This window comes from Dermochelys coriacea, chromosome 1, assembly GCF_009764565.3.
Source record: "Dermochelys coriacea isolate rDerCor1 chromosome 1, rDerCor1.pri.v4, whole genome shotgun sequence".
Taxonomy (NCBI): Eukaryota; Metazoa; Chordata; order Testudines; family Dermochelyidae; genus Dermochelys; species Dermochelys coriacea.
Window position 1 is genome coordinate 199,411,808 of NC_050068.2, and position 72,089 is coordinate 199,483,896.

Consider the following 72,089-nt stretch of genomic DNA (forward strand, 5'->3'; position numbering starts at 1 on the left):
CCATCCACCATGAGCGGACACTTTACCACTCCAGGCCAATAGCATGTACTCGGGAATCATTGTAGAACAAAGCATTGCAGTGAATGCTTGCTGGTGTTCAAACAACGTTCTTTATCTCTCTGTGTTATCCTCAGGAGAGTGATATCATTCATGGTCACCTGGTTGAAATGGGGTGCTTTTCTTAAGGGGACATTCAGAGGTGCCCATTCCTGCTGGGCTGTTTGCCTGTGGCTGAACAGAAATGTTCCCCGCTGTTAGCCATGAGGAGAGGGGAGGAGGGAGGGACTAACCACGCCCTGGAGGGAGGCAAAATGCGACCTTGGAACACATGTGCTATGTATGTAATGTTAACAGCAAGGTTTACCGTGAAAGAGTGTACCCATTGTTCTATAAAATGGGTCTTTTTAAATACCACTGTCCCTTTTTTTTTCTCCACCAGCTTCATGTGTTTCAAGGATCACAGGATCTTCTCCTTCCCAGAGGCTAGCGAAGATTAGAAGGCAAAAAAAACGCATTCACGATGAAATGTTCTCTGAGCTCATGCTGTCCTCCCACACTGACAGAGCACAGATGAATGCATGGAGGCAGACAATGTCAGAGTGTAGGAAAGCACAAAATGACTGGGAGGAGAGGTGGCAGGCTGAAGAGAGTAAGTGGCAGGCTGAAGAGAGGGCTAAAGCTGAAAGGTGGCGGCAGCATGATGAGAGGAGGCAGGATTCAACGCTGAGACTGCTGGAGGATCAAACTAATATGCTCCAGTGTATGGTTGAGCTGCAGGAAAGGCACCAAGAGCACAGACAGCCGCTACAGCCCCTGTGTAACCAACCGCCCTCCTCCCCAAATTCCATAGCCTTCTCACTCAGACGCCCAAGAACGCATTGGGGGGGCCTCCGGCCACTCAGTCACTCCACCCCAGAGGATTGCCCAAGCAAAAGAAGGCTGGCATTCAATAAGTTTTAAAAGTTTTAAACTTTTAAAGTGCTGTGTGGCCTTGTCCTTCCCTCCTCCACCACCCCTCCTGGTGCTTCTCTCCTCCACCACCTGTCCTGGGCTACCTTGGTAGTTATCCCCCTATTTGTGTGATGAATTAATAAAGAATGCATGAATGTGAAGCAACAATGACTTTATTGCCTCTGCAAGCAGTGATCGAAGGGAGGAGGGGAGGGTTGTTAGCTTACAGGGAAGTAGAGTGAACCAAGGGGCGGGGGGGGTTTCATCAAGGAGAAACAAAACAGAACTTTCACACTGTAGCCTGGCCAGTCATGAAACTGGTTCTCAAAGCTTCTCTGATGTGCACCGCGCCCTCGTGTACTCTTCTAACTGCTCTGGTGTCTGGCTATGCATAACCAGCTGCCAGGCAATTTGCCTCAACCTTCCACCCTGCCTATGTCTCCCGCTAATGTCTCCCCCTAACTCTCACAGATATTGTGGAGCGTATAACAAGCAGTAATAACAGTGGGAATATTGGTTTCACTGAGGTCTAACCGAGTCAGTAAACTACACCAGCACGCTTTTAAACATCCAAATGCACATTCCACCACCATTCTGAACTTGCTCAGCCTGTAGTTGAACAGCTCCTGACGACTGTCCAGGCTGCCTGTGTATGGCTTCATGAGCCATGGCATTAAGGGGTAGGCGGGGTCCCCAAGGATAACTATAGATATTTCAACATCCCCAAAGGTTATTTTCTGGTCTGGGAATAAAGTCCCTTCCTGCAGCTTTTGAAACAGACCAGACTTCCTGAAGATGTGAGCGTCATGTACCTTTTCCGGCCACCCCATGTTGATGTTGGTGAAACGTTCCTTGTGATCCACCAGTGCTTGCAGCACTATTGAAAAGTACCCCTTGTGGTTTATGTACTCACCGGCTTGGTACTCCGGTGCCAAGATAGGGATATGGGTTCCATCTATGGCCCCACCACAGTTAGGAAATCCCATTGCAGCAAAGCCATCCACTATGACCTGCACATTTCCCAGGGTCACTACCCTTGATATCAGCAGATCTTTGATTGTGTTGTCTACTTGCATCACAAGCCCCCACAGTCGATTTGCCCACTCCAAATTGATTCCCGACTGACCGGTAGCTGTCTGGCATTGCAAGCTTCCACAGGGCTATTGCCACTCGCTTCTCAACTGTGAGGGCTGCTCTCATCTTGGTATTCTTGTGCCTCAGGGCAGGGGAAAGCAAGTCACAAAGTACCATGAAAGTGCCCTTATTCATGCGAAAGTTTCGTAGCCACTGGGAATCGTACCAGACCTGCAACACTATGCGGTCCCACCAGTCTGTGCTTGTTTCCCGAGCCCAGAATCGGCGTTCCACCGCATGAACCTGCCCCATTAGCACCATGATGCCCACATTGCCAGGACCCGTGCTTTGAGAGAAGTCTGTGTCCCTGTCCTCATCACTCTCGTCACCACACTGAGGTCGCCTACTCGCCCAGTTTCACTTTGCCACGTTCTGGTGCTGCATATACTGCTGGATAATGTGTGTAGTGTTTAATGTGCTCCTAATTGCCAAAGTGATCTGAGCGGGCTCCATGCTTGCCGTGGTATGGCGTCTGTACAGAAAAAAGGTGCGGAATGATTGTCTGCCGTTGCGCTGAGGGAGGGAGGGGCAACTGATGACACGGCTTATAGGGTTGGCTTACAGGGAATTCAAATCAACAAAGGGGGTGGCTTTGCGAGAAACAGAATGGGCCCCTCAAATTTAGAACTCAAAACCTCAAAGATAGAATTCAAAACTGGGTTTAGAGGCCGTTGATTTCATGGAGGGAGGGAGGAGAAAATGAATACAAAACATATCTGGTCTATTTCTTGTTTTGAGCCACTTCATCTATCTCTATACATCTTGCTGGCAGCAGACTGTGCAGTACGACCGCTAGCCATCGTCACCTCCTGGGTGCTCGGCAGAAGACAGTTCAGTATGACTGCTGGTCATCATCTTCTGCTGGCTGCTGATTAAAAGACAGTGCACTGCCGGTAGGATTCAATTGCCATGAGATGAAACTTAAAAGGGAAATGACCTGGCTGAGTCACTCCCATGTTTGCCCAGGCGCCCCGACCTCATTGAGGTCGGTTAAAAGAGCACCCAAAACTACGTCGACGATGGCTACCAGTCATACTGCACTGTCTGCTGCCAAAAGGCAATAAACTGCTGCTGTGTAGCAATGCAGTACCATGTCCGCCAGCACCCAGGAGACACACGGTTACAGTTAGCTGAGCTATTACCATGCTTGCCATGGTATGGCATCTGCACAGATAACTCAAGAAAAAAAGTGCAAAACGATTGTCTGCCCTTGCTTTTTCGGAAGGAGAGAGGGAAGGGGGGCCTGCCGATATGCCAGCACCGCGACAATGTTTTAGCCCCATCAGGCACTGGGATTTCTACCCAGAATTCAAATGGGCGGTGGAGACTGCGGGAACTGTGGGATAGTTACCCACAGTGCAACGCTCCGGAAGTCGACGGTTGCCTCTGTACTGTGGACATACTCCGCCGACTACATGCACTTAGAGCATTTGTGTGGGGACACACAATCGACTGTATAAAAAAGCTTTCTACAAAACCGACTTCTATAAATTCGACCTAATTTCGTAGTGTAGACATACCCTCACTCAGCTTTAATCACAGTGTACTTGGAATGCTTCAGAAAATGCACTGGCATGAAGCAGAGTGACAATGTCCAGTATGTGGTACATCTACCAAAGCAACTGGATATCCAGTAAAGTTGAATTTAAAAGAGACAACTAGCCCTGGATTTATGAACAGTCTGGCTACATTTCAAAGACCATCATTTGGTTCGGCAGAATGATTCCGGCGTATCTATTTACAGCCTGCTTTAGACTGGGTGCATTCTGGGACTCCTTCTCCCAGAGTTCCCAACACAAATGCTGGGTACGGGGGCTTTGAATGTTTTCCAAAGCTGAGGCACTGACCTATGAGACAGAGTTAGGAGGACTGGCAGAGCTATTGTAACACCAGCTCTTGTGGCTTCCTGTTCACACTGAGGAGAAACAAGTGTAGGCTGAACCATTTCAGCAGGATCTGAGCTAATGGCCTTATCCCAAGCATCTAAACCCAACAGAATAATCAACATTTGTAAAACACACAGGTGCATGCTGTACAGGCATTGCAAGTGCAAGAAGTTCTAATAACATTTTTGCAATGCTGTTCTTCCTAAAAAGGAAGAGGAGCCCATCCCAAAGTGCCAGACTAGCATTGGGAGCTTCAGACACATGGGGCCAGATCCTCAATGTCATAAGTCCATTGACTTCAAAATAGCTATGCTGGTTTTACACATGGTGAGGATCTGGCTATTTATCGCCACGTCCACACAGGACAGTCCAGGAGAGGAAATACGATTTCTTTTGTTTGTAGTTTTTAAATGTTCGAAACAATTTCAACGTCTTTTGCTGGAGCTTTTCGAAAGCATAGGCCATCTTACACACCTGTCTCCCTGCCCACATCACAGAGGCTGGCTGTCAGAACGGAAACAGATCTACAGCCAGCGTAAGCATTGATTACATGCAGGATGGGCTTGTGAGTATGGCAAAGGCATGAGCATCGGGAACTCTGCGTTCTAGTCCTGACTCCAACGCAGACTTGCATCATTTAACCTCTCTGTGCCTCAGTTTGCTACAGCTGTAAAATGGGGACAATGTTTGCCTACCTCACAATGTTGTTATGAGGCTAAACTGCTGAATGCTGAAAAGGTGAAAAAGCATTTAATAGATATAATTCATCCTTTATGAGTTGAGAGCAGAAAATGTACATTTCTAAGGGGAAAAGGGTTTTCCCCCACCAAGAGTGGTTTGTTACTTAGAGCGCATTGTAGTGAATGAGCCAAACAAACGCAGTGTTTTAATAAAGCCTTTATACACAGATGAGTATTGGTTATGAGGGGAAAACCCACAGAACAAATAAACCTCAAGGATTCTCTTTCGGAAAGTTCAGAGTGTGGAACTTTTTTGACGAGTGGGTGTTCACTGCAAGCCATACAGGCTGATTTTTGGCTCCTGGCCCCAGACGTTTTGTATTCACTTGCCTTCCCACTGTCATGCCTCCACTCTCCATTCCACAGAGTGAATATCAAAGGAAAAAAAACCCACCGAAAGAAAAATATTTCCTCTCGCCTTGTGTCATGTCCAGCCTGAGCCTCAAGTTACGTTTCATGCACTAGATGAGGAGCAGTTGCTTGGTTTAGTTTTTAGCCGTATTGTAGTAGTTTGTGGAGCAGGATGTGGCCACAAAATGGCCAGCTCACAGTAACCAGCATGAGGTTCGACAGCAGGCATCATCAATGGCGTGGTTAGAAAGTGTGACAGCTCATCTTGTACATCATCTGAGAGATGAATGACGAAGCAACAGTTCGTTTTTAAAAAGATGCATCTTTTACTGCTCGTTAGGAAGGAGAAAGAAGGCCTCATAAATGTCTGGGTTTTTTTCTTTTCTTTTTCCCAAAGAAGTCTGTCTGATTATAATTTGTATTTTAAAGATCTGGGCCTAATGTCTCCTTCTTTTTGCTGGAGACTTTGGCAAATCTTTGGAAGATCTGGATGATAACATCACAGCTCACAGCTTCAACCTATGGTGGATCCATCCCAGCCTTCAACTGCGTGTTGTTCTGGTTTTGCTTACTCTGGTGTTACACTGCTATCACTCGGTTGATTTTAATAGAGTTATTCCTGACTTACTCTACTGTAGGGGAGTTCAGAGTCTGGCCTGTTGAGTCTTAGGCAGTCAAAAACCTCTCCCAGTCCTATCCTGAGTTCAAAGCTGGGATTGCTGCAGTTTATTAGAGCTGTGATGTTACCTTTCAGGTCCTCCAAAAGTTGACCAAAGTCCTCCAGCAAAAAGAGGGATATCAGGGCCAGATATTTCTAACATAAAATACAAAGAGAAAAAATGGTTTTGAAAAACCTTCATGAGGCCACTTTCATACATCATAAGGAGCAGGAAGCACCAGAAACAATTTTTTTCCATTCTCCTTTGTGTATCTCCACCCTTGCGCTTTATTAAAGGAGTTAACACTATGAAATCATCTTCCTTCCTTGCTTTAGTTTACTCTAGCAAATGGTGTTAAGAAAAGTTCAGTGCATTGGGGATAAATGGTATGTGTACTGCAAATTAGCCCAAGTTGCAAAATTAGTTCTGAACTTCTACAAATCTTGAAAGAAGAGAGGGCCCATTACAGAGATAATCTCTTTCTTAACTTCCTTCTAAAGTCCATGGATGCTGAGATCTAGTGTATTGGTTCATGTCTATCTCTAATTTCCACAGAAACTCTTTACACCTGGGTAACAAAGACTCAGTATTTATTCTGCACTCTATAGGCCTTGTTCTGTTCCCACAGAAAATCAATGGGATGCAAATTGGCTTCCATATCTCAGACATTGTAGAGGAGTCATGCAAGCATATATTAAACGGAACCTGCTTTCTCTATCTCATTTTGAAATTAAAGAGAAAGAAAGAAACAAGAGGATGAGGGTGAGGAAGAGGAGAAAGAAAGAGGAATAAGATAGGATGAAAAAGGGAACAGGACAAGATGGAGAAAATAGCACCTTCATGGACCCTATGTCTAAGTGGTCCGCAAAAGACTTAGACTGAAAACTGACTGAACAGAATTCAACTATATATACAGACAATGGATTTCCAAGGGGTCCGCACCTCCATTTAAAATGTCCAAAGGGGTCCACAAATGAAAAAAGGTTGAGAACCACTGTTTTAGACAGTATAAGCTCATTGGGGAAGGGATTGTCTCTTACGATACATGTGTTCAACACCTAACACAATGGGGCCCTGATCTTGATTGGGACCTCTAGGTGCTACAAATTATACAAATAATGCTAGTCGGTTTCACCAGCTTGTGGTCTCAAGCAGTAGCCCTGTGCTTATGTCTCCAGCATAGCAGGGGAAAATTTAGGACCATCCCCCATTCCCAAACTGTTTTCATTTTAATTTGTTAAAAATCCTATGAGCATGTTTTTATTGATGAGGTTTTGTAAAACTTGATTTGCTTGTTTTGCTTAACAAAACCCAAATGAAGTTGACTGTGTCCCTTTAAGCAGTTCTTTTTCCTTTTCCTTTAAAGAGATATTTCTGAAAAGCATCGGACCTGATCCAACCACCAGAGAAATCAATGGAAGAACTCCTGCTGGCTTCAGTAGAGCTGGATCAGGCCCATTATACAAACAATAAATCCAGATGGACCATTTATAAAAAATGTCCAGCAACATTTTCAATTACAGTGTAGCTGGAAGATATTAAAGCATAAAATACACATTTCAAAATGCATCCCTGCCTGACCCCAGGTTCTGCCCTCCCTGATGTATGTGCTTGTACTCAGTTAATATGACACACCTTATTATAAATGAACACTGATTATTAACCAACATTTAATGTAATTTTAAAAAAAATTTTTTTTGTTGGCTACTTGTAGACAATGTCACTTCAGAGTGAGCAAAACACACCTGCCAAGAAAAGGTAATTTCTGTGTGGTGAGAAGTTTCCTGCCTCATTTCAACAAGCAGCAAATATAGTGCTGGGCAAAAGCTTTAAGAAAGTTTTCAATCATCCCTGAGTAAATCTCAGAAGGTTTAGTGGTGTGAGGATTGGTTAGCCCAGTAATAGTCTAATGCCTGTAAGTCACTGGTTTGAGTTCAGCCCAGTGACCTATAAGAAATGAGTTTGGTAGGTTGGTTTATGTATCTATCATTCTTGAGGCATTGATATCTCACTCATTACTGGGGGAGCTGAGTGCCCAGGTCTTGCTTAAGTTTCCAGTGGCCAAGTATCCACATAAACAAACCACCTATCTCCACAATTGGAACCCTGTACCATTTTTGGCAGACTCATTAGCCAGGCCAAAGATAGAATGGGATTCTCCCCCAACCGCCGCAACAGTACTGAGACATATTGGAAGAGCAGGGATGATTTCAGTCTCGAGGGATGACAGTCCAGTCATTTTGTGAATGTTAAATGTACATACAATTTATGATAATTTTTAAAGGTCAGATGTTTTAGCTGAGAAGCAGCTGAAATCCATCCAAGCCTCTTTGGGGTCTAAAGTAGGGCTGGAAATCATGCAAGGATAGTTTTTCCTCTATTTTTTGATTTTTAGTTGTTTGCCCCCACAACTCCTATTGGGAGGCCGTTCTAAAACCTCACCCTCTCTGATCATTAGAAATCTTCTTCTAATTTCCAGCCTGAATTTGTTCATGGCAAGTTTCTATCAATTTGTTCCTGTGCCAACACTATCCTCTAGCTTAAATAGCTCTCCACTCTCCCTGGTATTTATACCCCCCTTCCTCCCCCCACCCCCAAGTGAATGTCTAGAGTGCAATCATATGTCCTCTCAGCCTTCTTTTTACAAGACTAAACAAGCCAAGCTTTTCCAGTGTCTGCTCATAAAATAGGCCCTTCAGTCTCCTAAGCATCCTTGTAGCTCTTCTCTGCACCTGTTCCAGTTTAAATTCTTGTTTTTTGACTATGGGTGATGAGAGTAAAATTGTCAGAATTGGCAACATTGAGTAGGTTACAGAAGGAAATGAGAGATGAGATGTGTCATGACTTCATTAGCAATACTGTACCCCACTCAATGTTGCCAACTCTGGCAATTTTACTCTCATCCTATTGGGTATTTTTCTTAAAGCTCCAGCAGCTGGAGTCATGCGATTATGTGAAAATCTCAGCTTTCATTTTTTTAAAAAGTAAATTTCTAATAGATCGGTGGGAAGTGATTTTCCTGTCCCACCAAAATTGAGATTTTCAAAACAAAACAAACAAACAAACAAAAAAATCCATCACAAATCAGGATGAAAATTCAAAATCTTCAAAATGTTGTGAACCAAAAATCCAACATTTGTTTTGGTTTGGGACAATCAGATCATTTTGTTTTGATAATTTCAAAACATTTCATTTAGTTTATGATAATTTTTATTTTTATTTTTTAATTTTAGTTAAATTTCAAAACAAAAAGTCATTTAAAACCAGAAAATTGGAATTTTTCATTTTGAAAATGTCAAAATGACACATTTTGACAATTTCAAAACTTTCCTTGACTCAAACAGTTTTGAATTTTTTTGGGGGGGGAGAGGGAATGACCTTTTCTTGTGAAAAAAATTGGTTTTTGATAATTTGTCATTTTTCAATAAAAAGTGTTTTGTTGAAAAATTACCAACCAGATCTAGTTTCTTGCCCTCCTGGTTGTGGAGAATAGCTCAAAAATGTGATCCAAGAGAACCCTAAAAATTCAAACCAGTAGGCAAAGAAAAAAGACTCCAAATATATTTTAAAAATCTCATGCTTTTTGGGGGACCAACAGTATTTTTTAATGTTGGGGTTGATAATGCAGCTGTCTGTTCAGTGTGCATTACGTGTCCCCTCCCCGCCAAGCGTGATCCACAGAGGGTATAGTCTGTGACAACTCTCTCCTTCAAAAAGAAAAGGAGTACTTGTGGCACCTTAGAGACTAACAAATTTAAGGTGCCACAAGTACTCCTTTTCTTTTTGCGAATACAGACTAACACGGCTGCTACTCTGAAATCTCTCCTTCAAAGGTTGTCTCTTTATCTCAAGATGAATAGACTGATGCTTTCAGCCTTGAAGGCGCCTAGTTTAATCGCCGGTGTTAAAAAAAGAAGAAGGTGGTCATGCTTCTACGCTGCCCTGCACCTGTTCTTTTCATCTTGTTGCTCTGTGGGGCTTCTCTACCAGCTCTTACCTTTCTGCCTTTACTAGAGCTTTCCCATGTGCCTGAAACATTTCACTTCCTTTGCATCAACTGGCCACAGTCACCTTCTTCAGATCTCTTTTCTTCAAATACCTCCCAACCTTTGCGGTGCTGGCTCCAACTCCTGTGCTGGGGATCCCTCTGCTCTTGCCCTAATTCTGCCTCAATTTAAAATCAGAATGTCAGTGATTTTCTCACCATATGACATCATAGATCTTATCTCTGTCTCAGCTCTCACTCCGCCTTTCCCTTTGTATGTGGTGCCTTCATTTCCTCTCTTTATCTGATTTAGACTGTAAGCACTTTGTGGCAGGGACGATATCTTTTTAAAATCTCTGTAAAGCCTATTCATCGTTACGGTTATATGAATGTCAGTAGAAAAAGCAGTACATTGGAAGCGACTGCATAAACCAAGAGGAACACTGCAGTCAGTAGATTAAAGCTGGAATTTTCAGGGAATAGTCCCATGCTGTATATGAGGCATGCTTTAAAGCTGCGTTCTGATAGCATGTTATTATTTCTGGCCCAACTTGATCAGCGAATGATGATTTTTTCTTTGCTTGATGCTCCATGGAATAGAGCTGATTGAAAATATTCTGTCAAAACTTTTTTTTTTTTTGGATGAAAAATTGGGTTTGCGGCAAAATAATTTTTTTCACAAAAAAGGGCTGCCGTTCTCAAAACGGGTTGATTTTTCATTGGAAAACCAACCCCCTCACTCCAATGGATTTTTATGTATTTATTTATTTATTTTGGGGTCTTGGCCAATTTATTAAATAAAAAGCTGAAATTTTCCTGTGAAAATTCAATATTTTTTAAAAATTTTTTGCCAAAGCATTCCACATGGACCCCCCCCCCCCATTTTTTTTTACCAGCTCTGCTGTCAAATATTGTCTACATGACTCTTGTTTTGTGGAAAATATTATGTGCTTTGGCCCACATTTTCAAATGCATCTGCACAAAGATGCTTATAACTAGATAATATGTGCAAATACCCAATAGGTTGAGTGTGCATCAGGCATTTTGTTCTGTGTGCATGTATATTTGTGTGCCTGGCTTTGAAAATCTGGGCCTTTACAGTTATGCAATGTAACTATTTAGGAATTAAAATCCAACAACCTGAAGGTTCCTCCAATTTTGAATGATGTGTTACTGGTGTGGTACCATCAGTTAAAGCTTTCCCAGAATGATTTCAAGTTATGGAGAAAAGTTGATCCTTCAAGAACAAACAAGTCAGGGGATCCATTTAAATATTGCTAGAGGATGAGAAATATGCACTACTAATAGCCATTTGAATATGGGGTGGGCAAAAAAATTATTTGGCGTAGTCAGCTCCAGAAAAATGTCTTCCAAATACTGTACATACCAGCTTGTGATGATACATACAGACATAGCTGCTGCTCTTTGAGCTCAACAGATAGGCAACCAATGGGGATGACCAAAGATGACAGGTGGGCAGCTTCTACACTTTTTCACCCATCTAAAATGGTACCCACGTACCAGCGGTTGGTCAGATCCCTTTCAAACCTGCTAACAGCTGAAAGATCCAATCAGAATATTTGGGAAAAAAGATGAGGCAACTGAACCCAATGGAGGGACCCACCCTGTTTAACTCAATTGAGATACATTTGAGGAGGACAGCTTTAGGGAGGAACATGGTGAAACAAGTTTCAGCTCTTTGCTGAGTACCTCCATATCTGACCTATCCGTCCTCATCCTCAAAAGAAACTTGCATACCTTCAAAAGATGAGCTTGGGAACTTGAATTCATAACTTTGTATTACCCTAAGCACCCCTCAATGCCCATGAGCAAAAAGCCCACTGTATGGTAATTCATATCAAGGCTGAAACAATCAGTACCCCCAACACATTATTGTCATAATATTTAGGTAAGAGGTGTCATGTAGGGTATCATATGTAAACTGGTGACACAGTGGTCCCGAAAATCATTGTGTGATGTATGTATGGGTTGGGTATAAAAAGTTATGTATGTGTGCTGGAAATACATTCTAAAAATGTGTTTTGGAGGCAGTGCATAAATCAAGTCTGCCCTCGAGAAAGGAACATGGATTTACCTGGCTGACCAGCTTGATTACAGGCAGAGGCCATGGAGGTACATTTACACATAAGGTAATCAAAGCCATCAAGCTAACAAACTGTGGAGGAAACAATTTACTGAGCACACTAGGGGTCTGAATCTGCACCCACAGGAAGTCTTCTTGGCTCTTGAGACAAAGACATTGGACTTTGCGGGGGAAAAGGGAACAAAAAGACACACTAGTGATCCATCACTTAGGAAACAAAGAGAGCAGCACCTTCGGATTCTGTGAACATTGGATCCCATGGCCTGGAGTGGTAGAGATGCCGATACCTTGATGTAAGTGAGAAAACTGCTCAGGCACAGATTGCAACTTGCTAAAAGTAAGTTCTAGTCACTGGAAAACATGTTTTCTTTTGTTCTGTTTGTAACCACACCTATCTCTTTTTCTTTTGCTTAGTATCACTTAAATCTCTGCTCTTTGTTCATAAACTTAGTTTTATTGTAAACCATCTCAGTGCTGTTATATTGAGATAAAGCAAAATTAACAGGCTGGTGTGTTCTCTGTCTCTTTGGAGGCAGCAAACTTAATACTTTCTGTGAGTGTTCAGTGAGAGGGACTGGGCACTGCAGAGAGCTGTCTCTGGGGAACTCGGGAACTGGAGTTCAATTATGGTTACCTGCAATGGAAGGTAAGGACTGGAAGAATCTTGAGCAGTTTGCTGGTGAGGTAGACAGACTGGTGTGGCAGGGAACTGACATACAGGCTAATTTCTAGTAAAGCTCATTTTTGCTAAGGCAGAGGGGTAACACAGTGGTTTACAGTGCTGGGTGTCCTGAGCAAAGCGCCACATTCTGCTATCTACTAAAAATCAGACACTGGTTTTATGGCTCATTACAAAATTTGTAACCTACTCACCCTCCTTTGTCCTATGGCTGAAAAGGTGTTAATAACCTGCTTCTTGCAACATGTGTTAACCCTTATGCTTAACAATATGTCCCATCTTGTATTTAGCTGTGACACTCTGGTTACCTTATCCAGACCTGAAGAATTGCCCTGTGGTGCTCCAAAGCTTATCTCTTTCACCAACAGAAGTTGTTCTAATAACAGATATTACCTCACCCATCTTTTCTTTCTCATAGTCTTGTACCAACATGGCTACAACAATGCTGCAAACTCCTAAGCGAGGACATTTGTCATGTAAGTACTAGTAAGGGTCTTATATTAAAATCGAGATCTCAACACTTCCCAGCTTTAGGGTATTTGAGATCTGGATCTGAGTTTTGAACTAGCCTTTGTCTTTAGAACAGCCCTTGGGATGTTTAGAATTGGTATACAGATCTGAATTGTGCATTTTGGGCCCCTCTCTAGTTTGCATGCGGAAAAGTATATTTTAAAATTTGTTTGGTAAAGAACCAAGTGTGAAACCCACAGTTGTGCCCAGGGGTCATATTCCCAGAGATGGCTATTGTTTGTACATTTGTACTGTAACTGGGGAGTAGGAACAGGGGTTCCTCAGACCAAAGCATTTCCTTCTTCCTCTTCCACTTATGTCTCCCTATTACATAAAAGTGCTCATCCATGCTGTGTTAGTCAGCCACAGATCTTGCTCTTGTCTGCAGCCCTGTCAGGGATTATACTGGGTTTTTCCTACTGATAAGTAGAGCAGGTCAACCCACACACAATAGCATATTTGCTTTCTAAGGCTGTTCTTGAAAGTCAGACTCCTAGCACTGGAGGTGACAGCGAGAGTGATGATGCAAGAATATAGAGTGCGTGACATTTTAAAACATGCCTGAGAACCGTTCAGAAAAGAAACAAGGCTGACTAGAGCATCCAGAGGGGGATGGATCTGAGGAAAGAGTTTCCTAGTCTTCAGATTTTATTTTGCAGGAGAGAAATCCATTAAATCATGGATTCAAAAAAAGCTGCATGGAGCAAACTCTCTGGAAAATGAAACAAACTTACCGGGGCCAAAACCATTCCTGGTGTAAAGCCATTTCAATGGATGGACTTACAGCAGAGATGGAATTGGCAAACTCTGTCACCATTGGGATTTTCTTTGTCCTTCTCTCTGGAGCTATTTTGTCCAGACCATTTCGTTCATTTTTCTTGTGTGCTCAGCAAACCTTGAAAGGATGGGAAGGGGGTACATGCTTATGAATAGGGCTGGTTGAAAGTCTTCCATCCATATGGAAAATCTTCTGTGAAAATCTTCACTTGGTTCTAAAATGTTCCCGTTTTCAGAAAGTTATTTGGGATTCAATTCTTTGTCAAGAAAACTGGGAAATATTTGTGAAAAAAATTGGAAAAAACAAAATGTTTCATTTTTTCCCCAAAAATTAGTGAGGACGACACTAGCTCTTTTCCAACCAGCTCTAGTTAGTGCTTCTCTGTTGTCACTGTAGCTATTGCCACAGACAGCCTGAAAAAGTGGTGTCTGAAACCTGTGTACGTGACTGCGTGCACCCAGCTATTCTCTGTGGTACTTATTAGTTCAGACCAAATCTAGGTGTCCCTGAAATCAGTGGCAACTGATTCAAGGGACCAGGATCTGGCTCTTATATATATATATATATATATATATATGTATAAATAACAGTACTGAAGTACACTGTGCTTCACAGTCAAATGAAAGGAAGGGCCCCTGCCCTGAGGTGCTTGCAACTTAAGGGTCTGGCACATTTTTCAGTCACATGAATAATCCCATTGGCTGAGTGGAGTGTCTCTGGAGATGTGCGTGGCCCATGGTCCTCAAGACCAATTCTGGTAGGTTAGACCAGTACAAATGCAGAGGATCTCTATTCAACAGGATTATTCTGGATGTATATCAGTGTAACCATCATTATAGTCTGGCCCTTGGTAAGTTTAGAGGAGTCTAGTCTTTAAGGTCTGTCAGATAACCACCAGCCTTTCTGCGTATATAGGTCCTGATTCAGCAAAGCACTGAAGCACATGCTTAAGGTTTACAGAACTGGGGATAGGGAATCGAGAATGGGTCTCTGGCTAGCAGGTGCTCCAGGGCTGCTGGAACAGCAGTGCCTTATGCAACCGCAGGTCATGTAAACCACCATCATCCTGAATCATCCAGTTGCCCCAGAGAACATAATGGTGAAGGAACAAACGTACCTGGAGCTATAATTGCCCAGTCCCCGCTGCAAGTTTGTTCTCCATTAAGCAGAACAAATGGGATTGATTGACCATTGTTTGATGCCTCCTCGCTCTTCTTTTTTTAAAGTGAATATAAGTCAGGGGAGGCTTGTATTCTGGGAGCCGTGGGAGGGTGGGGATCCTGCCAGCTAAAAATCCCTTCTCCAGCCAACTCCAGATGGTTTCCCTGGGTATGTTTCCTTAATGAAGCAGCCCCAGTTGCTTATCTGGGAAATGTGGTTTAATATTTTACTGGTGCTATTTGTTCTTTCTCTCTTGTCTGACCTTTCAGATAAGGCACCAGGCACAGAGCTGGACTCGGAATGCTGCAGCAGGGATATGCTCACAAGCCTTGGCCCTGGGTGTGAATCTCCCCACCTCATCCTAACCTTGCTCTCCCCACTTGTGCTACAGGCCCGCCAATGCCCCCCATGCAGCTCTGACCCTCGCAGAGAGCAATGAAAGTGGGGGAAGGGAGCACATGTCACCTGCCATGGGAGCAGATGACACCCCTTTCTCCTATGCAGTAGGGTCAGATCACAAGGGGATGATGGGGAATTCATGGGAGGTTTGCCTGAGTAAGACTAGGTAAAAACTACTGAGTAAGGAGCTCAGAGTTTGACCCTGGGTGCCTGTCTTTGCATTGGCCAGCACAAATCATCAAAGAGAAAATCTAAAAATAAAGGAGTTAAAATTAAATGATCAAAAAGAGAGCTACAGGGAAATAAGGCAAGCAAATGAAGCTGCCGTGGCTTGAGGCAGACTGGGTGTTACTCTGAACAATGGAGGAGCTGTAAGGTGTGATTGACCATATAAGCCCCCCATTCCTGCAAACTGTTCCATGTGAGCAGAGCCCTGCACCCACACAAAGCTCCATTCACTGTACGGGGGTGCCATGTGGATGCAGAGAACCGCTCACACAGTGCTGCTTGCAAGATGGAGAGCTGTGCAGAGCTGAATGATTGACAGGAGTAGACAGATAAAAGAACAGAAAAGAGATGCCTCCAACTAGGTGCACCCAGACTTCCACCCCACCAAGCCCCACTCCCCCCAGCACCAGAGCCTCCCGCTCAGACCCCACACCCAGATCCTTCCGCTGAGCCCTGACCTCTTTCACCTGGAAGCCCCTGCAGAGTTCCATTGCCCCTGTACCTGGAACTCCCCCAGTGAGCCTCTGTGCATCCAGATCCCCCCACACCTAGACTCCGCACTGAGCGGCCTGCACCCAGGTTGTCCCACACAGCATCCTCTCACCTTACACTGAGCCCCTCCCACATTGGATCCTGCCTGGTTGACCCTGCCTGTCCCACAGCTGGTGCACTGAGGGCAAGGCCCCAGAGTGTTTCTGGGGTAGGTCCAGACCTTATGCTGTGTCAGGGTCGGGTGCAGCCTCACCGAGTCCATGTCCCAGGGGTGGGGGATGGGGAGGCTGCAGGGTGATCTCCCACCTTCGTGCAGCCAGTGGCCTGTGCTCCCCACTGTCATGCTGGAGCTTCCACATTTATTTATTGACAAATAAAGCTTGCAGAATTTTGCAACATTTTAAAATACTGTGCACAGAATTTTAATTTTTTTGGTGCAGCATGCCCTCAGGAATAACTGTGATATCCTGCTGCTAGCGACAGTGGCATCCAGAGCCCTGGGCCCTTTTAAATCGCCGGCCCCAGGGCAGTTGCTCTTGATGGGAGAATCAGTTGCTACTCAACATATGTGGAAGAAATGATCCTTGGCCTACAGGCCCTCAAAAGGGACGGTGAGGCTACTTTTGTTAATGTGTCTGGGGTGAAAGATGCCGTAGAAATGCAAAACACTAGTAGTAAAGGCATCTTGTTACAAGAGTTCAGAGAACAGGCCTGATGGCAGTTAGAGCCTCCTGTTTACTGTACTCTGTCGACATGGAGAACACTGAGAACAAGCCAGCAAACAGGTGTGGGTTTGCAGCATTAAGGAAAAACACTGAACTGGAGGGAGTTAAGAAGAGAGGAGTAAGCCCTTGGGACACCATCTCAGTAGCGATTCCATAAGCTGACAAAGGAACACCAGTTCACCCACCTTTGGCAAACAACTGCATATGGAGTTGTTATTCTGTTCAAAAGGCCTTTCTTGCTTCTCATTCGGAAGACTCCAATTCATGTTTGTTAGCCCAGCCACTCCCTAAAGCACCTCTCAGGATTTAGAAGGGAGAGAGCATTCTGTCTCCAATCATTGGAGCGTGGCTTGGGAAACTTCACACTCACAAAGCAAGTACGGATTGAATTGCCAGCTCCCCGAACAGCAGCCCGCCTTCTCGGGTGGAAAGGGGATGAGATGGCTGGAGATGGCTGTAGGGACCCTGTTGGTGTCTTTCCCTCCACAGCCTTCCAATGCCCTCCCTCTCAGGGTACAGCTACACTGCAGTCAGGGTATATGTGACTGCAGCCAGTGTACACATACCTGACCTAGCTTTAATCTAGCTAGCTCAGGTACCAATAGCAGTGAAGCCACAACAGCACGGACTCCAGTGCAGGTTGTACAAGCCTGTCCAGGACCCGGAGCGTGTATGTGGGTAGCTAGGCCGGGATGAAACCTGTGCCGCCATAGCTACACTGCTATTGGTACCTACATTGAAGGAAGCTTGGGAAGGTCTACATGCACTGCAGTCACACCACCGATTGCTGTGTAGACATGGCCTTAGTCACAAGCCAAGGGCCACAGAAACTAGCTCCTTTGCAAAGTATCTTGGTCTTTAAATTGAATTTAGTGCTGTTGAAAGGTCCTAGACTGAGAGCCCTGAAGAGCTTCCTTCCTCCACAAAGTAAGTACAGCATGGGTGTCAGCAAGGCTGGTCCCCTGCCCTACCCTGTCAGCATTTCCTGAGAGAGAAACCCCTGCAGGAGCAAGAGTGGAGTTAACAGCATCCTAATCTTACAGTTCTTGGACCCTTGGCTCAAATGTGACGGTGGCTTTGATAACATACCCACCGGTTCACTAGCAATTGGCCAGAGGCCCCCAGATTATTTCACACCGAAGGGCTGTCAGCTTGTAATGAACTTCAGTCACTGTTGACTTGGTGAATTCATACCAATGACACTGTGATGAAAATCTTTATATCCCATTACCAGCCCCTCAGCCATCCAGCATGCCAGTCCCCAGCTTAATCCAGGATCTCTGCTGGTGCTAAGATACGAGTTTGTTATTTCCCCATTGCTCAAGGAATTCTTATCAGCTATTTTTGGCATCCACCGCAGGTTGTGCTTTGTAACACTCCACCTCCTCCTTTGTTATTGGCACCAAATCTGGTCAGGTGCACGCTGTGTTTTCACAAATAATACACCACCATCACATCGGGGACATGCTGTGCTTTGAGTGGGAGAACCCCAGTGGAGTATTTAACAAGAATCTTGTCGTAATTCAGGGCAAAAAAAATCCGCTCGGTGACACCCGGGCCCGCAGCACCAGCATCACCAAGAGCAGAGTGTAGCTCCTACAACTCCCCATGATCATTGCTTCAGCTGACAGGGCAAATGAACAATAGGCAATCTCAAGTGAAACACTTGGGGTCTAGTGGATAGATTGTCCCTTGTTCAGGGCTATTCCCTAGAGCCACAATGTGTCTATGTATCACCCTAGGGGCTCCCTGAGAGACTCAGAGAGGCACAGTGCCTCCTGGAAGGAGCAACTCTGCATTGACTTGAATGGACTTACATGGGGATAAATTGACCCATCGTCTTTTGACTTGTCTTCTGAGCACATCTGACCTGGAGCCAGCGAGAGGGAAGGAGTGTTCACATTACATGCCGTTCCTTGCAGTATTATCTCGGCCTGGCATCTCCTTCACTGTCCCATTTTACATAAGCTTTCAATGGCTCACTAACCATTCACTCCCTGTGCTAGTCTGCTTTTGTAGACTTTAAAGGATGGTTCTGGGTGAAGAGAACATACATCTTGCACCACAAAGGTTGCCCATACCACCTGGGGAGCCACAAGCACAAAGACACTCAATGCATACAACACTGTCCCACCCCAGGCTTCCTGGCGAACCTTTTACACAATCCTTGGCCGAACCGGCCAGAGAACAGGAGCTGATATTTGGCTGAATCATGAGATGAGCATAAACCCTCTAGGTCACCTAGGTCTTCCAAGATGTGAAACTCGTTCCAAGCATCTGCTTTAGCTCTGCTGAAAAGAATTCCCATGAAAATGGAGAATTATAGCCAGTTCCCATGAATTTGGCTACTTACGCCTAAAGCCGCTGGGCCAGATCCTCAAGTCCTCAGTCACTTTTTTATTCAGCCAAATTCCCACTGATGCCAATGGGAGTTTTGCTTGAGTAAGGACTCAGTAAACGTTGAGTAAAGATCTCAGGACTTTTTGCCCTACAGATTAGTTCATCTAGTCCATCTTCTGGTGAACCCAAGATTGTTCCCAATAGTATATTCCTCACTGCTTTAGCCCCCCTCCTGTTTTAAATGACTCAACACTGGAGCTTCCATGACTTTTCTTGGGGGATTTCTCCGAAGTCTAACAGATCCGCGCCATTAGGAAATGTCACCTGAGATTTAACCTACACTTTTATTTGCCCAATTTCCACCCAAAGGCACTTGAGAAAGTTTTTACTTTTGTGGTGTACATACCAGTACTTCACTCTCCTGCACAGTGGTACCTTAAATCTGAGGATGTCAAGACGGTTTACAGGCATTAGTTAACTTCATACCACCATGGGGCTGACCCCGCTCCGTTGATGTCAGTGGGAACTTTGGGGGTAAGAGCAGGGCCCCTATGAGGTTGAGAAAGATTATTATCTCCATTTTCTTGGTGGGTAAACCCAGGCACAAAGGACAGGATTTTCAAAGGCGCTCAACATTGGCTTGACTCAATGGGAGTTTCACTATGGACTTCAGTGGGAGCAGAGATAGGCCAATGTAGAGCAGCACCCAAAGAGAAGTAGTGACCTCTCAGAGGCCAGATAGAGCATCAGTTAGAGGCAGAGTTGGAACTGGAACAACGATACCGTCATTCCACTCCCTCCTCACACACTGAGCCATAGCTTGAAGGATTTTGATTTCCTCTGGGAAACTTTAATTCATTTCTCAGCTCCTCAGATTTGCAAGGCAAAAAATACCCATGGGTTGGATGGTTTGTTCTAAACACGTTCTTCTAGCTGGGTCAGTGGCGTGGCAAGCTAAGGTCTTTTGTTTGTCTTTTCTGCATTCTGTCAGGGCTTAAATAATGATTTCATGCTGGTGCATTGCAACAGTATGTCAGACATGGGGAGCATAATAAACTGCTCTTAAATATTGGTTGAAAGCTCTAACTAAACAGGTGGGTGGGTGTGGTCACAAATCAATGCAGGGCTGCATTAAGAAAACATTTCAAACATGCCGTAAATGGAGTGTGCCCTCCTCCTCCATTACCATGTCCCATAAACGGCCTGGGGACTTATTTTTAGGTTCTCTGTAAGGTCTGCAATGCTGTTTTTCCTTATAACCTTTGTAGATGATTCTTGCTTGCTTGCTTTTTTTTATTTACTTTTGAGCAAGTTCTAGCACTGGTGAAAGTTGCTGCTTGATGCTCCAGGCAACAGAAGTCCCTCTGTTTAACTACAGAACCGCTACAGCATGGTCAGGGGCAGCCCAAGATTCCCAGAGTCCCCCAACCCACCCCTACAAATGCTCTGCCCTCCAGAGACCACAGAGAGTGGCAAGAGTGTCGCTCTATCCTTGTGGCTCATTGTTCCCTGGCCTCTTTGCCGAGGCTGCCAGCCCTGCAGCCAGCTGGCGTTCATTTCTGATGGTGTTGTTAGTGATTTGATTAGTGAGTACTGGAATGAGATCTATCAGCTGGTCTCACGCAGACTAATGTACATGATCAGCATTAGAGGAAACATGAGCTCCTGTCAGGTGCATTTTTTTCCAAGTGAAACAATTGATCTGCTGAACAAAAGACTGATTGTGGCTTCACCACTCCCACTGTTTCCGTTTGCTCCCTTCCAGCCTGCTCCTTGTCATCAGTGTAAATGTCAAATGGCTTTAGAAATGAATCAGAATACTATTCCAGTCTCCACTGGAAACTAATCACCCCCATCTCTGTACTAACCAGCTAAAATTCCACCCCCCACCCCCCAATCAATTGAAAGAAAGCAGTTTTCTCCCAGTGGCTGGACACCTTGCTGCTTTGTGAATGGTTGAAAGCCTTTTCGTGGGGGCAAATCCAGCTCTCGTAGCTGCAGCTGCACAAGCTGTCCAGCAGCAGAAAAGGTGTGGGTCTACCACCCAAGGTGTGGAGGGCTGGATTTGGGAGACTATGCAGAGCTCACCTCCACCAGGTGCTCCCTACAGGGCAGTATACAAAGGGTGGGATAGGGGCTGGTCAGAGCAGAGGCAGAAGAGGGACTAGAGCAGTGGTTCTCTAACTTTTTTTTTTGGCGGACCACCTGAAAATTGCTGAGGGTCTCGGCAGACCATGTAATGATCTTTCCAAATGTTGTTTGTATGGTTAGCTAACTATTGTAAAGTGCTTTGGATAAAAGCGCTATATAAAAAAACTTAATAATAATTAATGTGGTTTTTTTGTTCTACAAATAAAAGCACACAACTTATTTTAATATCAGTAGTCTTACCTTTCTAATGTGATGGATGTGCCCTCTCTCCCCCGCTGTGGCAGCCTCTTCCCTGGGGCTGGGAAGGAGCCGGGGGGGGGGTGTCTCTCCCTCTCTTTCCTTCTGCAGCAGCCCCCGAGTTGGGGCTGGGAAGGAGTGGGGTCTGTCCCCAGCCACAGAGCTGGAGCTGGAAAGGAGGGCCATCTTTCCCCAGCAGCCACAGCCCTGGAGCTGGGGAAAGTTGCCTTTTTCTCTGGCCATCGCAGACCTGCACATCCCAAATCCCCCCCATCCCCTCTTCTCATCCCATTGCCCCCTCCCACCTATCCCCTTTTCCCACAAGGCCACCACCTCACCTTATATGTGCGTCTTCTCCAGGGTCCAGGCACCTAATTAGTGGAGCCAAACCTGTGCGGCTCCACTAATTAGTTGGGTGGCCCTTCATTCTCTCGTGTGTGGCTGCCAAGGCGTACACCTTAGAGGGAACTATCTGCGGACCACCTGAATGGAGCTCGCAGACCACAGTTTGAGAACATCTGGAATAGAGGATTTGCTGCTGCTGGGAAAGTTCTCCAGGTCTCCCTCCCTCAGGGGGCATGCTGTGGTCATAAAGGATAAAGTTAATCTTTGGGCTGAAGTATCCTCTACAGAGTGGCTCGGCAGCTCATCGTCTCTAGGAGAGAGGAGGCTCCCCAGTCTCCCAGTAGGCCAATAATCAGTACACAGCCTGTTACTCAGGCTGGGCATTGGCTCCCTGGATTTGTCTCTTTTTTTTTTTAGAGGGTGGTTTAATTTTCTTGTCCATAATCCAGTACCTTTGGGATAAAGGTCAATAATGTAGGGCCTGCCAGACACACTGTCAAGTAGTGAGGATTTTTTGTGATGCAGACACTTGTCCATCAAGAAGAGGACTGAGAATACCATCTCAATTCACACAGGCCATTGAATAGCTATCAGGTATGCTCCAAAAAGGCCAGTAGTGATGTGTCCATGCCCAGCAAGAGAACTACTGTAGGTACATAGATTACATGAAAGGGCTTGGTCAGCAATGTTCACCAATGTTCACAATGTTCACTTGGTTCTGGCAGAACGATTCCGGCGTATCTATTTACAGCCTTCTTTAGACTGGGTGTATTCTGGGACTCCTTCTCCCAGAGTTCCCAACACAAATGCTGGGTACGGGGGCTTTGAATGTTTTCCAGAGCTGAGGCACTGAACTATGAGACAGAGTTAGGAGGACTGGCAGAGCTCTTGTAACACCAGCTCTTGTGGCTTCCTGTTCACACTGAGGAGAAACAGGTGTAGGCTGAACCATTTCAGCAGGATCTGAGCTAATGGCCTTATCCCAAGCATCTAAACCCAACAGAATAATCAACATTTGTAAAACACACAGGTGCATGCTGTACAGGCATTGCAAGTGCAAGAAGTTCTAATAACATTTTTGCAATGCTGTTCTTCCTAAAAAGGAAGGGGAGCCCATCCCAAAGTACAAGACTAGCATTGGGAGCTTCAGACACATGGGGCCAGATCCTCAGTGTCATAACTCCATTGACTTTAAAAGAGCTATGCTGGTTTTACACGTGGTGAGGATCTGGCTATTTATCGCCACGTCTGCACAGGACAGTCCAGGAGAGGAGATACGATTTCTTTTGTTTGTAGTTTTTAAATGTTCGAAACAATTTCAACATCTTTTGCTGGAGCTTTTCGAAAGCATAGGCCATCTTACACACCTGTCTCCCTGCCCACATCACAGAGGCTGGCTGTCAGAACGGAAACAGATTTACAGCCAGCATAAGCATTGATTACATGCAGGATGGGCTTGTGAGTATGGCAAAGGCATGAGCATCGGGAACTCTGCGTTCTAGTCCTGACTCCAACGCAGACTTGCATCATTTAACCTCTCTGTGCCTCAGTTTGCTACAGCTGTAAAATGGGGACAACGTTTGCCTCCCTCACAATGTTGTTGTGAGGCTAAACTGCTGAAAAGGTGAAATAGCATTTAATAGATATAATTCATCCTTTATGAGTTGAGAAGAGAAAATGTACATTGTTTCTCAGGGGAAAATGGTTTTCCCCCACCAAGAGTGGTGTGTTACTTATAGCACATTGTAGTGAATGAGCCAAACAAACGCAGTGTTTTAATAAAGCCTTTATACACAGATGAGTATTGGTTATGAGGGGAAAACCCACAGAACAAATAAACCTCAAGGATTCTTTTGGAAAGTTCAGAGTGTGGAACTTTTTTGATGAGTGGGTGTTCACTGCAAGCCATACAGGCTGATTTTTGGCTCCTGGCCACAGATGTTTTGTATTCACTTGCCTTCCCACTGTCATGCCTCCACTCTCCATTCCACAGAGTGAATATCAAAGGAAAAAAAGCCCACCGAAAGAAAAATATTTCCTCTCGCCTTGTGTCATGTCCAGCCTGAGCCTCAAGTTACGTTTCATGCACTAGATGAGGAGCAGTTGCTTGGTTTAGTTTTTAGCCGTATTGTAGTAGTTTGTGGAGCAGGATGTGGCCACAAAATGGCCAGCTCACAGTAACCAGCATGAGGTTCGACAGCAGGCATCATCAATGGCGTGGTTAGAAAGTGTGACAGCTCATCTTGTACATCATTTGAGAGATGAACGACAAAGCAACAGTTCGTTTTAAAAAAGATGTATCTTTTACTGCTCGTTAGGAAGGAGAAAAAAGGCCTCATAAATGTCTGGGTTTTTTTCTTTTCTTTTTCCCAAAGAAGTCTTTCTGATTATAATTTGTATTTTAAAGATCTGGGCCTAATGTCTCCTTCTTTTTGCTGGAGGACTTTGGCAAATCTTTGGAAGATCTGGATGATAACATCATAGCTCACAGCTTCAACCTATGGTGGATCCATCCCAGCCTTCAACTGCGTGTTGTTCTGGTTTTGCTTACTCTGGTGTTATACTGCTATCACTCGGTTGATTTTAATAGAGTTATTCCTGACTTACTCTACTGTAGGGGAGTTCAGAGTCTGGCCTGTTGAGTCTTAGGCAGTCAAAAACCTCTCCCAGTCCTATCCTGAGTTCAAAGCTGGGATTGCTGCAGTTTATTAGAGCTGTGATGTTACCTTTCAGGTCCTCCAAAAGTTGACCAAAGTCCTCCAGCAAAAAGAGGGATATCAGGGCCAGATATTTCTAACATAAAATACAAAGAGAAAAAATGGTTTTGAAAAACGTTCATGAGGCCACTTTCATACATCATAAGGAGCAGGAAGCACCAGAAACAATTTTTTTCCATTCTCCTTAGTGTATCTCCACCCTTGCACTTTATTAAAGGAGTTAACACTATGAAATCCTTGCTTTAGTTTACTCTAGCAAACGGTGTTAAGAAAAGTTCAGTGCATTGGGGATAAATAGTATGTGCACTGCAAAATTAGCCCAAGCTGCAAAATTAGTTCTGAACTTCTACAAATCTTGAAAGAAGAGAGGGCCCATTACAGAGATAATCTGTTTCTTAACCTCCTTCCGAAGTCCATGGATGCTGAGATCTAGTGTATCGGTTCATGTCTATCTCTAATTCCACAGAAGGTTACCTTTACACCTGGTAACAAAGACTCAGTATTTATTCTGCACTCTATAGGCCTTGTTCTGTTCCCACAGAAAATCAATGGGATGCAAATTGGCTTCCATATCTCAGACATTGTAGAGGAGTCATGCAAGCATATATTGAACGGAACCTGCTTTCTCTGTCTCATTTGGAAATTAAAGAGAAAGAAAGAAACCTCACAAGAGGATGAGGGTGAGGAAGAGGAGAAAGAAAGAGGAATAAGATGGGATGAAAAAGGGAACAGGAGAAGACAGAGAAAGTAGCACCTTCCTGGACTCGCTGTACCATTAGTTTTGCAATGTGCTTAGCTAGCTTGCTGATGAGCACCTTGGATGTGCCTAAAATAGTTCAGATTGTGTAAGATTAGATAGATAAGGTATGTGAGACTTCCTCTTACAGACTTGTAGCACCAGACTGTCAGACCACTCATCAAGACACGGTACTGAAACCGAACAACAGAGACTGAAGGTCTCTCTGGTGTAGAAAAATCCATGTTAATGCCATTACAGTGCTTTGAACATACAGAATGGTATATAAGCTGTAAGTATTATGTTTCTGTATAGTCATTTGATAATCTGTCAAGGGAAATTATGGAATCACCGTCACTGTTATGGAATCATCAGTCACGGCTGAGATCTGACACTCATTGCAGTATATAGGAAGGTTTAGATGACTATATGAACTGTTTGAGGCCCCTTCCAAACCAGGTTATTCTGGGCCTAATTTTTCATACTTAAATGCCATATTTAAGACTTCAAAGAGACTTAATCACATGCTTAACTTCAAGGAATAGCTTAAGTGTTTTGCTCAACAGGGATGGATTTAAGCATATGCTTAAAGATAAGCACATACATAAGCCCTTTGCTAAATCAGAGTCTAAATGGTGAGGAGTAAGACCTACAGCAGTGACGCATAATAAGCCAGATGGGATGGCACAAATGGAATGTCAGCACTGATCTTGTAGAAAGGGAAGAAAAGGTGGAAAGGTGGAATTATACATCAAAAGCATTTACAGAATCAGTGAGATAAAATTTGACTGGAGGTGTCAAATAATGGAAGAAAGGAAAAATTAATATAGAGTTCAAATAATTATTTGACCAGTTATGAACTTGACAATGAATAAAGCAGCCGCAAAATATAGTGATAAGGATACAAGAAATGAGAAAAAGGAGAAACTTAATCAACGTGGGCATCTGTAATAGGACTGAAGGGAGATGGCAAAAAGGGAAGGCAAGAGGTAGGGAAGAAAGAGAGAGACTATGAATGAATCAACATATTATAGGAAAAGGACAGAATCTCTGCTGATATAAATTGGGGTAAGTATATTAACTTCAATGAAGCTGTTCTGATTTACAACTGTTGAAGGTCTGGCCCAGAATTCCTAAACCAATTAACGAGGAACCAGTTAACAAAGAAGTCGAAAGCAGCCAGGATGCCATCTTACGGCTTGGTCCTGCCCTGTTGAAGATAATGAGAGTCTTGCCATTGACTTCAACAGGAGCCTTAATGGGGGACCCAAATTACTCAGACATCATGTGGGTAACAAATACTGATCAAAGATGTTATTTATGCAGAGGTTTGAATTGTACACAAGACAATTTAATGACATGACATAGAAAGGAAAGAGAATAAAGAGGAAATGAATTGAGAACATAATGGCATTATGGAAGATTGGTGCTTGTGATTATTTAAAGAATCATAGAATCATAAAAATGTAAGACTGGAAGGGACCCCTGCACTCAAGACAGTACTAAGTATTATCTATTTATTTGAATCCAATGTATTAAGCAGAGCAGATAGGAAATCATTTTCCCATGAAAAAATTCAATGAAAATTATTTTTTTTGATTGCCTCAAAATTGTGTTGATTTTTATTGAAAATCCCCAAACTAAAATGGTTTTGTTTAATCAGCAGTCAAGATTCCAAATGTTTGTTTTCATTTTTTTTGCAGATGATGTAAATTTTTTTATGAAAACAGATATTTTTGCAAAAAATGTTCATTTAGTCAAAAAAGTCATTTTCCAAAAATGTTTTGACAGAAAAATATTGATGAGCTCTAGTATTAAAGCATAGGTTAAAAGAATAGCACCAGGATATCTGATTTCAATAAAGAACATTCTGGAATTTCAGGTGCAATGGAATTAAATATTAAAATCCAGGAGTGTGGAAGTAGGCAGATGGACACTTAAAGATGCCATAATGAGGAATATAACTGAACTTGTTGATAGATTGTGTAGTCAATTGCTTGACCACACATTGGTTCATTATGACATATACTCAAGAGACCAAATAACCAATGTCAGTCAGGTTTATTAATATGGTAAAGGAGAATTTAGGCCACTTAGTCGCTCAGCTACTATGGTGATGAGTTTGGTATCAGCATCTATATAGAACAGAATAAAATAATTAAATTATTATGATACTAGGCCCTATTCTACTCTCACTTACACATAACAATGTCCCCATTGACTTCAGTGATGCTGTTAATATGTAACTGAGAGTAGAAGCTCTCAGTTTTTTTTGTTTGTTTTTTTTTTCCACCAAATGCATCCGATGAAGTAAGCTGTAGCTCACGAAAGCTTATGCTCTAATAAATTTGTTAGTCTCTAAGGTGCCACAAGTACTCCTTTTCTTTTAGTTAAATAATAGTTATTCCAAATTTGCTTGTAATCTTAGTAAAAAATCAAAGCAGGGAGTGTGATATAGTGATAGAATAGGAATGATGCCAAAGACTCTATTACTGGTTCTGCCTCAGATTTGCTGTCAAACTCTAATCCATTTCCTTTTTTCAAGGGCTGTCATGATTCACACCTTTGTGAAGTACAAAGTAAGTGTAGCATGCTACCACATCAGATGGTAGCATTTTACACCCATATAACCTTTTGCACTCACTTTGCACGCCACTCCCTACTCTGGACCTCAGTTTCCTCATCTGTAAAACAGGGATGGTACTACCTTGCTTCACTTTGGGGATAAGAGGTTTGTTTTTGTTAACATTTGTGAAGAGCTTTTCAAACCTAAAATGGAAGATACTACAGAAATACAAGCTTTTTATGAATTATTAGCATTATTGCTAGTCATTCTGGATACTGCCGGTAAGAAGTTGCCTTCTGTACTGTGGCTATTGTGATTATGCTTTTTGGTGTCATGGAGGATTTTGTTGTTTCTGCTCCCTGAGGGCACTGTTGAATCTGGAGCTTTCCAGTTGCTGGCTCCTCTATATAAAACTTCATATGACTGCTGTGTGCATGCACAAGTTTGTGTCTCTGTATTTCAGTTAATGTCAGTTTATTTCGATTTAGAATAAGTGCCCATACATCACTCTGGGTACTTTAACAACAAATTAAAATGCACAGTGCCAAGTACAAGTAAACCAATAAGTAATGGATTGATGATATCAATCAAATTATTAGCCACCGTTAATTAATTATTGGCATTTTTACTTATCTAGTGCTATTTATTAGTAATTGTTATGATCAGAATCCCTAGAGGCCCCAAACAGAGATCAGCCCCATTGTGCTAGGCACTGCACACATTTATAATGAAAGAGGATCCCTTTCCCAAAGGGACAGATTTTTAAAGGTGTTTAGGCATCTAAAGATGCAGACAGGTGCTTAGTGGGATTTTCAAAAGCACCTGTCTGCACCTTTAGGGGTCTAAATACCTATAGAAATGCGGCCCAAAGAGCTCAGACAATCTGAGTATATGATAAGAGACAACAGATGAATACAACAACCAGTCAAGGGGAGCCCACAGTAACAATGAGACCCATATTGAGCAGCGGTCACAGAAATTGTCTAGCTATTTCTGAGCATTTTGTCATTATCGTGGCTGAGGCGAGTTTAATAATTAACTACTTAGCAATTAAAGTAATTAAAGAGTCCTGCAATCACATATATTTTTGTTCTCCCTCTGTCCACCTTCTTCCCAAATGTCTGTGTAAGAAGATATCTTCCATTGTTGTATGCCGTGTTGTGATAGCTATGATGGTCCTAGGATATTAGAGGGACATGGTGGATGAGGAACATCTTTTATTGGACCAACTTCTGTTGGTGAAAGAGACAAGCTTTCAAGCTTGCTCAGAGCTCCAAAGATGTTACCTCTGTTGCCTGCGGAAAAAGATGGTCTTTGAAATGTAGCCAGACTATTCGTAAATCCAGGGCTAGTTGTCTCTTTTAAATTCAACTTTACTGGATATCCAGTTTGCTTTGGTAGATGTACCACACACTGGACATTGTCACTTTGCTTCATGCCAGTGCATTTTCTGAAGCATTCCAAGTACACTGTGATTAAAGCTGAGTGAGGGTATGTCTACACTACTAAATTAGGTCAAATTTATAGAAGTAGGTTTTGTAGCAAGTGTTTTTATACAGTCAATTGTGTGTGTCCCCACACAAATGCTCTAAGTGCATGTAGTCGGCGGAATGTGTCCACAGTACAGAGGCAACCGTCGACTTCCGGAGCGTTGCACTGTGGGTAGCTATCCCACAGTTCCCACAGTCTCCGCTACCCATTTGAATTCTGGGTAGAAATCCCAGTGCCTGATGGGGCTAAAACATTGTCACGGGTGGTTCTGGCATATCGGCAGGCCCCCCTTCCCTCCCTCCATCTGTGAAAGCAAGGGCAGATAATTGTTTTTTGCCTTTTTTCTTGTGCAGACGCCATACCACGGCAAGCATGGAGCCCCCTCAGCTAACTGTCACCATATGTCTCCTGAGTGCTGGCAGACGTGGTACTGCATTGCTACACTGCAGCAGTTTATTGCCTTTTGGCAGCAGACAGTGCAGTATGACTGGTAGCTGTCGTCAACGTAGTCCTGGGTGCTCTTTTAACTGACCTCAATGAGGTCAGGGGCGCCTGGGCAAACATGGGAGTGACTCAGCCAGGTCATTTCCCTTTTAAGTTTCATCTCATGGCAATGGAGTCCTACCGGCAGTGCACTGTCTTTTAATCAGCAGCCAGCAGAAGATGATGACCAGCAGTCATACTGAACCGTCTTCTGCCAAACACCCAGGAGATGACGATGGCTAGCGGTCATACTGCACAGTCTGCTGCCAGCAAGATGTATAAAGATAGACGAAGTGGCTCAAAACAAGAAATAGACCAGATTTGTTTTGTATTCATTTTCTCCTCCCTTCCTCCATGAAATCAACGGCCTGCTAAACCCAGTTTTGAGTTCTATCTTTGAGGTTTTGAGTTCTATCTTTGAGGGGGCCATTCTGTTTCTCACAAAGCCCGACTCCTTTGTTGATTTTAATTCCTTGTACGGCAACCCTATAAGCCATGTCATCAGTCACCCCTCCCTCTGTCAGCACAATGGCAGACAATCATTCCGCGCCTTTTTTCTTTTTTCTGGGGTAGTAGTGGCTGAACCCCCTAAAATGGCATGCAGCTCATCATCAGGAGCAGCCATTCACCTCTCTGGTTTTCTGGTGGGCTTGCCTCAGCTCCTTAAGTTTCACGCGGCACTGCTTTGGGTCTCTGTTATGGCTTCTGTCCTTCATACCCTGGGAGATTTTGACAAATATTTTGGCATTTCGAAAACTGGTACGTAGTTCTGATAGCACGGATTCCTCTCCCCATACAGCGATCAGATTCCGTACCTCCCGTTTGGTCCATGCTGGAGTTCTTTTGCGATTCTGGGACTCCATCATAGTCACCTCTGCTGATGAGCTCTGCATGGTCACCTCTGCTGATGAGCTCAGCATGGTCACCTGCAGCTTGCCACGCTGGCCAAACAGGAAATTGAAATTCAAAAGTTTGCGGGTCTTTTCCTGTCTACCTGGCCAGTTGAGAGCAGTCCAGAGCGGTCACAATGGAGCACTCTGGGATAGCTCCCGGAGGCCAGTACTGTCTAATTGTGTCCACGGTACCCCAAATTTGACCCAGGAAGGCCGATTTCAGCACTAATCCCCTTGTCAGGGTTGGAGTAAGGAAATAGATTTTAAGAGCCCTTTAAGTAAAAAAAAAAAAAAAAAGGGCTTCCTCGTGTGGACGGGTGCAGGGTTAAATCGATTTAATGCTGCTAAATTTGACCTCAACTCCTAGTATAGACCAGGGCTGAATAACTGATCTTTCAAGTTGCTGGCTGTTCTGAAAAATTGAAAAAAAAATTGGGTAGACCCAAAACGAAACACTTTAGAAATTTTTGGTGAACTGAAAAGTTAAAAAAAATCATATTGGATTGAACATAACATTTCGTTTTGAACTAGAGCATTTTAAACTTTTTTTTTAAAAAAAATCAATAAAATTTCAAATTGAAAAAATCCTAACATGTTGCTTAGAAAATGTTGAAATAAAAATGTTAACTTTGGGGGATTTTTAAAAATCCCCCCCACCCCCCACCCCCAGGAACAGTTCAGCAAATCTGAAATTGCGAAAAATGTTGGTGTCTCTGTATCTACATTTTTTGCCAAAAAAAGTTTTGGCTGAAGAATTTCACCCAGTTCTATCTGTGTTGCGTGACCTTCCAAAGTTTCATAGAAGCCTTCCACAGTCTGGTTGCTTATATGAAACATACTCAGGTTTTTTTGGGCTGAAAAGGAATATTAGGAAAAGTATTTTGTGTATTTGTAGCTGTCTTTTTAATACAACTCACCAGCTAGAAACAAGGAACACCACAAATCTGGTTCTCCTTTATACCAAGCCCCCTTTACATCTTTCTGGCAGTGTAAAGTGGCCTTAGTGTAAATAAGAATTGAACCCCAAGTGTCCTACCAGATCCCCTCAGATCACATATATATATTTATATATACACATACAAAGAACATGAACATGAACATGTATATGTATATATATCTTCTTACTATATGTTCCATTCTATGCTTCCGATGAAGTGGGCAGTAGCCCACGAAAGCTTATGCTCAACTAAATTTGTTAGTCTCTAAGGTGCCACAAGGACTCCTGTTCTTTTTGCGGATGCAGACTAACATGGCTGCTACTCTGAAACCTATTTAATCTCTGTGTGCCTTAGTCTCCTATCACCAGGAAGGAAGATGCTTCCACTGCTGCTAGCAGCCTGTCTATGTCAGTGTTATCACCATGGCTACCAATGGGGGAGTTTTAGAAATAGTGGGAGGGGATTTTGAGAAAAAAGTGTCTAGTGCAGGTCTGGGGCCCTCAGGGCATAGTTCAATCTCCATAGCTGGCACAATCCTGGACCTCTTTGCCGAGGCTACAGATGAAGGTGCTAATGAATGTGAACTGGACAGATGACCATTTCCTTCCACCGGTGCAGCATAGGTTCCAATGCATGGCTGTAAAATGTCTACAAAAACCAAACAGTTGGTGTGGAGCAATGTTGCAAATGGGGGACTGTAAAATAGATGCAACTGTAGTGGAGAGAAGACCATGGAGAATCCCCAAAACATGGCAGTAATACTCTACTTTAACAAGGATCTAATATAAAAATGTCTTTGTCCCCAGGGCTCTGGGAAACCACAATTAGAGCCCTGTTATCAGCACTGTGTTTAAATATAGTTGCAATGAACTTGGATTCTACTCCCACTCTGGACTAGGCCTATGAGAGATTCTCCTCTCTGACCCCACATGAAAAGTCTTTTGATCTCCCTTGTTTATACCTACAGGAAGCATGACGGAAATAATTCCTAAAACTCTTTAAAGCCACTTTGGCCTTACGCTGTTCACTTCTGCTTCTGCCATTTCTGGTAAAGGAGGGAATGTGGCTGAGTGCAGCTATTGCTATTCCTTGGACCATATTCAACATAACAACATAAGACATACTGGGTCAGCCCAATGGTCCATCTAGCTGAGTATCTTGTCTTCCAACAGTGGCCAATGCCAGCTGTTTTAGAGGGAATGAACAGAACAGAGCAATTATCGATGATCCATCCCCTATTGTCTACTTCCAGCTTCTGGCAGTCAGAGGCCAGGACACCCAGAGCATGGGGATGCATCCCTGACCATCTTGGATAATAGCCATTCATGGACCTATGCTCCATTAACTTATCTAAGTCTTTTAAAAACCCTGTTACAGTTTTGGCCTTCACAACATCCCCTGGCAATGAGTTCCACAGGTTGACTGTGCAGTGTGTGAAGGAGTCAGAAACCTGATAATGTCTGACGCAACCATGATGAAACCAAATTAGAAACTGCTTCTGCAGAAACAGGACCCAGCTCCCTACAAGTTTAGACTAGAGCCTGGGACAGAATATGGGTAACTCATGTAGAGGCTAGTGGAGTTACTTTCATCTTGCAAGTTGAGGTTTAGGCCTTTGTGCCTTTGTTCTTTCTGTCAACATGTCCCAAAGACCTAGGGACATAGGCACCAACTCTAGGGTGCTCCAGGGCTGGAGCATCCATGAGGAAAAATTAGTGGGTGCTCTGCACCCAGTGGCAGCCAAGGTCCCCTCCCCACCTGAGCCTGCCGTGTCCCTGCTCTTCCGCCTACCTCCCAGCATTTCCCACCTGGCCACTGCCAAACAGCTGTTTGGTGGCATTAGCAAGCTCGGAGGATGGTGGGGGAGCAGGAATATGGCACGCTTATGGGAAGAAGTGGGGCTGGGGCAAGGATTTGGAGAAGGAGTTGGAATAGGGGCAGGGAGGGAGCAGAGTTGGGGCAGGGTCTATGTGATTGGAATGGGGGCGGGGAAGGGGTGGGAAGAAGCGGGGCAGGGGCAGGGCCTCATGGAAGGGCTGGAGTGGGGGCAGGGCCAGAGCAGAGGGGGGTCGAGCACACAGGGAAAAGAGGGAAAGTTGGTGCCTATGCCTAGGGATGTCAGTGTGGGGCCTGTGCATGTAAGGGGAGAGCAAAATAGCTTTAACAAGATCCACCACACAGAATGGGCAGGGAATATCTCCCTATTACTATATCTGCCATATCTTTAAGAGCCACTGTGACAGTCTGTATCCCTACGTTCACCCTTTTTACAAAACTATAATAGATTTTGTACAAAGTATGCCTTGTGATGTACCATTTGAAAACTTATAATTTGCTGATCATTACTGTCCTGGTAAAATATGTGTGGCAACATTGTATGTAAAGTTATAATATTCTCCGGTATAACATTACTGAGATATGTATGTTCCAAGTTTAAAAAGGTTCCTCAAAGACAAAAGGCAAATTGATATCTCAGCCAGGTGTCAACAAAATCAAATGAATTATCATCTGGTTAAGTGGCCATTCTTCGGCAGGAAAAAGGGTATGAGTGAGAAATCTACATTTCTGGTAAAGAAACAGTTGGCGGTTCCTATCCCCACAGATCTTCTGTCTCCTGAACCTCAACTGGAGATGATTTTCAAAGAAGAAGAGAACTATAAGAAAGGGGAACAGATGCCCCCTCAAACACTCCTCCTTTTCCCTCAGCCCATGGCATCAACAACACCTGAGGGACAAGGAAATTAACACTGAACTGGGGGAGGGCTCCTGAGCTGAAAGGATTCCAGCCAGTAAGACTGCTGTAGCATGTGGTGTCAGAAACCTTTGCTTTGAATTCATTTAACCTTGTTAAATTAGATATTCATTGCATTTTACCTTTTATTTTCTTTGTAACCAATTCTGACTCTTATGCGTCATTACTTGTAATCACTTAAAATCTATCTTTCTGCAGTTAATAAACTTGTTTTATTGTTTTATCTAAACCAATGTGTTTGGACTGAAATGTTTGGGAAACTTCATTTGGGATAATGGGATTTGTGCATATCGTTTTCTATTAATGCGATGACGGACTTTATATGAGCTTGTATTGTCTAGGAAGGGGCTGGGCAGCACAAGACACACATTTCTGGGGGAAAATCTGGGACTGGGTGTTGGCTGGAATTGCCCTGTAGTGTAAGTCATGGGTGGCTGGCTAATGGTTATAGCGCTCGTACAAAAAAGCTGGGAGTGATTTACATGCTGGAGGCTGTGTGTGAGCAGCAGAGGTACATTAAGATTTATTGGGGCCCTGGGCACTAAGAACATTTGGGCCTCCTACACCTCAGGGCCCAGGGGTGCCAGAATTGGAGAAGGGTTGGGGGGGCCACACTCATCCACTTTTTAACATGGGCATAATAGCCTCAGGCAAGCGCAGAATGGAAGTGGTAGGGGAGCCCCTGCTTCTCATCTTCCCCCCAAGACCATGCCCCCTGGCCAGGCCAGAAGCTGGAGCTGGGCAGTGATAAGAGCTGCCTAGGGAACCTGGGCCTCAGTGGGGAGCTCTGGACCCTCCAACTGTCCTGGGTGGTGCACCCCAGGTGGCGGAGACATGGGGCAGGGGCTGCTCTTAGGCACCTTGGCCCCCTGCCTAGGTGGAGGGTCCTGGACTCCCCACAGTGGCTTGGTTTCCCTGGGTGGCTCTTACTACAGCCTGGCACTGGCTTCTGGCCTGGCTGTGGGCAGGGCTTCAGGGGAAGAGGAGTAGTAGGGTGGGGCCATAGTTCCAGTGCTGATGGCCCCCTCACTTCCACACAGGTTCTGGTACTCCTATGGGGGCCCCAAATTGGCCAGGGGCACTGGGCACAGGGCCTATGGGTCTGTGAGTTAATCCGTCACTGGTGAGCAGACTCAGAGTGGCTGCTCTCACAGCGAAGCAGTGTAAAAGGCATCCCAGGTTGGAAAGTTGAGGCGACACAGCTGTCCATCAGTCCAGATTGTACCCAGGGTAATGTCACAGCCACCACTGATGTACAGCTGCTAAGGAAAACCCAATTGATTCCTGTTTCCATTAGCAAATAATCCTCTCTTGTAACTCATGTTTCCCTTTTAAGTGGTCCTGGAGTGACCTAGCTCTGAGCCGTCACTCTTTGCCTCTGTGGTGGGTTTTAGCTTTGAATGCTCATAGCCTAGATATCAAAGGACAGGAACATTACTGGTTTCCACTGCAGAAAGGTGACTTTTTTTTCAGCCTAAAATAAGACATGCTTGCAAAGTGTTAGCAAGACGCAACCACAGCTCAGTTTGTGGCAGGAAAAAGCCTTCAGAGGGGTCTAGCAAGGGAAGGGAGGAGTTTTTTTGCACCTTTAAAAAAAGTACTGATTGCTTCTCAAAATTTCCATCTCTACTCACCCCCACCATGACGCCCCTTTCATTGAGTGCAGGAAGTGAGCTGACCATTGCAAGATATATAAGCTTGGTGAAAGGGGCTCCGATTATCATTTTCACCTCTGCTACTCCAAGGAAGCCATCAACAATGAAACTCCACGCAACAGACATCTTGGTCATTTTCTGTCTCGGCCTCTTTACTGTGAGCACCGTGAGAGGTAAGTTTTCAACTCAACAGAAACGTAGCAATAGCCATACTATATCAGCCCTGTGGTCCATCCAATCCAGTGTATTCTGTCTCAGGCAGTGACTGGTACCCGATATGTAGGAGGAAGGAGTGAGAAAACTGATAGTGAACAGTTATAGAATAACTTGCTCATAGGAGAAGTTTCTTCCTAACCCCTATCAACTGGTGGTTGGTTTATGCCCAAGAGGGTTTATATCCCCTGCAAACCTTTGAGCTTAACTAAAGCATCAATGGATGCTCTCGTTATCCATATAAATGTCTAAACCTTTTTTAATATTCCTGATATATTGTGGTAATGAGTTCCAAAGGTTGATTATGCATTTTATAAAAAGCATGTCTTTCAGGCAGTTTCAAGGATGTTGCCTTTTAATGTTGTTGGTTGTGCCCTTCTTCTAATGTTATGAAAACTGAGAGCTCCCGGTTCATTTTCTACAGTCCGTTCATTACTGTATATACTTTTGTCTTATTATAGCTGGGTTCAAAAAAAGAACTGGATAAGTTCATGGAGGATGGGTAGAGCCCTGCAAATCTGTGGATATTTGCATCTGAGGGTGCAGATATCTGCAGATCATTTTTGCGGATTGGATATGGATACAAATTTTGAATCAGCACAGGGCTCTATGGCTAGGTCCATCAATAGGCTAACCCTATTAGCCAACATGCTCAGGGACACAATCCCATGCTTGGGGCAACCCAAAACTTCTGACTACCAAAAGCTGGGAGTGGAAGATGGGGTGGATCACTCCATAATTGTGCTATTCTGTACTCTCCTCCTGAAGCTCTGGTATGGACCTCTGTCAGAGACCGGATACTGGGCAAGATGGACCATGGTCTGACCCAGTATGGCAGTTCTTATATTTATTATGTCACTTCTTATTTGTCTCTGCTCTGATTTATATAGTCCTGGTCTTTTAGTCTCTCCCTGTATGGAAATCTTCCCAAGACTCTAGTAATTTTCATTGACTTTCTGTGGAATCCTTGTGTATTTGTGCTAAATCCTTTTTGAGATGGGGTGGCTAGAAGTGAAGACAGCATTCAAGACTACATTACACCATTCATTGATCAATGAAATTATGATATTTTCAGTCTTATTTGCTATTTCTTTCTTAATAAGGTTTACACACTTGTTTTGTTTTTTAGGAGCGCAGCTCCACATTGGTCTTTTAAATTAATTGTCCACAGTGACACTTTGATCTTTTTCCTATTAATCATGAACAATTAGTAGACCACAACACTTGTAATAGACCACACTTGTTGCAAAAGCTCATCTGCACACACAAAAGCACATGTACAAATACACATAAACAGATGCATGCAACAAGAACAAAAAAACCACATGCACAACCACAGTCATACCCAGTTCAGGCAGAACCACAAGAATACACAATGATGGGTATAAAAAAAAATACCTTCACAAAACTCCATAAACCCCAAACACAACCCCACCCACACAAACACAAAATAATCTGCACTAGACATCCAGAGGGCTCACCCTTGTAGTCTGTGTTTGTTGTTGCTGTTCCAATCCTGTGTCTCTGGCAGTATAATTTGCCATAAAATGTAGCTGAAAATTTCTGTAGAAGAACCGTGCATAGCAAGCGGAGATGAGGGGAGATGAGGCAGACATCAAAAGTCTCAGGTGGTAGCCCCGTTAGAAGTGATTCTGTGGATGTGAGCAATTGGGTAGAAGATACAGAACTTCCAAAGGCAGGTGAATAGGAAGGGGGAGGAGAGAGGCAAACTGAAGCATTTGATTTTTTCCCCACTGTAGTTAATTGTCTTCAAAGTGGGTTTGATTTCTAAAAAATTATTGGAACAGAGAGAGACAAAGATTTTGCTGGGAAGGAGAGTAAGAGCCCCAGGGAGTGGAGTGGAAGAAGCGGAGCAGCAGCAGCAGGAAAGTGGGGAGAGAAATGAAGTGAAGAGGAAAACAGAAGGCAGCAGGAGGCAGAAGAAAAGAATGAAGTAACATAAGTGTGTGGGAGACGGAGAGGAAAGCGGAGAGGGATGTGAGCAGCATAAAATGGATCAGAAAGGGCAGTGATAAGAAATGGGCAGACAAGGAAGTTATAGGCACACATCTTTGCACCATAAAAGCGGATATCTACTCAGACCCCTTCCAAACCACTTAGAGAAGCTCTGCTTGTATAGGGAATATTCTTTAGAGCCAGGTGTGAGAGGGTGGAAATAATCCCACATGGGCAGGCAGTAAATTCGCTGGCCACATCTGTGGATTGTATTGCAGAGTCCCCAGATTCTAATCCCACTCTGCTTCTTACACCTACTTTTTCAAAAGTGACCACTTTTGCTGGTTGCCTGGGTTTTTGGGCACTTTCAAGACTTTCTGGGTACTCCACACGTCTGAAAATCAGGCCCAAGATGTCTCAAGCTTCATATCCTAAATCAGAGTGCCCCAGTTTCTTCACCTGTGAAACGGGGATGATAATACTGATCTTCCTTGGTAAAGTACGTTGAGCTCCTCCCAGAAAAGGTGCTACACAAGCACCAACTCTTAGGATTATTACATGCACACACCTAGTTGCAGCATGAGATGCACATCTGTTTCCGAGTGAAGCTGACAGGCACACACGTGCTCACACTCACACTTGTAATTAAAGTATCACATATTCATCCAGAATCTTACATCCCAGAAGAACCCAAAATGCTTTAGATACTTTATGTACACAGATCGCTTCAAGCCATCTCTGGGAACCCAGCAGCTCTCTGACAGCGAAGCACTGCTACGTGACAGGTTAGGAGAGAAAGTGAAGAGCAATGGACCCAGCTGAAACTGCAGAGGCAATTTAGAAAAGCAGAATGTAATTACTGTCTACACTGGAATTTGGCCAGGACATTTACTCTTACAATTGCCTTGGCTTTTTAACGATCTCCGATGATCAGGAGTTTGGTTGTATAGCTCCTATGTAAGAAGCATACTTAGGAAATGGATCCCAATACATACATCTATAGTTTTTCAATTGTAATTTAACATGCAGTAATTTCCTCTTAGTGTAAAGAATAATTGTGTTCATTTAATCATCTATTTTTTTCCCCTGTAGGAAGTGCTGCAAGTCAAATTGCGCCCAGAAGCTCCTGTGTAGACCTGTCCACACAGCAGCTGGACATCAGACGACTTGTTAAATATGAGACCCAGAACATACCAGTAAAAGCTGTGATGTAAGTATCAACTACTCTTCAGACTAATCCAGAGACACATGCTGCTGATAGCAGGAGAGGAAGGGCAGGGGCAGAAGTGAATCACAGCAAGCATGAGGGTCTTCAATCTGACCAAAACATACTACTGAAGAGCATTCTTTCATTTCTAGCATGTAGTAACTGTTAGTGGATGAACCTCCAAAGGTCTGGAGGATTCATGCTGTTCAGAGGAGCATCCACAACTTTGATTGAACAGACAAACCTTTTTGATCAAGAAATTGGGGGGAAATCTCACAAAGAGCAAGAGCTGTTTTGAGTGGCATGCTGGGGAATAGCAAATGGTGCTGTCAATTGGCAATGAGGTGCATTGGGCTGAGCTGTGTGAAGGAAACATACAGAAGAACGAAGTGTAATTATCCCTCCTTCTAGAGGATGTGACCAGTCCTTCAATCTCATGAGCATCTATTTAATTTTGGTTCTTGTGGGATAAATGAGGGGCCAACTCAGTATGCCAGGTGCTTAGCTCTTTTGAAATTTCTGGCTATACAGCATATGCCTATGTACGTATATGAATACATATACACACACACATACACACACACACATATCATGTATGTAGAGTTGATGTCCATACCATACAGCAGAACCAGCTCATTCCTGGCTTTTCCACTCTTTAGTGATGCAACCATCCCTAATGCCTGCAGACAAAACCTTTGTACCACACCACATAGGCCACAGAATAGAAACATGCACAGAGAAGAATTTTAATGGCAGCCTGGCTTTCCTTTTCTTCCCCTGCAGGTTCATCACCAAACGAGGCATCAAGATCTGCGTGCAACCTGATCTTAAATGGGTGCAGGATGCCATAAAATTCCTGGATAAAGGACCTGGCCCCAGAAGACCCAACAACAAGCCCAAACCCAAACCCAAACCCAAGGCCAAGGCCAAGCCCAAACCCAAAGGCAATTAACTAAATGGATGCACCAGCCCAACCCTCATCAACTGCTTGTAACTTCTTCTAGGTGTTAATTGGAAATAAAATCTCTGAACTAACATGGGCACATCGGAATCCATTCATCATTAGGGCAGAGCTGACTGAGAATCATTCCATTTTATAGCTGGGCTTTTCCACACTGTTTGCAGATTTATTTTCTGAAATGTTCATTAATTATTTATTATTGTGTGTAGGCATCCCCCCCTTCACCCGGATGAACTTTTATACAGTAAGGACAAGGATGTAGGTGAAACTACTTCATAGAGGAGTTGATCAACCTGTGGAACTCACAGGTGAAGGAGGTCAGGGGCTGGACTTTAAAATGGGTTTGGATAATTTTATGATAATTAATAACTATATAAGCTATAAGTAAACAACCCTCATGCTCCAGGGCATCATCTGATAACTGCAAAATTCAGGAGAGAATTAGCTAGATGTATTGGGTCTGATTCTCCTCCCACTTTGCAACAATGCAAATTCACTGGGGACAGGTCCTCTCCCAGTATAAGTGATGATCAGTCTAGAGAGTGTAACCTGATGCAGATTTACACCAGTGGAGGATCTAGCCTACTGACTTCTGTGAAGTTACTCTTTATTTACACTGGTATGAGATAAATCTGAAACAGTTGCTTTATTTTATTCCTTTGCATTGCTCTGAAGCATCATGTGTAAGCCAAGGCTGGAGGCAGGCGACTGTGCTTGATGCCAATCCTATGTACCAATCTCTTATTCTCCAACTAGTGGAGAGCCCTGTCCAAGGGGCTCAAGAATATTCAGTGTAAATGTAAATTACATTTTAGAAATTAATGGATTCTAATAACTGTGGTGTCTTTGTTTTTTTTGTAAATTAATAAAATTCTTGCAACTCTATGGTCAAATGGTATGTGTGTTTGCTTGTATGTGACCTATATGGAGATCACACAGTGGGGGTATGGAGGTTATAGCACAAATCCAAGATTTTATTGTCAGTCTAGGAGAAATTACTTTTCCATCAACATGTTCTGGCACCTTCAATAGCTAACAATCGATAGATGGAATTTGCATCCAAGCTTTCATATACTCTGTATCCCTATATCGTATAGATGAGTTCACATCACTCCAGGTCTTCAGTTCCTTCTTCTAGTTAACACTGCAGAAAGCATTCCTCCCCAACTTCTCATTCTGTGTCACTGTTCTCAAACTGGGTGATGAAATGTGTTCTGGGTGGGGTGGGGCTGAGAAGCTTTCCGGGAAAAAAGGTATTGTGCACATTTTACCCACAGCAATATGCCACCCTTACTTCTGCTGCTGCTTTCCGGCCATCCAGCTCCGAAGGCAGAGTTGAGAGTGATGGCTGCTGACTGGGCACCCAGCTCTGAAGGCAGTGCCACCACCACCACCAGCAGAAAAGTAAGGGTGGGAATACCATACCATGCCACCCTTATTTATCTACTGCTGCTGGAAATGGCACTGACTTCAGAGCGGGTTTGATAATCTGTACCCCCATATGCACACTTTTTACAAGACTATGATAAGTTTTATACAATACATGCCTTGTGATGTATCATTTGAAAAACCTCATAACCTGCTGAACATTATTGTCCTGTTGAAATATGTGTGGCGACATTGTATGTAAAAATATAAGCTTCTGTTGCATTGTCCTACTGAAACATGTTACAATTCTGAGGAACACTCACACACCAGAACCTCAGATGGAAAAGCTATCCAACGCCCCAGCCAGGTGTCAATGAAATTGTGAGTGAGAAATGTACATATTGACAAAGGAACAGCAGGAGGTTCCCATCACAACAGACTTGCTGTTGCCTGAACTCCAGCTGGAGATCACTCTCAAAGAGAAGAGAAAGGTATAAGAATAGAGAACAAACACCCCAGTTACTCCTCCCTTTCTCTTTGCTCATGGCAATATATACTGTTTATCATTCACTATAACAGCGAGAATCAAGCACTATGTGAGGTTCCTAGTCCAAGTCAGCTCTTCACAGAAAGTCTATAATCCTCCAAGGCCTGGTCTACACTGCTGGGGGGGGGGATAATCGATCTAAGATATGCAACTTCAGCTACGAGAATAGCGTAGCTGAAGTTGACGTATCTTAGATCGACTTAGAATCACTCATTGCACGTCCTCGCAGCGTGGGATTGACGGCCGCCACTCTCATGTCGATTCCACTTCCGCCTCTTGCCCTGGGGGGGTTCCGGAGTTGATGGCAGAGCGATCGTTGATTGATCACTACCTGCTGATCCGGCGGGTAGTATAGACGTGGCCCAAGATTGGCCTGCTTTGCCTTCACCATTGTTTAATGAAGCACTGCTTACACCAGTCCTTACACTGTCTCTAGCTCTTTCCACATAGGCAGTTGCAAATGATTTCCACCTCTGTTTCTATGTGCATCCTAATGGTTCATAATGAATAGCTACTTTGCCTTGCTTTGGCACATCCGAGGCTCTCAAAGAGCTTTATCAAGGTCAGAACGATGATTGCCATTTTATAAAAGGGACCCTGCAACACAAGGAGATTAAGAGCTGGATTGGAGCATTACACTGCCCCACAAGCAGACCAGGGAGGGAATTTCAACTCTGAGAGAGACATATTGCTCCTGGTTCCCCCTTGCTCTTGTGGGGAGGTAGCTTGCTTCTGCTCTGTGACAGCAGCAGGTGAATTCCCCCTCCAGGACAGCTCAGCACTGCTCTGCCAGCTGATGTATTGGAGGGTGATGGTGCCAGAGCTCTGCCCATTCCCTGCCTGTCCATTCTCTATATCCCATGAGTAGGATGGGAAATAGCCTCCCCCCACCCCGCCCATACTATGCTGTGACCTGTCATGCAGGTAGCCCTTGCAGGTGAATATGGCAGGACTTTGCACCCCTTACTCTCCTGTGTTCTGGTGTAAAGGCAGGTCATGATCCTACCCTAAGTACTCACCATGATTACATAGCAAGTCAGCAGTATCTCCTGGCCCTAGGCCCTGGCTATTAACTCTAAAAACACTAACTGCCACCAGCGCTAGTAGCAGATAACACCTCTAGATGTGTAGCAATCCACTCACCCACAGTCGGACACCACGCGTGTGAAGGTCATTCTTCTCCTGCAGGGGTAAATACTGGCAACACGCAGAGCTCCTTCACATGAATAACTGTGCTAGGTGAATGGGGCCCTGGAAACAAATGGGTGCTGAGGCAACTCCTCAGCCAGTGTAAATTGTCAGAGCTCCATTGACTCCAACATTTCCCCATCTCGCTGCACAGAGAGGAATTCGTCGAACTGTAGCACAATCTGTTTCTTTTTCTAACCATTTCTTTAGGACTTTAGCAACTGTGGCATTGAAAATTTACACACAAACCAGTAATAGTAACCAACATGCCTTGAAAACAATATTAAACCACTCAGTATCCAAGTCCTCCTATAACCACTGACGCTCTGTTGCTTCGGATGCTGATTAATCAGGTTTATTATGGTAGTGCCTAAGGATCAATCAAACATGGAGCTCACTGTATGCACACAGGAGAGCAGAAAGTCTCTGCCCCAAGGAGTTTATAATCTAACTAGACTAGGCAGATGGCGGGGAGGGGGGAGCGGAGAAGGCTGAGCACGCATGTTGATGGCTGTTTTAGTTGGCCGATAAGCATTTTATTTGAGTTTTGCTTTATGCTATTTTAGGATATTTTCATTGCTTTGTGTCATTATAATTTAACTGTTTGCTAGGTGCCTTATGTGGAGAAGGGTTGATAGATAAAGGTATGATGTATGGCTGGATAGCATAATAGGACTTGAAATTACATAGCAATAAAGACAAAGGTTCACTCCTCTCTCCCTCACTGCCCCCTATACCAATGCAGATTGTAGACTTTGGAGAGAGAAGAATCTTATTTCAGATCAAGACTAAAAAATACAAGTTTTCGGGCTCAGTATAAGGATAACTGGGTGAAATTTAAGGGACTCTGAAATACAGGAGGTCAGACTAGGTGATCTAACTGTCCCTTCTGGCCGTAAACTCTGTGATACTATGAAAAGCAACTTCCACATGATCTTTAGCCTATTTACTCATTTAAACCAGTGACTAGCATGTGCTTTGGATTATAGCAATCCAGTTCCAACTGACTTCAGACCAGAGGGATCGACATTGCCTGAGCAGCTTAATGATGGAGGGAAAGAGAATCGAGGTCAAACAAGCAAAAGTCAAGTTCTGGGCTTTGATGATACAGCAGTTGTGCCTCTGTGGCTCTTCACAGCATGGTTACTCTGAGGGCCCAGCCCTAACTAGAGCTTTTCAGGACAGGAAAGTGGTGAACTGGAACACAGGTGGTTAAATATCAACAGAATGTACCAGCCAGAGGTAATGTGCTAGTTTCTTGGTACGGAGAGAGAAATTATTTTCAAACCAGTCAAGTAGGAAATTAAATCTACAGAACAAAGCATGTGTAGGAACCTCTTTCCAACACAGCAGCGGCTGAGGGTTAGGAGTCATCGCCTTATCAAGTTATTATTTGATACAAATGCTCATTATGTCTGGTTTACATGTCCAGTTCTGAGATACTAGAAATCCCATTCTCCTCAATTCATTCCAACAGCTGGGTGTAATATCCAGACTTCTTTATCTTGCAGTGCCAGCAGCATGCTACAATGTCAAGGCTTACTAAGGGGTAGCTTACCCCAGTTTCAAACTGGAGTAAACTGCAGAGGTACTTTCCCCATCTATACTAGGGGCGGGCAGCTACCAAAGGCTGAAATCCCCAGGGTAGATGAGGCCTAATAAACAAATGACACAGCTACAGAACAAAGTCAGGATCAGTAAGTTTGGGGGAAACCATTGTTAATCCCATCAGAGTGATTTTCACTTACATTCCCATAATTCAAGCATGGGTTTTATCCCGTCATTTGACTCATGCAGAACTATCAATGGATACACTGTGTTCACCCTTTGATCAACAGTGTCACAGACATTTTCCCTAATAAACCAACCAGTCTAGCCTCTATCTACATACTTTTAAGGCACTTATCAGAATGGCATCTAATCTGCTCCAGAGGCAATGTTCTGCTCCTTCTTCATGAGTGAATATTAACGGCTCACAAAAGAGAGAGTGTGCACCAAAGGTCACTGAGAGTTATTCATATCTGAAGAGGTTTCTCAGCCTCTCTCTTCAGTTGCTTCATTTTTGTCATCTGCACCTGTATTTATGAGTTCCGGAATGCCAGGAATGAGACAAGTGCTTCAGATTGCACCTGGCATCACAAGATTTGAAAATGCTTTACCACACGGTGGCCTGTTTTACTGCCCCATTTTACACAAGAGTAAATGGAAGCATGAAGAAGATATGACTCAACAAAGGTCACTTTAAAAGAACAGGAGTACTTGTGGCACCTTAGAGACTAACAAATTTATTAGAGCATAAGCTTTCGTGAGCTACAGCTCACTTCATCGGATGCACTTAGGGTCACTTAGTGATTTAGTGAGTCACTTAGTGAGCCAGTGGCGGAGCTGAGGAGATAACCCAGATCGCCAGACTCCTCTCACTCCCCTGCCCTAACCACTAAACATGCTGCCTCCTTCCATAATCAGCTGGGAAAGGTGACCTGGTTCAGAGCAATAAGAACCATTCTTTAATATCCATTATTGTGCTTTTGCATATGTCTCTGCATTTCCTCGTTCTGACCCAGATGGGAAGTAGAGGTGCTAAAAAGTGTGCAGAGAAAGGCGATTTGACTTAGTATTTTCAAGTCAAGTCACTTGCAGTCAAGTCACTTGCTTTCTTTATGCCTTAACCTCCCCATAAATTAAATGAGGACAATGATACTTTCTTTATCTGTCTTCTCTATTGAGACTGTGAGCTCTTAGGGGAAGAGGTTGTCTTTTAACATGCATTTGTGCAGTGCCCAATATTGCCAACCCCACACATTTAAAAATCATGAATGAGGCCCCAAAACCATGAGATTAGGTTAAAAATTTGATTTGTTTTTAATGAGGAGTTCTTTCTCTTTGCCTTCTGGGTTTTGAGATTCAGGGTTACATTCAGTCACATTTTCAAGCTTTTCTCTACTACTGTGAGGGCAAGAAACTTACATATTAAAAAAATTAAAGCTGAACTTCTCACCTGATCAGATGCCTCCAGGAGCTGGGGCTTTAAGAAACACACCAAATATCATCACACTCATGATAAAAGCGCGAGAGCTGGCAATGCTGCATGTCTAGTGCGAGAGAGTCTGTAGGGGCTCCTGTTATATAAAAAAAATTACAGCTACTGTATCCGTGGGGTTCCCTGTAGCATTGCCTGAGCAAATAGATCCAAATGACATAAGAACTGACGTGAATCTTAGCCCCCCCAAACTTTCACCTTCCATTATTAATCGTGCCTCAGAAACACTCCGAGGTGGATATTTCCATGCACATCATGCCTTGGCCCTGTCCAGTAGAACAGCTGTGTTGCTTTGGGTTCATTTACATTGCAAGGAAAAATGTGGTTTTGAGTCGAAGGTGGCAAAACCTGACAGGGCTAGAATTCTGCCATTAGCCACAAAACTAGCCAGCAGGAGCTCAGTCTTCCCTGGGGCCTGTGCTTCTCCTATCACCTGCACTCTAGGGTTCTCCGGGGCTGGCTGATTCACTCACATTCAAGGAGAGACTCCCCCGAGGGACAGCTGCTTGAGGAGTAGCCAGCCAGAGGGAATGCTGGGAGCCCACCCCCCAGGGTAGGTACTATGAGGAGACTGGCTGCTTATATAAAAGCTTATGCAAGAGATTATTAGAGTGAGGGTTCAAAGCTGACATTCCTCCCACTTGTAGCTGTCTGTTACACATTTGCCTGAGTGTTCTTTGCCTGCCCTTTTTATTCCTTAGCGAACTTAATACCTAAGCTACTGTGCACATTAGTGATGCTTCACTGCAGTGCTCTGGTTCTGCATTTCAGCTTGACAGCTCTATTACTAAAGGGAGAATGCCCTTGGTCTGTTTCTCAGCTGCTCCCTGCCTGGGAAACTACATCTTGTGAATATCAGTTACCAACCAAAGTGATTGCAAAGTGTCCCTTTGTGGAACGCTAGAAAGAAAAGGCCATATTATGGCACCCAGCATAACGACTGGGTAATCCTACCCTGATTATAAATAAACTTTATTAACAGAAATTGCTACAGTGCAAGTTGTGATGAAGGGATCTCTCCTTCAGAGGCATTCATTTAGCTGGACTTGATCTACTAGAGTCAATTAATGAAGACATACTGCGCTAAGAAGCCATGCTCCATGGAGTGTGCTACATGGGTGGCCTCAGAAACAGAGGTGAGCTAAATGGTTCTGACAAAAGGAGGTACACTGCCTTCCCCAAAGACAGCAACATTCTCAAGGCTGTGAGCTAATTCCTTCCTTGCACTTTGATTGAAATAAGTGGCTGGATTGAGTTATCTGACCACCAGGGGGCACATGGCCACTTACATAGCAAACAGAAGCACCTGAGCTGTCAATCACTTGTGACTTTTAAGTCAGGACTACACACAATTTTTATAATGGCATAATTATTTCCGTTAGGGTGTCATTTTTTACCAATATACTTATACAAGTACAACTCCTAGTGAGGATGCAGTTACATGAATATACATGGGCTTATACTGGTATAGCTTATTCCCCTTCCTGATGGAAATAAATTATACCACACTATGCACATTTATATTGGTATAACTGCATGTACACTGGGGTTGGGGGTGGAGGTGTATAACTAATTATACTAGTATAGTTAAAATGGCATAATTTCTGTGTGTAGATAAGCCCTCACACAGCATTTTAGTTCTATTATTATTATCATCACCATTATTATTATTAACATTTATAGACATATTCCTGTACATAGAATCATAGGATTGGAAGGGATCTTGTAAGATCATCTAGTCCAGTCCCCTGCACTCATGGCAGGACTAAGTATTATCTAAACCATCCCTGACAGGTGTTTGTCTAACCTGCTCTTAAAAGTCTCCAGTGATGGAGACTCCACAACCTCCCCAGGCAATTTATTCTAGCGCTTAACCACCCTGACAGTTAGGAAGTTTTTCCTAATGTCCAACCTAAACCGCCCTTGCTGCAATTTCACTCCATTGCTTCTTGTCCTATCCTCAGAGGTTAAGAAAAACAATTTTTATCCCCTCCTTCTTGTAACAACCATTTACATACTTGAAAACTGTTATGTCCCCGCTCAGTCTTCTCTTTTCGAGACTAAATAAACCGAGTTTTTTCAATCTTCCCTCATAAGTCATGTTTTCTAGACATTTAATCATTTTTGTTGCTCTTCTCTGGACTTTCTCCAATTTGTCTACATCCTTCCTGACACAATACTCCAATTGAGGCCTAATCAGCGCTGAGTAGAGTCGAAGAATGACTTCTTGTGTCTTGCTTACAGTTCTCCTGCTAATACATCCCAGAATGATGTTTGCTCGTTTTTGCAACAGCATTACACTCTTGATTCATATTTAGTTTGAAATTCACTATGCCCCCCCCAAGATCCCTTTCTGCAATACTCCTCCCTAGGCAGTCATTTCCCATTTTGTATGTATGCAACTGATAGTTCCTTCCTAAATGGAGTACTTTGCATTTGTCCATATGGAATTTCATCCATAGAATCATAGAATCATAGAATCATAGAATATCAGGGTTGGAAGGGACCCCAGAAGGTCATCTAGTCCAACCCCCTGCTCAAAGCAGGACCAAGTCCCAGTTAAATCATCCCAGCTAGGGCTTTGTCAAGCCTGACCTTAAAAACCTCTAAGGAAGGAGATTCTACCACCTCCCTAGGTAACGCATTCCAGTGTTTCACCACCCTCTTAGTGAAAAAGTTTTTCCTAATATCCAATCTAAACCTCCCCCATTGCAACTTGAGACCATTACTCCTCGTTCTGTCATCTGCTACCATTGAGAACAGTCTAGAGCCATCCTCTTTGAAACCCCCTTTCAGGTAGTTGAAAGCAGCTATCAAATCCCCCCTCATTCTTCTCTTCTGCAGACTAAACAATCCCAGCTCCCTCAGCCTCTCCTCATAAGTCATGTGCTCTAGACCCCGAAACATTTTCGTAATATTTCATCCTATTTACTCCAGACCATTTCTCCAGTTTGTCCAGATCATTTTGAATGTTAATCCTATTTTCCAAAGCACTTGTGACCCCTCCCAGCTTGGTATCGTCTGCAAACTTTATAAGTGTACTCTGTATGCCATTATCTAAATCACTGATGAAGATATTGAACAGAACTGGACCCAGAACTGATCCCTGCAGGCCCCTACTTGTTATGCTCTTCCAGCATGACTGTGAATCACTGATAACTACTCTCTGGGAATGGTTTTCCAACCAGTTACATCCCTCTTTTCCCACAGTTAGTTTTTGCCCTGCAGGCTGAATTCCAATGAAAAATGAGTTCCTAGTAATAAAAATCAGACATTCTGTCCTGAAAAAAAATCACAAATTACTTTATCCACCATTGAGATGCTGCCACCTCTGTGTTGGAATGTGGCAGCTGTTTAATAGCATATAGCAAAGCAGAACAGTTATGAAAAAAAGTAAAGAAGACTATTTTAATGCCTATAAGGAACTTGCTTTTACAGCTCACAGAAAATATGAACTGCCAGCAGCACCACCACCCCCTTTAATATCTTGTGGAGGTACTGGTTCAATGTTTTTTCTGAAGCAAGAGAGCTACTCACTAAACCAACAACACTTCTGTTTGCTGTGCATTGGTTTTTCTCAGAGGTCTCCTCTACTTACTGCCACATTTGATCTTGCTTTGTTTTTGAGATCTGAGCAGATCCCAGACTAGATCTAGACTATTGGAGTATTTTTTAGAAGGTTGTCTGATTAATTCTGAATTTATTTATTACAGGTATTTGAACCTCTCAGATCTCTGTGTGGAGTTTATAAATTTCTTGATGGTGCATAATAGAGTTGAATAAACTTTCCAGGCCTCGCGTGAAGAGTCTGTAAACTCTTCAAACCAAATTGCTTTGATTCAACAAGGGTACAAGTTCTGCAGGCATTGCCAGTATAATTTTGAAAGCCAAAGTGTCTGTGTAAAGGAAATTAGGTAAGTTTTGAACTCCAGAAATTGAATAGCTTTTGTTCAAGTTTACAAAGCTCTCCCAATATAGCTAGAAGAGTTTTTAAGCTCCTTAAATTAAACCAAGGAACTCAGGATCAAGAAACACAGAAGCATAACAGACATGCCAAGCACAGCTTGCAAATTAGGAGAGCCAAATAGCAGGTGCCTATTTGTAATGAAGAAGTGAAGTACCTTGCCACTAGAAATGTTCAATTTCCACAGCCATAGCTGGTCTTTTATGAAGTCCACAGGCTTATCATTCATAACAGTATAGGGGCAAGGATTGTCTTTTTTCTTCTGTGTTGGTACAGCACCTAGCACAATTGGGTCCTGGTGTATGACTGTAGCTCCTAGGCATGATGGTCATTGAATAAATAAATAATAATGTAAGATGTAGAATTCAGAGCACTCCATACACCAAATCTTACTTATTTACCATAGAGGAATGAAGAGAGTCAGAATCTCTGTAGAATGAATAGTATTTCCTTCTTACCTGTAGTGAACAGAGCTGGACGAATAATTCAACAAATCTTCCTTGTGTGATGGGTTCCCCCAGGGATGCCACCTGGAACTGGGGTACTCCTGAACCCCCTGACCCACCAACCTTGGCTTCTGATCACACTATATTGCTGTGACAAGCTACAGAGCCCTCGAGCTTTCACTTTCACCAGCATACATACAGGTAGGGACACACCCAGCTGCAGTTACAAGCAGGCTCACTGACTAGCCCCTGCAGGGGAAAGCTACTATCAGCTCCTCAGGCACAACCCCCTTTGGAGTATAAGTCCAAAATTATACCGTTTTATGCTGCACAAGGAACTGCACAGCGTAAACTCATAAAATTCACCCCCTCCCTCAATGTGGAGAGGAATATGTAACAGCCTTTTGCCCCTGAGTTATGATTCCCACACACTGGTTTAGATAAAGCAAAAATAAGATAGATTTTAAGTGATTATAAGTGATAGCAAACGGATCAAAGCAGATTACCTAGCAAATAAGCAAAAAACACAAACTAAACTTAATATACTAAATAGATTGGATATGAATAGCAGTTTCTCACCCTAAGAGATGATACAAGCAGGCTGCAGATTCTTAAGGCACAAGCTGCACTTGCTTACAGCTTGGAATCCTCAGGTGTTCCATTCACAGGCTAAAAATCCCTTTAGCATGGATCCAGCACTTCCCTCAGTTCAGTCTTTGTTCCTCAGGTGTTTCCAGGAGTCTTCTTGTGTGGGAAGTGAAGAACCCCAGATGATGTCACTCCCTGCCTTATATAGCTTTTGCATATAGAGGGAACCCTTTGTTTCAAAGCTTGGTCCTCAGATTGGCCTGTGGAAAATTACTGACATCCCAAGATGGAGTCTAGAGACATGTGGTCTTATCACATGTCCTTGTAGAGTCCTAATAGCCATTACTTAGAGGCTGTCTGTAGCATTCTCAGGAAGACTTCCCAGGTGGGAGATAAGATTTTCCTAAGACCTATTGTTTTCCTAATGGCCCACTCCCCATCCACTGTATAGAATGAAAGCATCTTGTCTAGTATAGGATAATCAAATAGGATAATCATATTCAGCAAATCAGAACCTTTCCAATGACACCTCACATGACCTATCTTGCATAAAATACATCATAACTCTGTCATAATCATATCATAATATCATTGTGAAGAATATGGGGTGCAGTATCACACTATGAATATTTATTTCAGTTTTTAAATGAATTTGTTTTAACTGTGTGCATGCCTCTTTAGCATTTTTTGTCCACATATATTTGTGGGAGAGATTTTCAAAGGCAATATATTAGGGAATATTTGTGCTGAAAGAAATGTGAATTCATACATGCAAGTATTAGGGTTGGAAAACTAATTTTAGGAATTGTGTTTATCCAACAGGGGGACGGAAACCTAACACCTGACTTATATTATAACCAAAATTACAACACAACTCAATTTTTGAATATTGCATGCTCACAACAAACAGCTTGAAAATGATCTACAGATGAGGAATTGCTGACCAAAATGATTCAATAAATAATAATATCAAATGATGGATACATCTGAGAAAATCAGATGTTACTCATGAACAATCCTCCAACTAAAAATTAGGTAAAATTCATCAAATTAAATTATTTGTTACAAATTATTCTGTTAGTTCCAGAGTAGACTGGTTTAAATCAGCAAGCAGAAAAACCTTTATTTAAATCATCAATTTTAATTGTGTTTTCTGTTTGTACTTTTATTTTCCCATTTCATTCTTATCAGTTAATATAATCATTAAAATATGTAGATTTTCTTATTTACCACTAAATATAACCTTTTTGTGAGATTTGGAAAGTCCTTTTGCTATCCAAGAGGATATGCTATAACTATACACATTTACAAAAAGAAAAGGAGTACTTGTGGCACCTTAGAGACTAACAATCTCTAAGGTGCCACAAGTACTCCTTTTCTTTTTGCGAATACAGACTAACACGGCTGCTACTCTGAAACCTATACACATTTAGTCACACAATTATGTAGCTTAACATACGTTTATTCAGATTAATAGTTTCTACATTTTTTCATTATGTTAGAAAATGTGATGGATGCATTTCTTCTTTATTAGATAATGCTTAATTTTTTATTCATTACTAGTGTCAAGCTGCATTTGGATAGAAATTGGAATTCAATGAAAAAAGCACAAAACCAGCATTTAAAAAAAGTAAAAATGTTTTCCCCCCAACTTTCCTGTTGTTGACATCTACAGTAGAAGCTATGCTGAAGAGTGCTAGATGACTCTGATGAATAGAATAGACTGCAAATGTGAAATTAAAAGTATTTCTGCTAAACTGAAATAAAAAGTAATTAAGACAAAAGCTTTTCTGCACAACAGAGATTGAAAGCGTTGACATTTGGAATTCACTTCATTATAAATACTGAAAATGATATAGATACTTAATTTAGTTCATGTCATATTGTGCCATCTTTATAAAGCTTGACCTTACAAGTTAGTGAAAGATCTTTTCCCACTATTTTTAATAGAAAAATAAAGCCTTAACTTGAGGAGAGCTCGTTAATTCAGCATATTACTATGTTGTTTATTTAAATGATTTTAATAGATGATAGCAGGTTTGTATCTTAACATCAATTGTCAAATTCAAATTGAGTTTTAAACAGATTTATTTTTAAAAAAAGAAAAACATTGTAATTTAAATTAAAAAGACAGATTTAAATTAAAAAAACAGTGCTTGATTTTTATCCACCCCGATTAGCTCTAGTGGGTGAAAGTTTCAAAAATGTTTACATAGAAATGTTGTAACACTTCTGAAATAAAAAATACAGAAGAAGAGTAGTTAGCAATGGTATAGCTATTTCTGGGATTGTTTGGAGGACAGAGTTAAAGTTGACAGCAGAAACTTAACTGATTTTCCTCACTTTAAATTTTTTTAAAAATATAATTACAGTATTCTAATATTTTGAATTAATGGATTTATTTACAACCTCTGATCCTTCCAATATGCACATGCTTGACTTTATACATGTGAGTAGCATCAGTATGCATTCAATGGGACTGCTCTTGTGTGTAAAATTAAGCTCATGTGTAAACTTTTGCACAATCAGGGCCTTACCTCATATCAAAGATTTTTGCCTGTTATAAACCATACAGTCTAGTTTCAGCTCTGGTTTTGTCAGCCTGGCTTTGTATTAGCAGAAGGATAATGGAATAGAATTCTTACTTGCCTGCATCATCATCAACATCATCATACCTAGCTGTTATATAGTGCTTTTCATCACTGGGTCTCAAAGCCCTTCACAAAACAATGTTTTTATTCTCACTATATCCGGTGGGATTTTGTTCCCTGTAACTTTTAATATATCATCTCTTGCTTGTCTGATTGTAAAATCCTATTTTTCTACTTGTGCTGCTTTTAAGACTGATCACCTCATAGCACCAGGCAGCTGACTCAATGAATATAGACACCAACATCCTCCCATTAAAAAGAAACCACACTTCTCAGTATGGGTATGTGCCTTCTCACTGAGACTACATGATGGTATAATATGTGCATCTTGTTTCTTTTTCCCTTTCTCCTCTCCTCCAAAGTTGTGGCAAAGTAGCCTCAATCCTACAAATCTAATCTGAATCTCTCTTTCTTTCTCCCTAGGTACCTCTAAGGCACATACCATCCATGTTAGAGCTCACTGTACAGACAGATTATATATGACGATATATGTGACATTACAGTGGACATTTATTTATTTTTAAAATAAATCTGTTTAAAACTCAATCTGAATTTGACAATTTATGTTAAGATATAAACATTGCACATGTGGGGAGGGCTTGTTTTAAAGTACCTCTTTCTTTTTTGTTATCTATGGAATTAATGATGGGCAAATATTTATTATTATTAATAAATATAACAACAACAATAATAAATTGCATTGCAATAGTTCCCAGGAGTCCCTGTCATGGACCAGAACCCCATGGTGCTAGGCACTTTACAAACACAGAACAAAAAAGACAGGCCTTGCCCCAAAGAGCTTACAATCTAAAGTAAAAAGTTTGGGAGGTTCAGATCAGATAAGCACCCAAACAACTGATGATAGGTGCTGATACGGGGAGTGTGTACATAGAGGTCTATGCACACACATATACATGTTCTAAATAGTCCTTTGTTTGCTACAGTACAGAACAGAAGAATGTACACAGTGTAGAATGCCCCTGCCCCCATGACATAGAACAAGGCACTGCAGTGTTTTCTTGACAATGGTTTTCCTCTAGTGAGGCTCACATGAGCCTGATGTGCTGAACCCCCTCTAGTTTGGTGTGACTGCAATGAAGAATGGATTCAGTTATTCTCAGGTGTTTCTGTCTGTACTGCCCTAGCATAGTCAAGGGGTGGGGGGGAGGGGTGGGAAGAAAGCAGGGAAATAACTCTTGCCAGCTAAAGGCAGCCTGCTGTGGAGAACTCACAAACAGTTCCACTAAGAGAATGAAGGGCAAGATACTGTTGAAACTCAATAACCTGCTTCTCATAATAGAAAAACATCCAGTTCTTCTGAGTTGTGCTGGTACCAACTCCCTTCCAATCAAAACTTCAGTCACTGGCAGCAGGGCCCTGGAGGGATTGATTTAAAGATTAAATACTACGTACTGTATAGCTTGGCTATATGACAACTAAGAGTACAAACTAATGTCTATAAGTAGGTGAAGTATGCAAAGAACAAAGAGGAAAGGGAATTATTTAGGATGGTCCAAGGTGCTATAACTAGGGATTAAATCCAACAAAGGAAATTTTATGATAAATACCAAGAAGAACTTGCTAATAATGAGATGTATTAGGCCAGGGAATAATCTCTAAGGGAAGTGGGAGAAGCTTCATCCTGTGAGATATTTTACACTAGACCAGATAATGCACGAGAAGAAAGGCAATGTGAGTGCCAGAATGGCGCCCACTTTACATCACTTTGCCCTGGTGTAAATGATTGTACAAGGTGCAGGATAATGGAGAATCAGACCCTAGGAAATGGTAGGGATAGACTAGATAATCAAATAGGCCTGTCACATTGCTAATTTCTATCATTTTATGATTGGGGAGTGTGTGTGTGTGAGTGAGGGTGTGTGAGAAAGAATATGGAAGCTACTGCTGCTCCAAAAGAAAACCATCTTGAGCTGGCATCTTTTTTTTTTCTTTTTTCTTTTTTTTTTTAAATAAGCTCTGGTGAGGGATAGGCTGTAGCCTAGTACTATCCAGCTGAGGGAAAGGTATTTTCTGGAAATTAATGAGAGGGTAGGCCAAGATCTGTCTAAAGGTCACCAGCCCCAAAGGCTGCTAATCACAGGAAATGCCCAGCCTAGGTCATTGCGGGCTATTTGAAACTGAACATGAAAACAAAAGAAACAGAACAGGCATATGGATCCTTTGTGTGGGTGATGCAATTTCAGTTGCTCTTTTTGTATAAACAAACTCTGGCACCCTTACTCACACTGAGGGTACGCCTACACTTCAAGCAGGGGCTGTGATTCGCAGCTAGCATGCTAAAAATAGAGTGCAGACGTGACAGCACGAGCCGTGGGTGGGGCTAGCCACACGAGTATGCACCTAGCATCTTGGACGGGTTTGTACTCAGGGCAGCTAGCCGCTCACACCCCCAGCTCAAAGTGTAGACATAACCGGAGTTGTACCTTACTGCATAGACCTCCTGGAATCAGGCCCTTATTCATTTCTAATGCACAACGCTCTGGATATAATACCTGGGATATTGTTCAATCTTACACAATATTAATCAAAACCAGGACATAATGCCTGGGAGAACCAGCTGTTCCTTCAGATGAAGACTGACAAAAGAGACAGTTCAAAAGGGGGTGGGCCTACTCAGTACTTGAGAGGGGGAACTCAGAGGGAAACTAAGGAGGATGCATAAAGACTCTCAGGGATGGATTCTCATGCCTTTACTCACACTGAGCAGGACCTGCCTCTACCAGTAGTGCTATTGTGTGAGTGAGGATGCAGAATCATCATCATCATCATCATTATTTATATTGCAGATGTGCAGGGAGTCCCCCAATCTAGAGCGGGGGCCCCATTGTGCTAGCAACTGTACGAACACAGAGTAAGAGGCAAGGCCCTGCCCTCAGAAACTTTTACAATCTAAGTCATCATGACAGACAAAGAGTGAGTTGGGTTCCGGCACATTAATTTGTTTTTTTTAATATTGCTCTGCTCTTTTTTTAACAGTATACACTGTATGTGTGGGCAGGTTTCTTTCAAATCTAGGGTTTTACACATTGTACAGTTGAATAATTAGGTCATGGTGCCTACTTTGGTGCACAGCACCTAGGAGGAGAAGAGCATTTCAAAGGGCTGGTTTCTTCTCCCAGCTCCACCTGTGGGATCTCACTTCTAATATTTACCTGTCCCTGTTTGTGCCGACCTCCCATTGGCATGAAAAGAATAGCAGAACTGAGAGCTGGCTCTTACAGCAGAGAGGAGAGGGTTTAACTTAGGGAAGAATCAGGCACATTTGCACTCTGTCTCCCCTAAGCCTACTTCCACCCACTTACTGATATGTAAGAGAGTTGAAGTTGGTGCGACTTACACACCAAGATGGCAGAAGATGTAGGGAGGTGTAAATTAATGGAGAGGATGAACATCCTGAATTTACACATCCTTGCACCCTGTTGTTAATTGCCTTTCTTGCTTGAGCCCTGTGTGTGTGAATAATGTCTTCTTAGGCTCGGTGGGCCAAATTCCAAGGTGATGTGTAAGATGGCGGGGTGAGTTAAGTGATGGTAAGTGGGTATTAGTCTTAGGCCAGGTCTACACTATAAACTTACATCGGTATAATTGCCTTGCTTGAGGTATGAAAAATCCACTCCCAGGAACAACGCAGTTATACCGACCTAACCCCCAGTATAGACAGCGCTGTGTCAACAGGAGGGCTTCTCCCACCAACATAGCTACCGCCTCTTGTGGAGGTGAATTAACTACACTGACGGGAGAGCTGCAGCATTTTAAGTGTAGACCTGCCTTAAGTAAGTCAAGTGGAATCTAAGTAGGTGTAACATGCTGTGGGGATAGAAGGAGGTGTAAGATACCTCAGAACTCACAAAGTACCCAACTGTACTTATACCTTTGCTGGCCCCCCATCCTGCAGCAGGCTGTTAACATGTCATATCTCACAAACTACCCAAGGTTGGGTCTGGTTTGGGCTAGGAAAGGTTTATTTAAGGTAACATATCCAAGGTTCTCCTACTATTCCAATTTGATTCTGACAAGAAAACTTACAGTTGTCCCAGGGTTTTTATTTCTTTTTATAGCCATGTGTCTTTTCCAAAATTCAGTCGTGAGTGCAACTGGTGGCATGAAGCCAAAGAAATCTAGCTGTGGGGGTGATTTTTCTGATGTAGTCACTTGTCCACTGAAAAATGCACTGAGGGAACTATACTAGATATTTTACACTAGACTATAGAAAGGTATTTTCAAGCAGGGCCAGCGTTAAACTTGCTGGGGCCCAAGGCAGAAAGCTGAAGCCCTACTGCATAGGGCTGAAGCCTGGGGCCCCGAGCCCTGCCATCCGGGGCTGAAGCCGAATCCTGAGCAACTTAGCTTCATAGATCCCCCAGCCCAGGCCCCAGGCAATGCCCTGCTTGCTACCCCCTAACCCTGTCTCTGGCTTTTATATGCAGAAAAACAGTTGTTGTGGCACAGGTGGGCCATGGAGATTTCAAAGCATGTTGCCGGGGGGGAAGGGCTCCGAAAGAAAAAGGTTGAGAACCCCTGCACTAGAGCAGGTGAATAAGAGGGGAAAGGCTGCAATCCTGAGCCAGCCAGTCCTCCTTGTTTATGAACTTTTGATGCTCCTAAAAAGCCCTGCCCAGGCTAGTGTCAGAGAGACATGATTTACTACCTGTGAGTGTCTTTAGGCAAAATATTATTTGCTAGCTGAGATAAACTTGGTCCTTGCAATTCTGAATTTCAATCTATATAATTTAAAGTCTCTCCTCTATCTAAATAAGCATCATTCTAAGTATTCGAGTGGAGCACCTGGGACATAACATCCTGTCTGGATGAAGTAACCAACTCAGAGCCATCAGCCTAAATAGGACAGCTACCAGATCGCATGTTATAAACAGAGCAATCAGGTATGTTGGTTCTAATTTAGTTCCTTCCCACGCTGAAACAACTGGGCAATTTTAGGCAGAGGCTCCTGCTGCTGCATCAACCAAGCTTCCCTGACAGCAGTCATTTTGCTTTCCCGGCTTGAGTAACAAAGCACCTCCCCTCTTAACCTCAGCAAAGCTAAATATAGCCCCTACAGAGTGCACGTTTTCTATATTTAGTCTTGGAAAGTCAGAGTTCAGTGCATAACTCACCAAACCATTAGACTTGCCACAATCCAACTGATAGATATAGAAATGTAGCTAAGTGCTGCACTGGGTTTCTCCCCCTGCCCTGGGAAAGCCCCACTGTAATGGGAGGACATGTCAAGGGCTGCATGGTTTTCTACCGTTGTTATCACAGGGTCGCTGAACACAAGCAGGTACAGAGGCTTGGAACTTAGCACTGCTGGAAGGCATCTGCAGATAGTTTCCGCCTTTACAGTACTAGGGAGAGAGCATCAGGCTGCCAGTGGTTGTGTATCTGGCAGGCTAGTTGTGGCACACACAGGCAATCTATCTCCTCACATACAAAGTGTGATTGCTCTGACATGCTGATGCATCATGCTCTGATTTACTAGGTCCACTGTGGATAAAACTCAGGCCTGATTTTTCAATGCTTACATCAATGCAGCCAGCTGTTTTACAGTACAGATTGGGCCTGATTCTCCTTTACACTAAGGTTCTTTTACATCACTCTGACACAGTACAGGGGCCTTAAGGTGGGTTGAAATGTGTTGTATCTTTTGCTCTTTACGCAACCACCATCATATGAAGGAACCACATGAGCATAATGGGGTCAAATAATCATATTTACTGAATATACATGATACACAAGGCCTAGCTGCACATATACGCTCCAGATTGTGCAAGTTTCTGATGGCGTCTTAAACACAGAACATGGTGAGAGCCACTAGCAGTCTCACAAACTATTTAAAGGGATACTACCCTACTCCTATACTCAGATTGAATTTTACAACCATGTTAAGGCCCCTTTATGTGGCTAGAGCAGTGTTACAGGGACTTACTATAAATGGGAATCAGACCCATTTGATCAAATCCATCCCTGGTGTACCTCCATTCAAGTCAGTGGATTAATTTGGGCTAGACACATCAGCTGGTCCATTACACATGCAAGCCTGCATCATTATGGTCAATGTAAGTTTTACTATTTATTTTGATTGGATCAGAATTGTTCCCTAAATGCAGAAATGCTACTGAAATACCAAGAGAGAGGTTGGGATGCAGCCCTCCACTGTGAGCAGTAAGTACCATGGGGACCTGTTCTCAAGAGAATTATAAATGCTCTCAGTCTTCATGTTTCAGGAGGATGTGATTTGATCACCACCTAGGGTCAGGAAGAAGTACTTACCCTCATGCACATTACAGAGCATTGCCCAATTAGATGCACTATGGTGAGGCAAGAGGGGGCATTACATTTTCCTCTGCAACATGTGGTATCTGACAGTGCTCAGAGACAGGACACTAGACTAGATGGACCATTTATCTAGTATCTATGGAAAAAAATTATGTTAGTGCAGAATTAAGGTTGTTTGGTGACATGCAGAATGTTGAGTTGAGAAAAACTCAGACTTCTGAAAGCCAGGAAATGCACAGTTAAGGTTGCCCATGTAACCTTAACTCTGTCCTCTTTCAGCAATGCCACAATATGCCTCATTAATACACATATTTTTGCTCTGCCAGAACCACAAGTGCTGAAATGTACAAACTCTTCACCTCCTTTTACCTCCAATTCACTCTCAACCACAGGATTCCATCTGACACTATTAAAGGAGAAAAAGAGAAAAAAAAGGTTTTACCATGCCATCTCCCCTGTATCCTCTTTGAGCAATGCCTCTCTTTGAGCAATCCTCTTTGAGCAATACTCACACCGGCCCTTGTCACCATAAGACTCAAGAGGTTCCAGACCCTGGCATACACTCACACACTCCGCAAACTCCCCACGAAGTATACCATACACGTACAATTTAAGAACCACCTCACAGCCTTTTACAACTCCCTTACACCTACTCACAGGATACCATCTCAACCAACACTTTCACTTAACCTACATTTAAGCATTAGAATCCTCTCATATTTCACCCCACTGTTGACAATATCCTTTGGAATAAAAGCCGTATGCCCTGCGGCCAACTTAACCTACACAATTCTGGACAAAAATGATGCATAGTGGATCCTGAAAGTACACAGAAATGAAAGGGTGGAAAACACAGATTGCCTCATATCACATCCACAGTTCTGTTGCACATCTCAAACTAATCCATAGATCTCAAAAACACCCTCTACCAAGCAGAGCTAACTATTGCCTCTGCCACTCAGTAGAGCTGCACCTGACACTGACCACATTCACTTTACCAGGAGGTAATAAATGCTTAGACTGCTATCACATCCCAGCTTGCTACTGACCTTTGTAATAAAACCTCTGCGCCCTGCTAATTATATAACTTACAGAGTTCTATATTGAAACACTATATACTGGATCTATCAGAGACCCATGCAGCATTTCCCTTTCCGCACACACACTGCAGGAAACAGAGCAGAGACCTCCTCCTATCACAGTCACAGCTCTGTCACACTCCTCAAAGGAATGCAGACATGGCCTCATATCACAAACACACCTTTACCAGGCAGTACGGACTACTGCCTCCACCAGTTAGTGTAGGTCAGTGGATCTCAACCAATTTACCATTGTGGGCCGCATGGGCAGCTTTCTATGTGTTATATGGGCTTCATCCACACACTATACATACTACCTGTATGGCTCTGAGAATGTCACATGGGCCGCAGCTGTGTGCTGATTGGGGTGCAAGTGGTTGAGAACCACTGGTGTAGGTACACCTAACACCCTGACTGCAGCTGAAGTGTATGCAAATAATTCCCATTGGTTACTGCCAGATAGAGGTGAACAGAGGGTGGGTGGCGTGGGCGACTTTTGTGGGTGTGTGTCCTTTAAAAGTGGTAGGTGGAATCCTGTGGGTGAGCGTGACTGTTGTGAAAGGGCTGTGGGGCATTGGCAGAGCTGTGGGCTGCTGGAGGTTGGGGTGAGTCACTGGGAGCTAGGATGCAGCAGCAGAGCTGGGTGTGCAAGGAGGTTGGGGTGCAAGGTGGTTGGGATGCACTGTAAGAGCTGGAGGTGCTGGGAGGTAGAGTGCAATTGCAGAACTGTGGATGGTTGGGGTGTACTGGCAGAGCTGCGGTGTGCAGAGGGTGGGGGTGAGAGGTGATTGGAATGCAATGGCAAAGCTGGGATTGCCGGGGGGTTGGACTGGGCAAAGCTGGGGTTGCACTGACAGAGCTGGGGGGCTCAGGGGGGCTGGGGGTACACTCAGTACTGGTAGGTGCCACACCTCCCTCATCTGAGCCCCCAACCTCTCTCCCCTCCCCTACTACCCATACCTATTTATCTCCCTACCCATAACGCCCCCTCATGGCAGTCCCAAACCCCTCTACCCCATTCCCCCGCTCCTCCGCCCCCTAATACCCTTCCCCTCCCCAGAGGCATTCACAGGTTTCATTTTCCCCCAGATACTTTGATTACATCTCCCCCAAAATAAAACTGCTCCCTCCCATGCCTCACAAATTGTCGCCAACCTCCACACCTCAGTCCAAACCTTCTTTTGTCTTAGCTGGGGGCTTGGGATTAATTTATCCCAGGGGTGGCTAACCAGTGGCTCCAGAGCCACATACAGCTCTTCAGAAGTTAACATGTGGTTCCTTGTATAGGCACCGACTCCGGGGCTGGAGCTACAGGTGCCAATTTTCCAATGTGCCAGGGGGTGCTCACTGCTCAACCCCTGGTTCTGCCACACGCCCTGCCCCCAGCCCACCCCTTCCTGCCCCCTCCTCTAAGCTTGCCATGCCCTCGCTGCTCCCCCGCCCCTCCAGAGCCTTCTGCATGCCACGAAATGTATGGGGAGGGAGGGGGAGGCGCTGATAGGCAGAGCTGCCAGTGGGCAGGAGGCGCTGGGAGGAGCTGATGTGGGGCTGCTGACATGTTACTGTGGCTCTTTGGCAATGTACATTGGTAAATTCTGGCTCCTTCTCAGGTTCAGGTTGGCCACCCCTGATTTATTCTTAGTTCTGTTATTGAAGGGTGAGGTCACAGCCATCAGTTTCAGTGAGGCCTATGTGATTACTCCAGTCAGTACCTCTCACTTTAACAATCCAAAGCAGCAGAAGGAAACAGTTTTTTGGGGGGTGTAACTCAGGAACCCCTTGGTCAAATAGTCCCAAATTTGGATTACTGACACGACCCAGAATCCCCATGAAACACACCATATTTCAAAGCAAGCTGAATAACCATTCAGATTTTAGAGCACTAATAAGAGTTGAGCTTTAAAGTATATAAAGGGGGGTAAATGGAAACCCTCTAGACATTTTTCTATATTGTCACACACACACACAGTAAAACGTGCATTTTCTTAAATACTATTTACCGTTTGGGTTCCCCAAGTATTTAATGGGTGCCATGCAATACCTTAGGTAAAACTTGACAGATTGAGATCATTTTGACTTATATCACATCAATAGTTTGATCTCTAGCTCAGTGCAAAACAAACAAAAAAAACCCAACTCCAACCAAACGAAAAACCTAGACAATTTTTGAAAAAATTGTAGTTTTGGTGGGCTTATCTCCACAACCCTTAGCTCAAATGACCCCAGATTTGGATCACTGACCCTACTTGTGCACACCAAATTTCAAAAGAACCTGACTAAGCATGCCAACTTTAGAGGACTTAGAAAGATTGACCTTTAAACAGAAGTCGTGATGCAACCTTAACTATAGTGGCACTGCCACCCCACTACAATACAACAGACAAAGATGGGAGAAAATAAGTATGATTATCTCTGTTTTAGACCCAATTTTTATTCTAGAAAAAGGCTATTTTACAATGAAACAGGTTTTCAAATAAAAAGTTTTAACATTCCTGTGTAGTAGCAGAATAACTCCGAACATGATCCTACAGCCTGACTCCAGTTAAACTGATGGAGAAAAAGAGACAGAGTGATTTGCCCATCATAACCAAGCAAGTTAGTGACAGACAGACTAGAACTTGTGATATCCTGATTCCCAGTACCGTCTTCCAGACCCCACTGCCTAAACCTGACCAAAACTAAGGCTGTAAGCCTAGCCCCATTGAAATCAATGGCAAAATGACTTCAGTGGGACCAGGATTTGGGTCCTATTATTTCCCTTGGTGTTAATACCCATCCAAAACTGATATCCCACCCCTTATTGTACACAGGTTGGGAATCATTTGTGATTTTTCCTTCCATTTTTTGTGTTCTGATTAATGTGGCAATCAGCAAGTGAATACACCTCTCCCCTTTTCTACCTTTCAGACATTTGTCTCTGATGCTGTTTGTTTCTTCCCCCCTTGAGAAAATGTTTCCCTGCCCAGCAGGCTGCCTGAGGAAGGAATTCCCCTAATCTCTTTCCCCAGATGGCCACTGCTCTTCTCCGCATACACCAACTGCTGAATGTGAAAGATTCATGAGATGAGCATTGACATAGTGAGAGACTGAGAAATTCCACAGCGCTGAATGGCTTGTGGTGCTGTCCTCAGCTCAACCTTCCTCTTCATCTGTACTTTCACTCGCCTCGATGAGGTGGCGCAGGGATGGAAGGAGGGTGGGGGACATGACTCATTGCAGCACCGATGACTAACATTTTCAGTTAGGCTTAAGTGTACCGGGCTGTGCTGAAGGTCTTCTCAAAATGTGCACATTTATGCCCGGAAGCTGAGGGAGGCTCTCCTATTTTGAGCATAAATATGGGTTTTCTCCTAGTGATTCTGACCTCTGCTCTCTCTCCCTGACCCCATCTCGTGCTATCTTCTACTCTGATGCACTCCCTCCTCCCTCCTTGGCCTTAGTGCCATAGCTTCCCTGGTACCCGCGCTGCCTCCCTCACTCTCCAATTTCATTCCAAAATTTCCCTGTAGCAGCTGTTCCTCTCCTTTCTGTCAAGCAGAGAAAATCCATTGACACCGAGAACGAATGCCAAGTGCAGCAAACAACTCCAACCCAGCTTGAAGAGTCTGTGTGAACAGGCTGTGCTAAGAATTCCCAGTTTCCTTTTTCATCAAGTGCCCAGGTACTGTGTGTTATCTAGAAACCCCCAGCCGCTTATGTGGCCCAGGGAAATGAGCGGCCCTCTAAGTGCATGTTTGGAACGCTGAAAACACCAGCACAGCCCAATACGTGAAGCCTGCCTGTCATCAGCATGGTGACTGGCTGGAGCAGCTGGCATGCCAGGGAGTTACTGGTTTCTTTTCTTCATCCCCTAGTTTGGCCTTCATCTTCAAATCACACTGATGTACTGAGAAGCGAAGCAAAGGAGCTCTTGGACTATGGGAGGCCAAGAAGCTGGGTAACTGCTGAACAGACACCTTCTCAAAAAAGGTTTCAGAGTAGCAGCCGTGTTAGTCTGTATTCGCAAAAAGAAAAGGAGTACTTGTGGCACCTTAGAGACTAACAAATTTATTAGAGCATAAGCTTTCGTGAGCTACAGCTGAAGTGAGCTGTAGCTCACGAAAGCTTATGCTCTAATAAATTTGTTAGTCTTTAAGGTGCCACAAGTACTCCTTTTCTTCTCAAAAAAGAGAAGGCACAAAGGAGAACAGTCAAGAGATGGTTGATAGAGAGTCAGGGAAGGTTAAAGAGATTGGTGCTAGAAGAAGGAGGTGAATGATAAGGGACAGGATACAAAATAACAGTATGGAAAATGGGATACAGCAGGGGCGGCCAAACCACAGCTCGTGAGCCACATGCGACTCTTTTACAGTTAAAGCATGGCTCGTGGAGCCCCCTCCATTCTCTGCCTACCAGACTGGGGAGGGGGAGCTCGGGGATCCTGTCCTGTGGCAGGGTGGTGGGGCCAGGGGCTTCTGCTAGAGACGACTGGTGCCTGCTGAGAGTGGGGGGAGGCACAATTTAAAGGTTCAGCCCCCAACAGCTTGAGTCAGAACCCCCAGGCACACCCTCTCTCTTAGTCTCAGCAGCCCCTCCCTGCAGCTTCTGGCTGTTTGCCACTGCCTCTCCGCATAGTCATAGCTCCCAGCTTGCCGGCTCCAGCAGCTGCTGTGCAGGCAGGGGGCCCAGTGGCACCATATGACTGAGCGGGGCCAGCAAACCCTGGCAAAAACCAGGGGGGCACATGGCCTCACATACCCACCCCATACACATTGTCTCTGGCTTCTGCCCAGCAGGGATGGGGGTCTCGGGCTCAGGGCTTTAGCAGGCATGTGGCTGAAACCCCAAGCCCCAGCAAGTGCCTCCTGTGGGGCTGAAGCCCTGAGATCTCACTCCCCCACAGGCTAGAAGCCCCTAACCCCACTACAGGGTGAAGCCCCAAACCCTGGCAGGCGCACCCTGGCTCTCAAACATCTGAAGATTGCCATGTGTGGTTCGCAGGGTCAGTATGTTTTGCCATAGAGAATGGTACAGAATGATATAGAGGAGATAAATTGAGAAATCCTATTTGTACTTTCTCATAATTAAGAATAAAGGGACATGCAAGGAAACCAAAAAAGCAACAAAATTTAAAAGGATAACCGGAAATATTTTACATAACACACAATTAACCTGTGGAAATTACTGCTGCTAGATGGCATTAGCTAGAGGGCAAGAGTTTTATAAGGTTCAAAAAGGAGTAGATATCTGTGTGGATAATGAGTGCTGCAGTTACATTAGAATACAAAAATACAATCATTTTTATGAGAATCAATTCTCTTTCGCAGCCACAGATTCCTGGGGCTCAAGAAGATATTTCTGTTATGGGCAGGTTACTCCACAGGGCTAAGTTGTCGCTTTGCCTTGAGCCCTTATCAAGGGACAGAGTATTGTTATGCTGTGCCAAGAGCAAGCTGGGAGGCAGATTGTGATTTGGAGAGTCACGATCTATCTCCTCGTCACCCTCTCGCTCTGGTGGGGAGGTGCCCTGTGTCAGATCTATACCTGGCACAGCATACATCACCCAGTGAAGTCATGCTGACTGGTGTATTGGGGCCAGACTCGAGGCTTTGCCCATTTCATGCCCCTTCCCATCCACATACATAGTGGGGAGTGATGGAGACATACCAGTTCAGCAGAAGCTGCTCTCCCCACCCATGCAGCTATCCATATTAAAAGTAGATCTCATAGGGGGCATTAGATGCTGCCTGAGGCCCCATTGGGTAACTCTACACTGCATCTGGAGCCTGCATGAGCGAGCCTCCCAGTCTGGGTCACAGTCTAAAAATAGCTGTGTAGACAGTGCTTTGAAGTTGTGGCTTGGGCTGGACCTCAGGCTTTGAAGCCGCTCCCCCATCCCCACCTTACTCCCCTGCATGTCTGCACAAGCCAGCTACAATATAGTCCATAACTGTTCCACTCCGGGTTTCCTAATACCATTCCCTGAATTATCTGGCACTGGGCACTGTTAAAGGCAGGATACTGGGTGAGAGAGACCAGGGGGTCTGATCACATATGGCAATTCCTATCTTTCTATGAGCCTGACTAGAATTTGGAAGTACCAAAGCACATAGAGAAAATTTAAAAAAAAAAAAAAGGGCGGGGGGATGATAACCCAACACTTTCACACCTCAGGAAAGATGTCTGGGCTTGACTCACATTATAGTTTTCCATATACAAAGAGCAACCACGTACTTTCCATCTGAGTGACTTTGGGTACCTGCACTTAAAAACCTGTGGCTGGCCTATGCCAGCTGAATTGAGCTTGTAGGGCTCAGGCGAAGGGGCTTTTTAATTGCGGCGTAGATGTTTGAGCTCAGGCTGGATGCTGGGCTCTAGGATCCTGTGAGGTGGGAGGGTCCCAGAGCTCCAGTTGCAGCTCAAGCCTGAACATCTACACCTTAGTTAAACAGCCCCTTGGCCTGAGCCCCAAGAGCCTGAATCAGCTGGCATGGGCCAGTTGTGGGTTTTTTATTACAGTGTAGATATACCCATGTAGTTTAGTTAAAAACAACAAAACAAGGAAGAACAAAAGTGAATGTCCAAGAGACAGCTCTCTCTCTCTCTGTGTGTCTTTTGCAGAGCTGGCTGAAAAACAATAAGTAAGTTTTGTGAAATATTGTAACCCCCCCGCAAAAAAACCCTCTTTATTTTTCTCAGAATTTTTGCATATTTTTTTAATTTTCAGATTTTTCAGTGAAAACTGAAAAACCCAAAAAACTAAAAAAAGGAGAATGGAATGTTTTTCATGTTTGTTTTTTGGCTCTTTCCTTTTTCTTCTCCCTTTTCCTTCCTTTTTTTCCTTTTTCCACTGAAAATAAAGAGTATAAGGGGCAAAAAAGCAGGATGAAATAAAAAACTGAAACAAAACCTGAAAATGGAAAAAAAATGTGAATTTTTTTTGTTTTTGTGTTTTCTGAAACATCAGAAAATTTCAAAACTACAAAAAAAATGGAAAAGAAAGCTTTGAATGGAAGATTTTGACTTCATCTAGACCAGTGGTTCTCAAACTTTTGTACTCGTGACCCCTTTCACACAGCAAGCCTCTGAGTGCGACCCCCTCCCCCTTTATAAATTAAAACCACTTTTTAATATATTTAACACCATTATAAATGCTGGAGGCAAAGCGGGGCTTGGGGTGGAGGCTGACAGCTCATGACCCCCCATGTAATAACCTCGCAACCACCTGAGGGGTCCCAACCCCCAGTTTGAGAACCCCTGATCTAGACCTTTGTGTCAGTCTGCACTGAACTGAATAAAAAAAATGGCGACCTATCTCTGAATACAGCAGTGTCTCTACAGATTTAAAGATGCAGTAACAGAAAGCACAGTCATTATAATTACATAGCTAGCTATACTGCAGTTCAGTCAGTGTTTTGTGGGAAGGTTTTAGGTCTGATTAGCTCTGAACCAGTTCACACATTCATCATAAATAAGAGATTGTTGGGAATGTAAAATCATTCTTTGACTCTTGCAGAAAAAGCTGATTTAGCGGGATTGCAAAAAGTGAAGCAATTCTCATACTGTCTGCGAAAAGCTGAATGTTTTTCAGGATGCAGCTATGTAATGCTGTGAGATCAAAGTGTCCCCTGTAGAGAATTGCTGATATCAAGTGTGTTCCAGAAGATCGGATAGATGCAACGTAACTAGTGCCAAGTGCTCAGGGGGGCTGCCAACAGTGTTGTGTGTCTATTGGCATCACCGCTATGCACTTAAATAGCTGGAGACCTTTCTCTAGCCAGGAACAAGTGAGAGGGGAAAAGTCCCTGTTTCTAAATTTGAAAAGAAAGCTGTAAACAACAGGCAAGCTGACTGTAAATATATGAGGGGACTTATGAGGCTCCCCTTCGGCCTGCACTGCAGGAAAGGTCAGCTTCCCATGTCTTCCAAGTAAATACAGACAACACGTGTTCAGGGGCAAGCTTTGCTCAGTTGCTCGGAGTGGTTCCCAAAGGAAGAGGAAATTGTTGTAAACCTCTCAGAGTATTCCCAGTGGGATTTAAGCCCACAAACTCATAATTTGGCGTTGGCAAGGCAGTGCTTAAAACCCACCAGGGTGGGAGCTTAACTGGCCAAGAGATCCTGGCCAGGTGACTTGATAACTGGTTAATCTACAAATTGGCTGCCTCCACCATTACAGATGTAGCTTCTCTCTTCAAGTGCCAGCCCCATCTCCAGCCCTTTGCTTTCAGATACACCCTGCATGTGCCATTCCCCATATCCTGGCTCCAGAAGTTCAGATATAGTAGGAGCCAAATCTCAGCCTCCCTCTTCGCCCCCTGGTTTTGCAGAATAAAAAATAGATCAACACAATTTTCCAGGACCAAGTCCACCCTTGCAGGGCTTATTCTTATGGTTTGCTGGGGTCCCAAGCTCCCTGGCCACATTCTCTGGTGCTATTGCCATTTGGGGGCACAAGGTGTTAGCTGAATAATTCCTCCTACTTTGGCCCAACTACCAGATAGAGCTGACCAGTGAGAGGCAATGCTTGTATGGGAGGCAGGTATCTTAAAGGAGAAGGAGTCCAAGAGGCCACTTCTTCCTTTTCTCTAATGATTTGCCTCCTTTGGGCCCCTGGGATTAGCCAAGCTTCTTCCCTGCAGAACACTCCAGGTCTGATTCTCCTCTTCTTTACACCAGTGTGAATCAGGAAATCTCCACTGAAATCATCCCCGAGGGTGAAACTAGTGTGAGCAGAATCCGGCCCAACATGCCTCTGCTTTTCTTGGGGGATGTGTGTGATGCAATTCCTGCCAGGGTCTCTGCAGTGCTTCCCTACCTGTGGTGAATAAACAGCTGATTGGACTGAGAACATCCAGCATCTACTGCAGTGTTTTTCTTCCTGTCCTAGGAACCAGCATCTCTTCCCTTACCCCCAATGCCAAGCCTGAGGAAGGCCAACTTATATTAGTTTCTTGACATAGATTGCTAGTAATCTCAAATCTAGGCCTATTTTATGAGGAAGGAACTAACATAAGGTCATACAGGAAGGCTATGGCAGAAGAGAGACTTGAACCCAAAGCTTCAACATCTAAGGCTCATGTCCAAATCACTGGACCATCCTTCCTCAGCTGCGGCCTTAGGCTGTTTCCTCCTATAATAATATCCGCTTTCCTGACCCCATCTTAGACCCCTCCAGTTTTGCTTCAGTTTCTTCCTTCATATTTTGTATTAGTTTTGCTCAAAATAGGTATTAGTCTTATAAGAATGTAGTTCATGTTTAGACTCTATGAAAGGCTTGTAAATTGCGGCCTGTGTTGATCTCACTTGTAATGTCAGCTTTCCAGGCAGTAAGAAAATAGGTACATTTTGCTTTATAACTTTGAAAATGTTGGCTCTGAACTTGTGAACTTAGGCACAGGAATCATCCCCCTGCCCATCCAGAAGGACTATCAAGGAATATGGCAATACAAAGGACTGGTATGCCATGTGCCAAGAAACTCCTCCTGCGGACTTGGAAGCTGAAAGAAGGAAATAAAACAAAGCTGAAGGAAAATTTTCCATCTCTTTTGCTGTTGGAACTCTCACAGGGTCAGAGAAACCAAACTGAAACCAGAGGTTACCTCCAGGGTCCACCCTGAAAGACACTTGAAGTGACAGATCTCTACAACTCTGTCACTCTTAGGAGCCAGATGGTAACTCATCTGTGTGTATATGTTTGTTGCTTTAACCTGTAAATGATTCTATTTCTTTTTCCTAGGGAATAAGCCTTTAGATAGTTTATTACAGGATTGGCTGCAGTTACCATCTTTGGTGTAAGATCTAGGGTACCAATTGATGTGGGGTATGTGACTAGTCTCTTACCACGGGATGCAACCTGAATATCATGTGATTTTTGGTGAAAGTGACCATTTACCACTAAGTTCAGGTGCTCTGGTTAGCCAGGTAGACTGGAGAGTCTAAGGGGACTGTCTGTGACTCCATAGTAAGACTGTTATAGTGATCCAGGAGTTCACATTTGTTGGTATCGGTGAAATCTACTTCTAGAACACACCTCCAGGGTGGGGATATCTGCCTTGTTTTTGACAGTCTGGCATGAGGCAGGTGCTCAGTCATGAGCCACTCCAGCCAGTAACAGTAGGATGTGCTTTGATCTCTGCAGCCACACACAACATCTCTTAAGTAGCAAGAGCAGCAGATTGTTCAATAATCCTTGTTGAACTGTCAGTGGCCCCTCCCATTTAGTCTGTCTTCTTCTCACATGAGTTACTATGGGGCTCCTTTCTCTCAGGCTCAGCCCTGGCACAGCTCCCACAAGGGTCTTTAACCTGTGACACAAATTTCCTAGGATGGCTCATCTAGGCCATATTACAATAATATTGAAAAATGCAGACAAGGGACACAATTACTAATTAAATTAGCATTGGGACTCAAAATGTGATCCGTCAACTCCAGAAGCACAGATTTCTACTTCTACTGAAGAACTTCCTTCAGTGTAGCCAGTGCCTCTGCCAATAGATGGTGCTGTGTCTTTATTTCA

General features: G+C 43.6%; 1 protein-coding gene and 1 long non-coding RNA gene across 2 annotated transcripts in view; one reads left to right on the top strand and one right to left on the bottom strand.

The window, feature by feature from the left end:
* Window positions 1-36,098: 36,098 nt before the first annotated feature.
* Window positions 36,099-41,306, top strand: LOC119843863 (monocyte chemotactic protein 1B-like). Its single transcript, XM_038373771.2, has 3 exons — window positions 36,099-36,259; window positions 39,348-39,465; window positions 40,246-41,306. The coding sequence occupies exons 1-3, from the start codon at window positions 36,190-36,192 to the stop codon at window positions 40,412-40,414; spliced, it is 357 nt and encodes a 118-aa protein (XP_038229699.1). The 5' UTR covers window positions 36,099-36,189; the 3' UTR covers window positions 40,415-41,306.
* Window positions 41,307-45,831: 4,525 nt separating this feature from the next.
* The window catches only part of LOC122459457, a 28,546-nt gene continuing 2,288 nt past the window's right edge, over window positions 45,832-72,089 (bottom strand). The window contains exons 1-3 of the long non-coding RNA XR_006280170.1: window positions 71,163-72,089; window positions 69,312-69,313; window positions 45,832-45,860 (exon numbers count right to left, since the gene is read on the bottom strand). The exon at window positions 71,163-72,089 is cut by the window's right edge and continues 2,288 nt beyond it. This is a non-coding gene — a long non-coding RNA (uncharacterized LOC122459457). The remainder of the gene's footprint in view (window positions 45,861-69,311; window positions 69,314-71,162) is intronic.

Coding starts and splice junctions, on each gene's coding strand:
- LOC119843863 (XM_038373771.2), top strand. CDS start 36,190: ATGAAACTCCACGCAACAGACATCTTGGTCATTTTCTGTCTCGGCCTC. Junction 36,260..39,347: donor TACTGTGAGCACCGTGAGAG/GTAAGTTTTCAA, acceptor TTTCCCCTGTAG/GAAGTGCTGCAAGTCAAATT. Junction 39,466..40,245: donor ATACCAGTAAAAGCTGTGAT/GTAAGTATCAAC, acceptor CTTCCCCTGCAG/GTTCATCACCAAACGAGGCA.